This window comes from Vigna unguiculata, chromosome 2 (assembly GCF_004118075.2).
Source record: "Vigna unguiculata cultivar IT97K-499-35 chromosome 2, ASM411807v1, whole genome shotgun sequence".
Taxonomy (NCBI): domain Eukaryota; kingdom Viridiplantae; phylum Streptophyta; class Magnoliopsida; order Fabales; family Fabaceae; genus Vigna; species Vigna unguiculata.
The window spans coordinates 18,268,964-18,341,052 of NC_040280.1; the positions used below are offsets into that span (position 1 = coordinate 18,268,964).

Sequence of the window (72,089 nt, forward strand, 5' to 3'; positions counted from 1 at the left end):
ACATAAAAGTGTCAACATCTTTCAGTAATATCACAGAGCCAACACTAATATGTGAACCAAATTCAGGATCTAAAACTACTTTGTTGTGGATGCTGGCCTGGGATGTATCTGAGGGGTCCTGAAATGAATATTACTAAATTGAAGGATATATAATAAGGTATTTTTAACACAATCTTTTACACCCGCAAAGGTTATAAATTTTACCTCCATAGTGATACACAAAGCACCCAACCCAGTTGGGTTATACTCCTTTACAACACGAGCCATAAAAGGCAGTCTTTTAAGATATTCGTTGATATATAATGGAGTCACATTTTTTATGTCACCATCCTCAACTAAACCTACATACCGTGTAATTTTTGCGAATGATATTGTGAATTTCATAAAGAACTTAAATGATGTGACTAATGTCTAATTGGAATCTAACCATGGTGTAATTAACATGGGTAACCAATATGCAAATGATAGACCATGAGTTCCTAGTTATTAACTCTTAAGTAAACACATATGAGGATTTACAATTTACTACATAAGCCAACCAATCAAAATCATCCCTGATCAACTATAACTAACATGAATATCTAATGTGCAAATCATACACCATGAGTTCGCTGTTAATAACTCTTAAGTAAACACATAATAATAACAAAGGATTCATTTTCTTCATCAATGTGTTTTAATTTAACAAGTTAATGAATTAATCACATATCAGCAATGTTACAATATATTTAACTAAACTCATACTATTGTAAAAAAACATTACACACCTTGTTGTGTTTGAAGAACTTTCTATTATTGTCTCCCTTCATCTTATCACTGGCCAAGACAAAAATTTGGGGAAAACTATGCCACCATTAATGCTTCCTAACAAAAGACGCCTTGTAGCCCAAAGCTGTGGACATAAAACCATACTTAATAAATGTCAAAATCAAAACATAATCAAATAAATTAAAATTAAAAAACATTAACCTGAACCACTGCCACTGAACCAACTTCAACTAAAACCTACCCCACCACACCAAAAAAATGAAGTTGAAGACACTACTCATCAACCCAACTTCTCAAAATGATATTTTGTCAACTTTTCTTTCCTTGAGAAGTTGATGTGCAAATCCTTTAACCTGGGTTTGCACTTATTTACTCAGGAGTATGTACATAGTTATAAGAATGGAATGCTTTAGTCTCTTGTGTTAAGTTAATTGAAGATGTTTATAAATGAAGGTAACATCATGAATAGTTTAAAACATTATAGTTAACACTTAATGAGGTTTGGTAAAAGGTTTCATGAAAATGCAAAATGAATAACATGGGCTACCACTTATTTATATATCAGTTAGCAACACTACTGTTAATAATAGATATCTATCGTAATTCATGTCATTTTAATTGAAGGACTAAAACAATGACCAATGAATATGGAAAACCATTGCAGCCAAAACATAAAGACAAAGTGCTTACCAATCAACGAATACCACTCTTATGCTACCAATGACAAAAACTGCTAATAATTTCAAATAACTGCACAAATAACGCGAGGATGACAAACCCCATTGCAAATAGAGTAAAAATTATAAATTAGGGATTTCCAACCTTACAGTGAATTGAAACACAATCACATTTTAACAAGATTTCAACATCAGAGGTTGGAAGATGAAGACGACTTTCTACAATAGGGGCTTCAACACAAACATGGGTTTCAAGAATAGGGGTTCCAAGATAATATGTTTCAAGATGAACAAGAACGATTTCAACAACAACATTGTATTCAACAAAAAAAGAAGTTCAAGATGAACAAAAAGGGTTGAAGACGATAAGGTTGAAGAAGTAGAGAAGTTGGAGACGACGAAGACTCTTCAAGACATGTTTGGTTTCTGCCTCCCGCTTTGTTCGAACAAATATTTCATTCCAACCCTTTCTACCTCCTTCTAGCGTGGAAATTAAAAAATAAATTAAAATAAATTACACTTGGCAACAACCACGTAAGACGTGAGAGAAGTTATCAAAAAATGGATGTCACAGTATCATTTTTCATATTAAATTATTAATAGACATATATATTAACCTCTTGTGTACAAATTTCCAAGATCCTTCTGCTTTGGTCTTTTCTTTCTCCGTGGAAGTATATCCCTTTCTACTTCTATGTTCTTTCTCAATCTGCAATGTCCCCATTTTCTTTTACAGATTCCCAAATCCTCTTGCCACCTTCTCTTCTCCACAAAAACATCTCTTTCTATTTCTCTGTTCTTTCCCAATTTTTTATCACATTGTGATAATTTATAAAGAATGTTTAATGAATCTGTTTTTGTTATGAAAAACTAGAGTAACTGATATTGACTTTGGAGATTAACTGAATTTTGGTTTATAGACATAAAAGATTATATCAAGTATGATTTCACTTGTTTGATTTTCTAATTTCTTATGACTTGATATAAAAGAGTGTATCAAGTAAGATATTCACATATAGTATATAGATACAAAATGGTTATTTGTGATTTTTTATTTTCTGATTCAATTAAACATCTCTCATAATTTATCAATTTTTTATAAAAAAAATCAAATATACAAATTTACTTGAATATAAAAAATAAATAAAAAATCATAATTTCAATTTTAAATTTAAATTAAAAATAAATGTAATGTAAACAAATTACAAGAAAAAATAAATTTAAATAAATATTTATAAACAAACATTTATTTTCAACTACTAAAACTTTTAATTAAACAATTTAAATTAAATGTAAATTAAACAAAAATTAACAAAGATAATTTTTTTTTTCAATCCAATTCAATAATATAATTTTATGCTGTGGGAGTAAAGTTTAAATATTTTCTTTCATTAGGTCAAGGGGTGTCATAAATGCTGCCCCCACTCACGTTTGTTCTAAATTCATAGACTTCTTACTCCCGAAATTCACAACAGAACGAGCATTGTTGGCGAGAGTGTGAGCAACTCTACTAGCCTTCGTCTTGATAAGAACTTCCCTCACTTCCCCGTCAAAACGGCGTAGCATCGCCCTTATCTCTTCCACCATCTCATAATCATCGTCGTTGAACTTCACCCCGTTATTCACCTTGTTCACCACCGACTCGGGGTCTGAATTGCTATGGAGAATCATCAAAAGGGAAGAGAACAACCTAAGAAAGTGAAGATTTTGAGCACGAGTTCATTGCAAATAAACGAAAAAGATGCCTTTCAATTGGTTGGTTCCATCGTGGAAAAGGGTATCTCTGATTCACATAACAACCCAACAACACCCTTCATCTCTTTTCCCAAACCCAGTGTTCTACCTTTCCCCGTTGCGCGCCACCGTTCACATGGCCCTGTAAGTGCCCTTTTGTGCTCCTTAAATTCCCCTTTTCATTGTAAAGCTTTTATGTTCTTATATTGTATTGTATCATGCTTGAATTTAATGGAAACGAAGATGTGTTGTGATGTGTAAAGTATGAAAAAAAAAAAGAAAAAAAAACAGTCTTTTCATGTTTTCTATCCTTATAGGGAGTTTAACCGAGGAGGATATGCTTGAATTAAGATTTCGCGAGTGTTAATGGGAGATATATACGAAGTTCTATTTTGTTTTGGCATGTGGTGGAGTTCACTGCATTCTTCTTATTTAAGTTGTCTCTGCGTGTTTTTGAGTGCACACAGCAAATGAAATAGAGCGGTTTCCTATTTCTTTGTCTCCGTCATATATGAGGATAAATTAGTTATTATTACTTGGTTTTGCGTGAAAAAAATCTACGTAGGAGTAACCAATGAACCGTTCATCATGTCTGTTGAGCCTCAAAGGTATAAGAAGGCTATGAAAAATGAAAATATTTGCTGTTACGTTGACTCGTTTTGGTTTACTATGAATGTAACTTGTGTAAAGTGTAGTAAGATTTTTGGACTGATAGTTAGGTTCTGGTGGTTTTACAGCATTGGCGTCCACTGAGTAATGGAAAGGATGAGGATGGTGAGGCTGATGATGGTGACAATAATGTTGAGGATGAAGAAGATAAAAATTTCCAGGAGTTTGAAAGAGTTTCGGCATTTGCTAAGCCGGTACAAAGGAGGAGAAAAAAGGGTTTGGATTTTAGGAAATGGAAAGAGATCAGTTCGGATGATGGTTCTTCCTTGGGGAAGGAATCAGAAGAGGGTGTGTCAAGATTTAGCCAAAGTACAGGGAAAAAGAAGTATGAAAACGGCAGTAAGAGTCTAAAAAAGAAAACTTCATCTTCTGATAGTAATATTATTTCTCAGATGAAAGTGGATATGAAACCATTGTTAGATGACTCAGATGGTAGGTTTGTCAGTTCAACCAAGTCTATGGATATAGATACATCAAATAAGGGGGATCATCACAACCAAAGTGAATTTGCTTCTGGTTTAGACCAAATTTGCTCTGATAGGATGCCTGATTACAATTTTGGATCTCTAGATGTGCAAAGACCAATGCAAACTCACTTAAATTCAAACATGCCGTCTTTTTCTAGTTCCAATTGTATCATTAGTGACCAAAAGTCTGTGTCACTAGAAAGTGAAATTGATTATGAGAATCAAGTTCGGATTCAGCAAATGTCAGCTGAGGAGATTGCAGAAGCCCAGGCTGAGATAATGAACAAGATGAACCCTGCATTACTGAAAGTACTACAGAAGAGGGGGCAGGAGAAATTGAAGAAACATGATGGTTTAAAATCAGAAGTGGACACTGGCTCAGAATCTTTGAAGGGACATAGTCAGAGTCTTCAGGATTCCAAGCATCTGCGCACAGAGAATGGTGTTTCTCATACAATGATGACACCACCATCCGAAGAAAAGCCAGATGATAACAAAATTAGCGCACAGACTTCAACCACTGCTAGTAGTAGCAGATGGAATGCTTGGAGTAATAGAGTTGAGGCTATTAGGGAGCTACGATTTTCTTTGGATGGGGATGTTGTTGATTCTGAACAGTCATCAGTCTACGGTACGCCTTTCTATTCTTATGTTTTTTTAACTATCTTGACCTCTAATGTCAAGATGATGCTTTGTATGATCCTTGCATGTTATAGTATCTCCTTATACTGTTATGGAGTCTGTAGTTAACTGATATATATGGGCTAAGAATTTTGTTATTGGTCAGTTATTTCTGATAGATTATTATAGAAACTGGATCAGAAACCAAATGAATTTCCAGAAGAAGAAAGTAACAGTATTTATTTCCAAAATGTAAGATATTACAGAAAAGAATAGCAATGGTTCATTGAGGAACCGGAATCCTCCCAACAATATATCCTGTGCCCTCAGCTTCTCTCCTTATTTTTTATACTGATCTCTCTTACCCTCAGCTAACTCTGCTGACATGGTAACTAACTCCTAGAATTATATAACTTTTTCCCATTTTCCTTATTCATTCTCTCATAAACCTTTGTAATAGGGGGCCATACCCTATCTATACCCGGCCCATGAAGATGCACATCGTCCTCAAGGTGGAACTGTGGAAAATTTTAAGCAACAACTAAAAGTATCTCCCAACTGAATCTCCTGTGATGGACATCATTTATTTTGCAATCCTGCACAGCTTTTTGAAATAATTTCAACTTGTGATCTAGTGGTAGTACTTTAGGAAGGGACTGAGGTCTTCTGTATGGGGTGTATAACATTCTTAAAAAGTGCCACCTGGAATACCAGGTGCTCTTTCGAGTGGAGCAGAAGTTCCAGTCGATAAGCTTCCTCTTTTTATTTACTCTCATATCATGTTTTAACAATACCTCCAAAATTACTTCCAATTGTTGCACATGTTCCTATTGATTCGTGCTAAAAGTTAGAATATCATTTAAAAAAACACTAAAGCAAAGTTCTTCAGAAAAGGTTTTAGCACCTCATTCATTAAGGTGTGGAAAGTTGAAAGAACATTAGTCAAACCAAACTAGATTCCAATTCTTAACGTCCATCGTGATTCTAAAAGGCCATTTTCTTAATATCATCCTCCTCATCCTTGTTTGTTTGATGGTAACCTGATTTTGAATCTAAGAACACAAAATCACCATCCCCAATCTTTTTTCAGGACATACACTTGGGTGAATGATGCCTACTCTTAACTTGGTCTGCAATTTTTCAGTCCGTCTTTTGATAGTGGGGATACTTATTTGGCCTAATATTTGGAATTTGGGACTCTGATTTTAATACAATTACATGATCTTGCCTCCTTTTCTTAGTAAGTGGATATATGCATAACTTAACCTTTCAAAATTGACTTATAAGGTGAGCATTGCTCCCATTTATATACACCCCAACACATTGAGACATGGACATCTTGCTTGTGAGACTAGATATTTGTAAGTAGTGACAACAGTATAATCGTGGGTGACACAATAGACTCAACAAACTTCGCTAGGTTAGGCTTTAATACCATCTTAGTAAGTGAATATATGCGTAACTTAAGCTCACAAAACAAACTTGTAAGGTGACAGTTGTCTTCACTTATATATTGTAAATTTGTTTTATTGATGTGAGATCTAACACCTTTGAGGAGGAAAATTATGTTGGACTTGAAAAACATCTGAGTATTCACCAAGCCAATATTTGCTTTCATTAATCTTTATCAACATGTTAGCATTTCCATGTGCATCATCTAGGCAAAACATTCCTAGTAAATGCAAAATACAGGAAACATAAGATAAACGGTGTTGCTAAATTATGGTCTGTCTAAGAGCATTGAGCAGTATATTAATGTCCCCTGTCCAACCCCCTCTGAATTGTACTAGAAATTAACGGTGCTGTTCTGATTGAAGCTTCCTTTGCTTCTAAATGTTTCCATGTTCATAGATTCTATTAGTTGCTTCCTGTTCTATATTAAGCATTCTAGTTGTTAACATTTTGCATAAAACAGAATGGAGGTGTGAATAAAGATTTGAATATTCATGGATATCATGTTTATTTTGGAAATAGGTTGGAGGTTAACATATAAATTTTGAATTTTCTACGTGACAATTCTTTGTCATTATACAGATAATGTCACTGAACGCGACTATCTGCGGACCGAGGGAGACCCTGGTGCTGCTGGTTATACAATTAAAGAAGCAGTTGCACTCACTAGAAGTGTGGTATGTTATTTGTCGTAAATGGTGCATATTTCAGTTGGATGCAGTACATTGGATGTCTGAATTTGGAACAGTTTGGATGGCTTCACAATTATGGATATTAGATAATGAAAATTTATAATATGTCCCCTTTAGTAATGTAGCATTTGCCAATTTTTTTGTTTAGATTCCTGGACAAAGGGCCCTTGCATTGCATCTCCTGTCATGTTTGCTTGATAAGGCATTGCACTATATTTGTAAAGAGAGAACAGGGCATATGACAAAACATGAGAGCAAAGTTGACAAATCAGTTGACTGGGAGGCTGTTTGGGCTTTTGCACTGGGTCCAGAACCTGAGCTCGTGTTGTCACTTAGGTAAATTTTACTTTTTTGTCCAAGCTGTTGATATTGTCAACTACCTGCTATGATTGAGTGAACATGCATGGTTATCTTTTTCCTCTTTTAAGAAAATTAATATTTGTTTTTATTGCAGTTAATAATTTAGCACACAAGTTGATTGGTTTGTATCTAAGTAAATCTCAAGCTTGATTATGTATATAATTGTAAGATCATGCCCATTTGGCACATGACATAGACTCGATGAAGCTAGAGAGCAAATATATGTTGATATTATTGAGTATTTACTGTCTTGCTACTCTAGAAGCCAGCCTTATTTGTGTTAAAATGTTTGATAACATGATTATGATGACTTGGAATATTTTAGAGTATCTTAGTTAATATCTTGGGAGTGATTTCCATATTTAATTATTTTTTCATAATTTCTTTTTATTTAGGATTGGCACCCTTTCTTGGGGATGACAATTAGTGCTGTCTTTTTGTAACATGTCATTAGTCACCAATGAAGATAACTCTCTCCAACTCTCCTTTTTATTTAAATCTGTATAATATTAACATCAAATCAAAGTGATTCCATCCTCTGCGATCCAACCACCCTATTTCATTTAGGAAACTAGTACAACATGAATGCATCCAAGGGACAATACTCCCTTCACACATGATGTTAATAATCCCCTTACCCATACATAGACTTTCTTTAGAAAGTCTCACCCCTCTTAACCACCCAACCAACTAACTACTTTTTAACATATTTTCTTCTGACGTACACATTCCACTTCCTATCACCATCACTGTTCTACTGCTTAGTTTCGTCTTCTTTGTGGTTGCTTTCTTCATTCCAGCTAGCTGTCTTTCCTTCTAGTACCCTCTTTCTGAAGTTTTTATTTATTAAATTTGAAAATGCATATCTGCCTTCTCTTGAGCCCTTATTACTGTATGATGCGCAGATTTAGCTGTTACATTGGTTCTTATTTGTTTTTATGTTACTCAACAATTCTCTTTCTCTAGAATAATTTGTTTGGTGTTTTCAGTGAATATTGGATTTTGTTGGAGAATCTTCAGTTCCTGTATGTTAATTTTAGAGGATTTGGTTGTTCTTGCTTTTTCTTTGGGTATACATTTTTGGATAGAAATGCTTGCTTCTCTTGATGAATCTTCTATTGGGTTCAATAGGGATCAAGTAGTTTTTCTAGCTTCTTCGTGGTGTTCTGGTTATAGTCTCTTTAGTTTTTTTTTTTGTTAGATCAATGGAGATATTGGTATGTTTTGCATGTCTACTGATATTTGTTGTTTATCTTAATTTTTGGTTATCGAGTCTTTAGTTGTTGAGGCTTAACCTCTTATATTTGTCTATTTTTTTTTATATATTAATAAATTCTTTGCTTATATAAGCTTTAGCTTTGTTAATTATTATGTTTTGCGGTTAGAAGAGTGGGAATCTAGATTGTGTACTTGACTCGTCATCTTTTTCTCCTCATGGAACATGGAGTGTTGGTGAGGCTAGATGGTAGTTTATTATGTGTTTGATGCACTCTTTTGATTAGCTTATGGTAAATACTCTGACTAATACTTTAATTCTTTTAAATTGTTTCGTCATATAATTATGTTGACCCCATTATATGAGCCTAACATGATGGCAGTTGTGCGCTGATTTTCTGAAGGATATGTCTTGATGATAATCACAATTCTGTAGTTCTGGCCTGTGCAAAAGTTGTTCAATGTGTATTGAGCTGTGATGCAAATGAGAACTACTGTGATATCTCGGAGGTAATTGAATTTCTCATCTTAGAGTTACTATCTTTAATTTGATACTATTATTGTGTTTAAAATTATATTCATCTGATTAATTTATTTCTTTAATTCCAGAAGGTAGCAACATGTGACATGGATATTTTCACAGCTCCAGTTTTTAGGAGCAGAGCAGATATTAACGTTGGATTCCTTCAAGGGGGTTTCTGGAAGTACAGTGCCAAACCTTCCAATATTTTTCCTTTCAGTGATGATTCAATGGACAATGAGACCGAAGGAAAACATACTATTCAAGATGATGTAGTTGTCGCTGGGCAAGATTTTACTGTAGGTCTAGTTCGCATGGGAATCCTTCCTAGACTTCGTTATCTTTTGGAGGTAAAACTTAATTAATAATTAATCATGTTGAAACATTTGAAGTCATGATATTTTGTGTACAAAGGTTAAGAATATTTCAGTTTTACAAATTACAGTTTTTGAACTTCCACGTCAAATTCATTAGTCTTTAATGGTTGCAGACGGATCCTACGACAGCTTTAGAAGAATGTATTATTTCTATACTTACTGCATTAGCGAGGCATTCACCTACATGTGCTAATGCTGTGCTGAAATGCGAAAGACTTGTTCAGACAATTGTGAATAGATTTACTTCTGACAATTTTGAAATTCGATCTTCTATGATAAGATCTGTAAGACTCTTGAAGGTGAGTGGTAATTTTCCGTTTCATTTTCTAGGTTGATACATTTTCCCTTGTTACTTATGTGAAGTTATTTCTGCATCAGCAGCTAGATAATCATTCCTAATGTTTTATTTTATTTTGGAAAAGGTGTTAGCTCGGTTAAACCGGACAATTTGTCTCGAGTTTATAAAGAAAGGGTATTTTCGGGCTATGATTTGGAATTTATATCAAAGTCCTTCCTCTGTTGACCACTGGCTAAGGTTAGGGAAGGAAAAATGTAAACTCATGTCTGCTCTGATTGTTGAACAACTGCAGTTCTGGAGGGTTTGCATTCAATATGGATATTGTGTGTCGTACTTCTCAGAAATGTTCCCTGCCTTGTCTTTTTGGTTGAAACCGCTTTCATTTGAAAAACTTATTGAAAACAATGTTTTGGATGAATATACTTCCATCTCCAGGGAAGCATACCTTGTTCTGGAGTCTTTGTCTGGAAGACTTCCAAATTTATATTCTTCAAAGCAGTGTTTAAACAATCAACTTCCAGAATCCACTGGTGACTCAGAGGTATGGTCTTGGAGTTATGTTGGTCCAATGGTTGACTTAGCCATAAGGTGGATGGCGACTAGAAGTGATCCAAAAGTATCTAAATTCTTTGAGGGACAGCAAGATGTGAGATGTGACTATAGTTTCCAAGGTTTTTCTTCAACTCCTTTGTTGTGGGTGTATACTGCTGTGACTAACATGCTTTTCAGAGTGCTTGAAAGGATGACATGTGGGAGTACTACCAGCTCTCATGAATCTGAAGGGCATGTGCCATGGCTTCCAGAATTTGTACCTAAGATTGGACTTGAGTTGATCAAACATTGGCTTTTGGGATTTTCTACGTCTGTTGGGACAAAATGTAGGGATTCTGAAGGTGAATCTTTTATGAAGGAACTAATTTGTTTGAGGCAGAAGAATGATCTTGAAATGTCTTTAGCTTCCACCTGTTGTCTAAATGGAATTGTGAAGATTATTACTACCATTGATAATCTGATACAGTCTGCCAAGATTGGCATCCCAAGCCAAGAAGAACAAAGTCTCTCGAAAGAAGGAAAAGTACTCAAGGATGGCATTGTGAATGGGTTTATGGTTGATTTGAGGTATATGCTTGATGTTTTCATGTATTCTGTTTCTTCAGGTTGGCGCCATGTACAATCCATTGAGTCATTTGGCAGAGGAGGACCTGTTCCAGGAGTAGGAATTGGATGGGGTGCCCCAGGTGGAGGGTTTTGGTCAGTGGCAGTTTTATTGGCACAAACAGATGCACAATTTCTTGTCTGTTTGCTGGAAAGTTTTGAAAAAGCATCTAAAGATGTCGTGACAGAAGAAACAGCCTTTACTGTGCAAAGGGTTAATGCTAGTTTGGGATTGTGTTTAACTGCAGGGCCTAGAGATAAGGTTGTTGTAGAGAAAACATTGGATCTTCTACTGCATGTTTCTTTACTGAAGCACCTTGATATCTGTATACAGAATTATCTCTCTAATAGGGGTAAAACCTTTAGCTGGCAACATGAAGAAGAGGATTACATACACTTCAGCAATATGTTATCATCTCATTTTAGGAGCAGATGGCTGTCTGAAAAGGTTAAGTCGAAAGCTGTTGATGGCAGTAATTCTTCTGGCATTAAGACCTCTCCAAAGGTTGGTGCTTGTTTGGAAACCATTTATGAGGATTCGGACATGTCTTCCATGGCAAGTCCATGCTGTAATTCTTTAACGTTAGAATGGGCTCACCAGAAGCTACCACTTCCAGCTCACTTTTACCTCAGTCCAATCTCAACAATTTTCCATAGCAAGCGAGCTGGTACTCAAAAAGTTGATGATGTACTACAAGATTCCTCTAGTTTGCTTGAAGTTGCCAGATGTGGACTTTTCTTTGTTTTAGGTGTTGAAGCAATGTCCAGTTTTCAAGGCCACATTCCTTCTCCTGTTCATCATGTATCATTAACATGGAAGTTACATTCCTTGTCTGTCAATTTTGTTGTTGGAATGGAAATACTTGAACATGATCGGAGCAGGGATAATTTTGAAGCTTTGCAGGATCTATATGGTGAGCTTCTTGATGAGGCAAGGCTTAACCAAAGTAAGGACGTTATTTCAGAAGATAAAAAGAATCTAGAGTTTCTACAGTTTCAATCTGAGATTCATGAAAGTTACTCAACTTTTATAGAAGAGGTTATAGAGCAGTTTTCTGCTGTGTCTTATGGTGATGTGATTTTTGGCCGGCAAGTTTCACTTTATCTACATCGTTGTGTTGAATCTTCCATTCGCCTTGCTGCCTGGAATACATTGTCCAATGCACGTGTTCTTGAGCTTTTGCCACCTTTGGAAAAATGTTTGTCAAGTGCTGAAGGATACCTTGAACCTTCGGAGGTAAGAAAACATATTCAATAAATATCAAACTATTTTGCTATGGATCATTACCATGTTTTGATACCGTTTGAGTATTTGTTATTTTGATATCTTTTGTTGGAGATCTAGTATCCATTAGAAATTATAGTATACTACAAGTCGATTTTATGTAGTCAATTAGATTTTAAGTTTATTTGTTATGACTTTTGCTTAAAAGTTTGTTTTAAATCATAAAAGCATATGCCACAAAGTACAAGAAAAGCTTCTTTTGCATCAAATAAAATTTTTTAATTTTTTTTCAATGTTAAAATGAATGCTTATTCATCTATGATGGCCTTTACTTTGGAAGTTAGCGGGTTAAGAGACGTGGATTTACCTCTTAAGACTTCTAATCCCAAAAACGATATGTCATACAATCCAAGATGTCACAGAAAATGTAAAAGGTTACATAGCAGTGTTATCTGAGTTTTGTTTTTTCTCTAGATATTTGCATAACCCTAGTATTAGTATTTGCAATGGACTAACCAATATAGGTAAAAATAAAAATCTAACAGAAGGCAGAGAAGATAGAGATAATTATATTGCTTTGCGATGGTTCTGTGAAAGGAGAGGTGTAGTGTTTGACTAGAGAAAACATATAGAAGACTTTGAAGGGGAGAAAAATAAAGATGGTGATTACGGACAAATTCTTATTGATCTTATCAAACACTAACTTTGTGGATAGTGTTTGGTCATGTTAATCTATTGTTGTACTTGACCATGTTGCAGAATTTGTGATAAATAATTTACTATGTTTGTTGTACTGTAGCTTTATGAACTTCGATGAAGCTTTTGTGAGCTGAGGAAGTACTAATCTAGTGGTTGCACCTGCAATGCATACTAGTCATTGACTCAGAATGCAATGTATTTAAATTAACATCAATCGTGTACCTTATCTCTCTGCAGGATAATGAAGCAATTTTGGAAGCTTATGCAAAGTCGTGGTGTTCAGACGCCCTTGACAGAGCTGCAATTCGAGGATCAGTTGCATATACTCTTGTTGTTCATCATCTTTCCTCTTTTATATTTCATGTCTGTTCCACGGATAAGTTAGTGCTGCGAAACAGACTTGCCAGATCTCTCTTGCGAGATTATGCTGGGAAATCACAACATGAGGTAACCAAACTTTTAACCCTGATGGACAAATTGTACTTGAGGCTAATCTCCATTCAGAACTTGTGCTTCCATTAATTATTCAATTAGTTTTAGCCAATCTGAATCTGATTAAGGAAATCAAATGGTGTGTGAATATGTGTGCTTCTTCTGTCATCATATTGTTTGGATGAATCAACTAGCAGCCTACCAAATAAAAATTTAAGATTGTGCAGTGAGACATCCTGTTTAGATAATCCTAGTTGCAGTATTTTTATGGCCATAAATGAAGTAGGGTTAAGATTTTGTCCCATCTCTATCCATATACTTTACATTGTTGCATTTGTATTTACATATATTATGGTGGTGTAGCCAAAACATTAACTAATGGAACTTGTGTTTCAGGGAATGTTATTGAACCTCATTCACCATAACAAGCCATCAACATCTCTCATGGAGGAGCAGCTGAATAGTGTGCTTTCTGAAAAGAGTTGGTTAGAGTCCAGATTAAAAATATTGGTTGAGGCTTGTGAGGGAAATTCCTCTCTTTTGACTGTAGTAGATAAATTGAAGGCCATTCTTGTAAAAAAGAGTTAACAGTGAGGTTAGAAAAAACAACAAAGACTGTATATAGAATTCTACAATGGGGTCTCAAATGTACTGATGGGAGCATACATGGCCACTGATATTGGTATATTTTGTTAGATTGGAGTCTGTTTTTTCTCACTACGGTTACCATTTAAGGCATGCAATGTACATATTGAAAGGATTAAAGTATTTTAGTTGATATAGACATTTATTCAACTTTCTCTTTTTATCACATTTTTACTCCATTTATTTTGTAAGTTTTTTTCCATCTCCTCAATTCTTACATCTACCATTTTCTCCCTGTTTGTTTCTTTCTTTATCTTTTCTTACTACACTTAGTACAAGATGAATTTGGTGTTGATTATTGTCCATTGTTTGACAAAATCAAAATGGTAAACGCCCTAGCTACAACTGTTGTTTGGTAGGAAGAAAATAGAAGCAAACAATACTATACATACATATATATATATATATATATATATATATATATATATATATATATATATATATATATATGAAAAGTGATGTAAAGTTAAGAGCTATTTGGTGTTCCGATTTTGAAAGTTGTTTATGTCCTAATATGTTTGGTGTTGTAGAAATAAAGGAAGAGAAGAAAGTAAAAGGGTGAAAGTGAAAATATGTTGACTGCTTGGAATATATGAAATGAATAATGTTTGGTGTTGTAGAAATAAAGGAAGAGAAGAAAGTAAAAGGGTGAAAGTGAAAATATGACTGCTTGGAAAATATGAAATGAAGAGTACTTTGACAAATAGGTAGGAATCACAAAAAATTAAAAGAAAATAATTTAACACAATTTAAGAAATGTGTTCAAATTGTTATGAAATACAATCTATTTGTAGACTATAGCACTTTATTTTTATTTATTTTTTTAAGTATGCACCTCTAATCGATTATATTTTCCTTTTAATTCTTTTGTTAAATTTGATTTTTATAAAAATAATAATTATATAAATATAATTTCTCTTTTAAGTATATATATTTTATTTCCTAATATACCCATTATTTTATGTAATTTTGTTTTAAAATAATTGTCTTTTATCTGGGTTACAAAATGACTGTTAAAACTAATCTATTACTCCATTTTTCTTTTTACTATTCAAGTTTCTTATTTCTCGCACTTCATTCTTTATTTTCTCAAATGATGAATTTAAATCCCTTTATTGTTACCTTTAAATTTATTAAATAGTATCTTAAATTTAAACAAAGATAATATATATATATATATATATATATATATATATATATATATATATAAATATAAATATATATATTAAATAAAAATAAATATTAATATCAATACGTAAAGTAATAAAAATTATGCCAATAGTAAAATTTTAACTCAACAAAATAAAATAGTATATGAAAATGTCCATATACGTGAAGATGATAATAATTTGTGAAGATGATATACTTGCAATAAAATAAAGTTAATAATAGAAAAAAAAAAAGTAAAGGAAGAATAGAGGATGAGAGAATGAGAACAATTTTTGTGTGTCTTATTATTGATATGAAGAGTCCTATTTATAGATACAATATATAACCAATGAAAGATACAAATCAAAAGTTAATACAAAATATTTACATAAATCAAATCATATGGGTATCAATCATATGAGTAACTGTATCAAATCAATGGACAAACATTAATTCATAACACTTCCCATTGGGTGTCTATTAATAAGAGAATGTGTCTTGTTAAAACCTTAATAGAAAATTCTTTGAGATAAAAACTTAGTGAAGGAAAAAAAGTACAACATTTTGTCTTCTTTAATACAATATTGTTCATCACATATTCTATTTCTCCTCCTCATGTAAACTTACATCATTAAGATGACAAAGTCCGAACTTGTGAATCATTTGCTTTAAAGTTCTTCTTGGCAAATACTTTATAAATAGGCCTGCCATATTTTCACATGAATGAATCTTTTGGATATCTCTATCATCCTTTCAATTCAACAATACACTATTGTCTTCATATATGGTTGTTGATTCCATCTTTATCGGGGATAGCCACAAGTTTCTTGCACATGTTTAATTATAGACCTTAGCTAAACATATTCACAACTTTCCTCATAATTCTGTATGATTAGATGATGTTGCTGCTATGGTTTGTTTCATATACCATCATGAAACTATTGTGCTACCACATGTGAATAAATATCTTGTTTGTGATAAACCATTGTGACATTGTGAGGATATAAAATAACATGCATGTGCATAACCCATTAGGTATGATTTTGAATCATTTAGATAAAATAAGCACATATTCGTAATACCCTTAAGGTAACAAAGTAAATGTTATACTCCAATCCATTTTCTTGTGGAAGAACTATATCTTGCTTAACGAATTTACAATAAATGCAATATCAGGTCAAGTATAATTAGCAAGATACATTAGTATTCCTATGACACTAAGATATGGTACTTATGGACCAAGAAGATCATCATTTTCTTGAGGTATAAGAAGAGCCTTTATCAACATCTAACGACCTTGCAACTATTGAAGTGCATAATGGATGTGACTTGTTCATTTAGAACATTTTAAGCACCTTAATTATATAAGTCTCTTGATGTATAAAAACATCTTTATTTAAATACTCAATTTCTAATCTCAAACAAAACTTTGCCCTTCAAAGATCCTTCGTCTCAAATTATTTCTTTGAACAATCAATTACCTTTGTGAGCTCATTGGGAGTTCCAACGATGTTTATGTCATCTACATAAATTATGGCAAATTCATTTTCTAATATTTTCATATAAATACAAGGACAAATAGGATCATTTCTATATCCTTCTTTTAATAAGTACTTAATAAGACGATTATACCACACACGTCCTGATTGCTTTAATCAATAAAATGGCTTGTTCAATTTTATTGAATAACCATTTTTAGAATTTTCTTTGTTGGGAAAATAAAATATTTTAGGGATTTGCATATAAATATCATTCTCAAGAGAATCATACAAATAGGTTGTAACATCATCCATTAGATGTAAATGCAAACCTTGTCGTGCAACTAGGATAATCAAATATTGCAATGTTGTTGCATCCAATACCAGTGAATATGTCTTTTCACAAATCAATATAAGGTTTTATGAAAAAACCTTGAGCAACCAATTGTGCCTTGTATCTAACAATTTCATCATTCTTAATTTATTTTTGTGCAAAAATTCATATGTACCTAACGGGTTTCACAACCTTTGGTGTGAAAATTATAAGTCCAAAAACCTTTTGTTTAGCATGCAAATCTAATTATGCTTCTTTGCATATTTTCATTTTGGCCAATCATTTCTTTGTTGACAATATTCAATGATCATTGGTTATTGATCCTCATTGTTGTTCATAGCATTCATCGTTATATTATATGTAAAAGTTCCCTCAATGTTGACTTCATTTTGATTCCATATTATATGATAATGACATAATTTATTGAGATCTCATCATTTTCAACAATTTCAAGTACTTGAGGTTCTTTTGAAACCGAATCATTGATTATGTCAAAGGAATCTTTTGGGATTTCCACCTTTTCGATTAGATCATCTTGCAATTTAGCTCCCTTCCTCATTCAAGAGTTTTTATCTTTGGAACCAATAGGCCTACCACGCTTCAAGCGTGTCTTTGGAACTAGCAGGACTACCACACTTCAGGCGTATTATGAATTAGTATCAATTATCTTTGGAGCATTAGCAGCTGGTATTAGTTACCCTTTTTCTGTCAGTAAAACATAACGTAATTGATTGAATAATTTTGTAAATAAATTATCCTTTGAACTTCTAGTTCACATTCTTTTGTATGAGGATCAAGACGAGATAATGATAATTCATTCTAGCCAATATCTTTCTCCAATTATTTTCTTTCTCCTCCTAATGTTGGAAAAACTTATTCATCAAAATGACAATCGAAAAAATCGAATTGTAAATAAGTCTCCTATTGGTAGTTCAAGACATTTTATTATTAAGAGAGAATCATAGCCAACATATATTCTCAATCATCTATGAGGACCCATCATAGTCTCTTTTAGTGGGGAAATTGAAACATAGACACCACACCCAAAAATATTACATGAGAATATTAGGTCACTGACCAAAAACCAACTTCATAATAAAGTATTTGTGATAACTTGTTGGCTTGATGCGAATAAATAATGCAACATGCAAAATTGCATATCCCCAAGTAGCCATTGGAAGATTAGCTCCCATAAGTACTGATCTTGCAACCAATTTTAGACGTTTTAGTAATGATTTTGCAAGTCTATTTTGAGTATGAACATGTGCTACTGGATTCTCAACTTCAATTCCAATTGATATACAATACTCATGAAAAGCATGAGATGTAATTTCACCAGTATTATCAAAATAGATTTTCTTAATCGGATAATTTGGGAAGTGAACTCTTAATTGTACTAATAACTTTGCAAATATTTGATTGCGAGTTGATAATAAAAAAATATGTGACCAATTATTTGATGCATCAATTAAAACCATGAAATATCTAAATGATCAACATGGTGGGTGTATTGAACCACAAATATCACCTTGTATTCGTTCTGAAAAAGAGATTGACTCATTTCTAATTTTTCTGGTGATGACCTTAATATCAACTTTCCTTTGTGAACATATAGTACACGAGAACTCATTGGTCTGAAGAAGTTTTATTTTACTCTTAAGTGGATGTCCATATGAGTTTTCAACTATTTTTCGTATCATGATATATCCAGGATGACCCAACCGATCATCCTAGACAAGAAATTCATTTCTATTTGTAAGCTTCTAGCTTACAATGACATGCGTCTCAATTGCATTAGTATATGTGTAGTACAAGCCATAAGGGAATATTGATAATTTCTCAAATACACATTTTTTATTCGACTCAATTCGAGTGATATAAAGATATTCAATATCTCCTTCATTGTTTGTCTTAATATGATATCCATTTAGAAGAATATCATTGAAACTTGTTAAGTTTCTATTATACTTAGGAGAATAAAATGCATTTTTAATATGCAATCTTGTACCTTTTGGTAGAAGTACAATATCTCTTCCGAAGCCTTCAATTATATTTGTAGTACCAGAAATAGTACTAACATTAACTTCTCGCATTACCAAACAAGAGAAAAATTTACTACTCTTGAGAATTGTCTGAGTTGTTGCACTATCAATAAGACACATATAATCATCATTGGTGATAGTGTCAACATTCACTCTTCATATAAACATAAATATCAATATTAGATATTAATATCTAAGAGGAGAGGAAGAATATATATATATATATATATATATATATATATATATATATATATATATACAGAGAGAGAGAGAGAGAATTTTATTGATCAAGAAAAACTTATAGAAGCAATAATATGAGAAAATCTATTTTTTTAACACTTTCATCACCAATGAGGTGATCAATGCTTCCATTTGATTTAGCAAAGAAAATAACATACCAAGATGAGTATCATCCATATGGCCATAATCAGATTCACCATCTTCATAAGTAAAGTGTGTTTCTATGTTCTTCTCATTATATTTTAAGATGCTTTGATATATGACAAGTACAACTCAAATGGCCTTCATCACTGTAATAATAACTTCTATTCGCATCTTGTACCCACTTATATACTATGAAATTGTCTTATCTCTAGTCAATCTGGGACTTCCAACACATCTCCCTCACTCCAAGGTATATACATCTTGTGTGTGGAACTAAACATTAATGGATGGTTCGATAGCGACCTAGTAGCGGGTGGAATTATATGTCCAACAAACACAAATCTTGGTAGGATAGACTTTAAACAATGACTCTGATACCATATTAAAAAGTGGACTTTAAGCTTAACTCAACCTCATAAATTGGCTTGTAAGGTGAGGTTTGCACCACATTTTTCTTTTCCTTTTCTTTCACATTATTGTTCCACCTCTGGTGATAAAATGTGTCTTTGAAATTTTCTTTATAACCATGCCCATAATCAATATCACAACCATGAAAATATAAATCAAATGTTGCTGCATTCACATATGGGAATGGAACAGAACTAATTTGGACAAGTTTCATGATTTTCTATCAAAAGTTTGCGCTTTGTTTAGCCATATAAAGGCATGAAATAAATTCAAAATATTTTTGAAATCTCTTTTCACAATATTGTTGTCGTAGGAGAAAATTAGTTGCTCAGATGCTTTGTTTCTTTCTTTAATGGTATCACCAAGACCCATTGCATCTAAATGTATTTCAACATTTTATATCGAATATAACTAATTCTTCCTCGCAATATTAAGGGTCACAAATTCAAAATTTGTAATGTTTGGCGTGTTTAGAAGTAGCACATAAAATAATAATGGTAATATTAATCACCATCATAATAATAAAAAAAAGATAGAGATGAAAATTGATAAAGTCAAACAATTCTTATCACAAGAATAAGAATATAAGATAAAATTGTAAATGAAGAAAGGATTAGAAAGAGCCTGGATTGAGATAGGTAGATCACTATCCTTAAAGAGCTTCCACTAGCCCTCAATTGGTTGGATCATCGTGCTGATAACATGTCATGAAATAAAGCTAATAATAGAGAGAAGAAGTAAAGGAAGAATATATAATGAGAGAATGGGAACAACTTTTCTGTGTGTCTTATTACGGATAGGAAAAGTCCTATTTATAGATACAACATGTAACCCATAAAGGATACAAATCAAATAGTTAATACAAAATGTTTACATAAATAGTAATGAATCATATGGGTATAATCATATCAATCATATGAGTAACTGTATCAAATCAATGGACAACCATTCATTCATAATAATACTTGTATAATTAAACATACTTTTTAAAATATGATAAATGTCATGATACCTTATTTTAAGAACGTATTAAATAATTTTTTTACCCTAAAACAATGTGGAAATATTATAACGTGGAAAGAATGAGTATAAATATATGAATACATATTATTAATAAAAATAAAGAGAAAAAATAATTATAATAAATTTTAGAAACTCATTTTAAAATCTTAAACTCTGCTTTCCCCTTGGTCTCTTTATATAGGACTTGGACTAGGCTTTTTTGTTGCTAAAATCTCTCAAATATATTTTAAAATAAAGATAAAGATAAATATTATTTATCTTTATATTGATTATGAATATGTAAAAATATTTGGAGAGATATACTCATTTTATCTGTTTGTGCAATATCTTCCAAATAATTAACAGAATTATCAATTTCAAAAATATCTAAAAAATATTCTCAGTTGATATTATCTGATTAATTATCTAAAAATATCTAAATAATTAGCAAGAACTAAATATTGTCAAAAATTCCAATTCATCCCTTGTGCTCTTGTAGTCCAAATTTGTAGGGAAATCCCAATATATCAATAATTGCATCTTAACCCCTTTTTATTTGACCAACATTGACTAGCTTTGACCATCTTTGACTATCTATTGAGAGGTTGACACGTGGCAACATATCTAAATAATTAGCAATAACTAAATATTGCCAAATATTCCAATTCATCCCTTGTGCTCTTGCAGTCCAAATTTGTATGGAAATCCCAATATATCAATAATTGCATCTTAACCCCTTTTTATTTGACCAACATTGACTAGCTTTGACCAAACTTTGACTATCCATTGAGAGGTTGACACGTGACAACCTATGTTGGCCAGATTTGAAAGCAGTGGATTGATGACATGACATGATTTTGGCTTGATTTTGTGACTCTAAACAATTGAATTTCACACCTTTAATGAACCAAACTTAACTTTAGCTGCATCAACAAACGTTAGAATATCCAAGAATATTTTATGCAACTAAAATCACTTTTTAAGATATTTTTATCGCACAAGTTCAATAAACTCAATTATCAGAATTGTGAATTAAGACATTCTTTTAAACAAAAAAATTCAATTAAATACCCATAATTAAACATTTAAATAAGGTAAAAAATATGAATTCATCACACCCCACACTTATCTTTTTGCACTCCTAGCAAAATTTAGTAATTTCAAAACTTGAGGTCTTTTATTTCACATCAACATTGGATCAAAGGAATGAACACAATTAGAAAGAAATCAATCTTCTAGAAATCAAGTTATCATGCATATACAAATAGAAAAGTTTTAGTTTTCACACATGAGTTAATATTTTGAATTCACAAGACAATCAATTATGAAAGAGAGCACTCAAGTTAAATGTATATTTTCTCACCAAAATTTGTTCAAGTGTTTTGACTTGTGTTTTCACTCAAAAAACTCATGGAGTAAACATTTTTAATACTTAACAAGACTCTAATATTCACAACTTTAAGAAAGCATGCATCCAAAGATCATGAGGACTTTTTATAGGTTATAATGGGGCTAAGGCAAAGGTAGGAAAAATTTTAGGATTTTAGGATTTTTGAAATAGTAATGTAGAAAGAATAATGGAGCATAGTTTCAAAAATAACTCTTTCGTTTGTTGACGCAATCAAATTAACACTACTTATCTATAACAACTTCAGTATTGTTAAGAAAGTAGTCAATAAAATAGAAAGGGTAAAGTAACCCAAAGTCGTCTCCCAACGAACACGAAATTGATTTCTAACAAATTAGTTCTTATAAAATCTATACAAAATGATTAGTCAAATAAAATAGTATTTGAAAGAAAAAACAAAAATAGAAAAAAGATAAAATAATATAAAAACAATAATAAAGAAAATAGATTGATTCTACTGTTTTTTCAAAATAGATCCATCATTGGTTATCTAAAGATTATTGCTCAATTAATTGTTGTTGTAGATTTGCAAATTAATCAATGTAAATTCTTAATTAATTTGTTTGCGATCTCACTACTAACCAAAGTAAATTCTCAATCAAAAAGCAAGAACTTTGTAGATTAATCATAGTGAATTTAACCAAAGTACATTCTCAATTAAATATTACTATCCTTAATCATGTCCATTCTTTTACCTTTAAAATCAAGCAAAAAGCTAATTAACCAAAGTACATTCTTGATTAATTCTAGTTAAAGTTTTCACCTCTAATCAAAGTACATTCTCAATCATTGGCAAAACCTCATTCAATCACATGAAAGTTTCTAAATTTAATCAAAGTACATTCTCAATTAAAATTGAAAACCCTTGAACTCATATGATTGATATATTATGTAGATTTACCACCGTGCTAACTTGCTACAATGTAAAAATCATTACTTTTACTTGATTAAAAGGCAAAGACATAGATGAAAATAAATCACAACAAGAATCAAAAGAACAAACTGATTTATTCATTCTAACCTCATAAACCATAATGAAGAGGAAGAATTTTTAGGCTCCCCTAAGGGTTCCTAAACTCCGAAGTGCTAAGCTTGTCTTTTCTGCTTCCCTTTGGTATCTTTAAAGTGATTATAAAATATTTGGAAAATTTGAAAAATATAGTTGGTTGATAATATCAATATATAATATAATTAAATTAATTAAAGATATATGATAAATTTCACCAACTAATATTTGTATTAATTTTCCAAATCAACCCTTTGCATTCTCCTCAAATTATCTTCTAAATAATTTAATATCTTCAAGATATCTTTGTTTGTTGTGGATCTAAAAAGATTTAAGATCTTGTCATATTTAAAAAGATTTGGTAGTTATTATATTTTGATATTTTATGATATAATTAAATAAGATAATTATTTTAAAATATCAAATAAAATATCTAAAAATATATTTTTCCTAAATTATCTTTTATCATAAAGATAGAGAAAATCGTAAGGTCCAATTTTTTTTTTGTCTGTTTCCTCGTCTTGGCTTAACCAAACTACTTCATGTTTTCAAGTTTTCAAGCTTTTTTTGTCATCTTCATGTAATGCTTGGCCTAGATTTTTGTGATTTTGATAATTTTCTATTCTTGGATTTATCTTTAAGGCATCATGAAGCTTTAATCAATTTAATTCCATACCTCCATGAGCTCAAGTTAGTTGTAGCTATACTAACACACCTCAAAATATCCAAAGAAAATTTATACAACTAAAAAGCTATGTTTAAAATCTTTTTGTATCTCATGCTCAATAAACTCAATTATAAGAAATCCCAATTAAATCAATCTTTTAAAAATAAAATTGAATTAAAAATCAAGAATTAAACATTAAATGGGGGCAAAAATAAGCACTCATCACTTACCCTAGGGAAGATCTAAGGTGTGTGGAGTTGAAAAGCTCTCCTTTCTTGGTTATGCAATTTCCCATGGCCAAAAGGAGAAGAGGTGAGAAACTTATGAAGAAATAAGGGTGAGAGTTTTAGAGACAAAGCAAAACGTAAAGGTAGAGTGTTGATACTATTTTTGGGTGTTAACTTTGAGTTTCAAAAGCAGGAAAGGGATTTCACATTATTTATTCTTCTTCTTGTCCCACTTATTATTATTTTTCGCTATTTCTTGTTAGAAAAGTGATTAATCAAATATTAGTAATACTAATAAAAATAAGAATAATATAATAATAATAATAATAATACTAAAACATATATATGAATCAAATAATATTAATCAGACCCAACAATTCTTATAACAATAATGGATAAAAAATAAATAAGAAAAAGGAGTAGAAATATCCATAGAGAAAATGCTCCCACTACACAAGGCATTACACAATATTATGTGCTCCTCTCCCAAGATACAACAACCTGTCAGATCGATCGATTGCAGCGAAGGATCTCTAAACCTTATGACACAAATGCCTTAAAAGATAATATAAAGAAGAATACAAAACACTTTTATATGATCTCTGGTGTTTTTCTTTTCTTTTCTTACAAATGGGGGGAGGGGGTATTTCTAGGTAGTAGAGAGAGACTTAAGAGTTAATTGTAATAAGTTTGATTAAATAAAATATTAATTTGTAATAAAGATATAACTGTTAACCATAAATAAAATTTACCCATAAAACTAAAAGTTCATAAAAATATTAGTAACTATAGGATAATATTTTAATTATATATTTTTTAAATAATATTAAAATATTTCCAAGAATCCCCCATGTAATTTAAAAAATAAAATTAAACAAAATATTATAGTTCAGCGTAAGGAACCTTCCGGGTTTAAGCCTTACACTTAGTGCTTATAAACTTCCACCCAAGAAAATGTATAAACTTAATTATCTTGAGTTATATCTCCTGTGACTGAATTTTAGTAAATAACACATACAATATCGATGTTCATTTTAGGTTTTAATCAGTTGTAGCACGTTATGACCTTGTGGATGTATCTTATTTGTTGAGTGTCACTTAGAGACTTGCCCATGTCTCACAATGGCGGTCCCACCATCACACTCACTAGGTAAACCCTCAAATGGTGGTTTGTGACTCACACTCCTATAATAATTGTCATTAGGTTTAGTAAGAGTTATTTTAAAAAATATAAGCAAAATAATGCACATACCTCAATCTAATTATTGCCATAATTTATAGTACATCTCGTCATAGGAATGAGATATAAAATTTCTTAAAATTAGTTGGTGTACTTTAGTCAACAACAATTTCGTTGTTACCCATTGAACTCTAATCCATGGGATCACAATTCACGTGGAGATGGGTGTCCATTGTTGCAACTAATTTATGAGTTTTACTCTCATTCCCCTCGACGACTCAAATACGTGTTAATGTATCAACCTTTGGTAAGCAGATCTACAATATTTCTTTTTGATCTAACAAAGTCAAGAGAGATAATACTATGAGTATTTAAGTTTCTAATAATTTGCCTTTCATTCTCATATGCCCTTTTTTCATTGACATTTTACTAGAAACTTGAAATATAATAATTTGATTGTTAGAAGGCATTGAAAAAAGGAATAATTTATGCTTGCATAGTATATCATGATAGAACAACAACTCTTTAACATGTTTCCATGATAGTGCACCTCCATCCAAGGTTAAAACATAACCATAACCAATAGTTGATTTTTGTGTCACCAGAATCAATATCCAATTTACATTAACATATCCTTCAATAATCTCAAGAAATTTGACATATTGAATGCCATAACTAGAAGAATCACAAATAATATTTTCATTAGATAACAAAATAGTCCAAGAGGTATCTTTTCACTCATTTTAAGTTTTTGACCTCTGATTAATCATGTGAATTGACATATTGATATAAGAGTTTAAAACATATATTCAATAATATAAATTACTATGAATACTATCATTTTGGAAGAAGAAATTTTTTGAATCAAACATACGAATGAAATTAATACTGAAAAATATTTGATGAATGAACTGTTTGATTGAATGTAATATATTATTGCTCTAATGATTCAAATGTAGAATCAAGTTGCACAAAGTTCATTGAAGAAAGTAGAATTCAAAATGAAGTCTTAGTTCAATCACAGAAGGAAAGAAGATATTCTGCAGAGCATAAGCTAATTCAAAATTGAAGTATTGCAGAATGACGTTGAATATTCAAACTAAAGGATCAAGTCAAAGAATTGATCAAGTCATTCCATATCAAGAAGATTACACTAAAGAGTTGTAATTAAAAGTCTTGACTGCTAGTTGAAGCAACATCAATATAGTGAAGGATGAGCCATATAAGAAGAATACGAAAAAAAGAAAAGAGAAAGAACAAAGTGTTGTAAATTTTTTAAATCTATAGTTTCTTAAAGAAACTGGGTTGAGATCTTGAATGTTGTAATTTTCTTCACTAAGCGAAGTTGTAACCTATGAGCTTTGTTTTACACTACTACTGACTGAGTGTCATTTGCTTACTTTGTAAATGAGATTTCTTCATCTCAGGAGGAGATTAAGAAGGATACTTGGAGATGTTGATACTTGGTGTAGCCTAGAGAGGTTTGTACTAGTGTACCTAGAAAGGTTCAAACTCGTGTAACTTGGAGAGGGTGATACTCATTATTTAATCTTGTGTAACCTGGAAGTCTAGTCTTATATTTAATCTTGGAGGTGGGACTTGCAATTAAAACTTGTTGTGCTAATATAATTTTTCTCTTCATGATATTATGGTTGTTAATTTCCAAATTTGATAGTATTTTGTCTTATCTATGAAGATTTGATATTTAATTGATATCTACAATGGTTAACATTATCCATTCTTTAGTTTACATATAATTTTACTCATTCTAATGGCATCTGAATTCCTTCATTTTTGTTGTTTCTTGAGCATTTTAAAGTATTTTGCATATTTCATTTGAGGCAATAATTGTTCATAATAAATATTGCAGAAAGAAACTTTCTAACCTAGGTAAATACCTATTTGATTTGTAGTTCACTATTGATGTTCTACAAGAAGGTAATCAGGCTTTAGTTGTTTTTTTATTTTACATTTTGATTCAGAAAAATTCGATTCTTCATTTTAAGTTCTAGTTTTTATTTATTATTGGCCTTTTGTATTGTGTTTAAGTTTGGCATCTATAATTATTTGAATCTAATAGTAATGGGAATAGAAAATAAAAAATAAATGGTTTTGGATTATAGATATGACACGTCTTTCTCTTGCTTATACACATACAGACACATGTCCAATAATCTAAGTACTCTGCTTGTAGTCATTAGTCTTTATATTATTGAAAATAATGTTGATCTTTTTTTTAGAGACAAATGTTATAGGTTTTATACATTTTTTGGCATAGTAATTAACATTCACTCCAACAAATGGTATAAGAGTCAAGATTATGAGTTCAATACCTAACGAGACAATTATTGAAGGAGAAATGATTGCATGCGGTATCAATTGTCTTGTGAGAAAGGTGTGGTATATTAGGTAAAAATCAAATCATGATATTTATATACACTTATTCTAATTTATTATAATTAGTAGATCACTTGAATCTCACAATACTTCGGAGTTGATATAAAAAAAAACACTTATATAAGTCCAAGATTCAAATTAAATTAAAAATAAGACTGCTAACAATATTTAATATAATTATATTATTCGAAATATTCTAACATATATAACACCACTTAAGATGGCGAAAGAGGATGAAGAACAAATTTTTTGTCCTTATGAGTGAAGGTAATCTCATTAGTGAGACCAATATTGTGCATGATTTTCTGGTCAAATTGCTAAAGTCTCCCAATAAGACATGACAGGCTTCCATAGGTACTACATCACATAGCATACTATCTTCATACTTCTCTATGGATAACTTGACCTTCACATGATCATTGACTACCAAACCCTCATCTTCATTAAGCCAATGAAGTTTGTAAGGTTTGGGATGAGGTAAGATAGTCAAAGATAACTTATCAACCAACCTAGTGTTGTAGTAGTTACAACATGATCCACTATCCACAATGAGAGAACAATTATTTTCCAAAAGTTTGCACCTTATGTGAAAAATATTCTCTCTTTATGTTAGTGCTTGTGGACTAGGTTGATTGTTGAGGATCCTTCTCACCATAAGAAGATCCCATCACAAGAGTGAGCATCTTCAATCATAGACTCATTAGGTCCCTCACTTCCACTCCCACTCTCACTTTCATCTTGTCTGCTATATTTATCAGCACCCCTAAGAATCATTATCTTTTTGGTGGGGCATTGAGATGTTATATGACCTCTACCAAGACGTTTGATTTCACTAGTGCGAGTGTGATGATGCATTACACTCTTTTTCCTTTCCTTTGGCTAGATTCTTAGGTTGCTCATCTTTCATTTCTTCTTTCTTAAAACTTGTTTCACATAAGAGTTAGATTGAGCTTAATTTCTTTTTGAAAAAGAATTTCTCAAATTTTGTTATTCTACCTTAATGCACATTGGACCAAATCATTTAAATCTTTGTAGGATAGAAGCTCAACTTTATCTCTTATATCAAGATTTAAGCCACTTAAGAATCTAGAAATGGTAATGGCCTCCTCCTCTATGATTCTCACCCTCATCATAAGCAAATCCATTTTCTGCCTATATTCTTCTACAAACATGTTAGTTTGTTGGAGTCTTTGGAGCTTGTCCATAAGCTCCTTATTGTAATTAGAGGGAATGTGTCTCCTAATAAGAGTTAACTTGAAATCATTCCAATATTCAATTGGAGGCCCATTACTTCTAAGCCTATCTTGGACTATAGAATTCCATCAATACATTGCTTACCTTTGAAAGCTAAAGATTCCTAGAGTCACTTTCCTCTATTCACTAACTTGGTGGCAAGCAAAGAGTTGCTCCACCTTCATTTCTCAATCCAAATAAGCTTGTACATCATTTTTGCCTTGAAAATAAGACAATTTAACTCTAATTTCTCTAGGGGTAGGATTTCTTCTTTGCCTCTTAATGTGGGAAGGTTGTTGATAATAATCTCCTATTCTTAGCCTTTCCTCTTCCTAAAAAATTGTTGCATCACTCTTAGACCCCTTGCTATATTTACTTATACTTTTAAGCTTATTTTAGATTTTTTTTCATCTATTTTCTTTAAAGCTTTAATTTCCTCCTCTAAGAGAGCAATTTGGCTATATCTTTCAAGTTGTTCTTTTACTTTGTAAATTACCTCTTGTTGTCTCCATAGTTCAAGTGATTTGAGTTGTTGAGCAACATGTTTTAAACAATGAGTTGAACCCTCAAAATCACTTGTAATGTGGAGAAGGTTGCCTAGACATGATTAAACTCTTTTTGGATTTTTTGTTTGAAAACTAAGTTCTATATTAGAAATTCTAATGAAGAAGTAGATAGAAAACTTCTTGAATTCTCTTCCAGGGAAGAGAAATAAATCACTTGGATTGCTTATATACCAAGTCTTTCCTAGCCAAAGGAATTCAAAGAGTTTTGCACAAGACTTCTAAAATAGAATTGAGACACACATTAAGTAAATTAAACAAAAGCAAGAATTGAATCTAAAGTATGCGGCCTAATTGTGAGGCTTGATGTTGCAAGACACATTCATTGTTTACAAACACTTCACTAATTGTTTAAGGTTCCAATTAAGACATGAGAGAACACCTAAGGCTCCTCCAAGACACTTAAGTAGTCCAAGTTCCACAAGAAAAGAACTTAACAAATACAATTCAAAGAAATACAATCTAAGAAAATGCAAATGAAATGGTTTTCAAGTGTTTCACTCCACTCTTTTTCTTTTAGCTCACTCAAGTGTTGACTTTGCTTTCTGTTTGTGAACTTCACTTGTAGCTTGGAGTTACACTTTGGCTTCCATCTCCCTAATGTAACATCCCAAATTTTAGGATGTCACGGATAGTTAGAAAATGAACACGTTTGGCAGAAAAAGTATTATCATTAAAAATGTATTAATAAAAAAACTTATATTTTAATTTAAATTACATAGTTCAAAACATCACTTTGTCTAAAAATTCAAATAACACTTGCGTACAAAAGAAAATTACATAATTTCTAGTATCTGATTTATAATAACTAAATAACTTATAAAAAACTCCCGAGTCCATCCCAGCCTCTCGTCGATCTACTCCATGCCAAAAGCATCTGCATTATGATCTGCTCCCGTATAACACACGTTATACGATCATCGCACATACAACAAACACACAAACAAACAAATAGGGGTAAGCTAATCATAAACAATGATATTCATAAAATAAATTCATAAATAAAACATGTCCAATAATACTTAACGTCGCATTCAATTAACACATAAACTTTATGATCACAATCCATCCTTGGTTTGAACACACAAACCCCAAATCCAAACAATCATACTAAACCAAACATAGCATCACATTCATCTAAAATCTTCATTAAATTCCACCAAGAGCTCTCAAGCAAGGCAAAACACTCTCAACATGCAACACATGAGAATTTCATATTGCCAACAAAGTACTTACCATCACATCATGCATGGTAAATAAAATTCCATAGCATAAACCCATCAAATTTCCAAATAATACATTCATACAACGAACCCAAACACAAGTAATTATCATCAAACCACTTAAACTACATAACCATGCAACCCATATAAACCAAGAAAAACCACCAATCACATAACCCATTTATTCACGGCACTCTCCCACCATGAATCACAACCTTGCACACCTTCATGCCTCAACATCCTCACTTACATCTCTCTCTCTCTATCTTTCTCTCTCTCTCTCTCTCTCGGAAAATAACTAATTCTTATAATTTTTATCCAATCCAACTTAACAACACATTATGCAAACGATTTGAGATTTTAGAAATCAAACTGCAGCTTGTATAAAACTCCAAAAATTATGTATTTATATTCAAATTAAATATGATTGAATCAAGAATCAAATGCAACAATAACCAACTTAATGGAATAACTGTAGAGAAAGTTATGCACCAAACAAGCAACAAAGGTCAATGTTGTCAACAACCAAACTACATGGACCTTGCGATATAAACCGCTCTCACTAAAGAGCTCCGATTTAAGATCCGACCGGTCAAAGTCAAGAACTATGTGTTAAGGATCAGCTTTTAAAATTTCAGGTCAATCCAACGGTTAACGAAGTAGTAACCTTCATTTTACGAAAAGTGTGCAGTGTAGAAAAATGGGTAGTGCCACACCATATGCTTTTAAGATGAAAAATTTGCCATTGGCTTGAAAATAAAAGAAAACCTGCACCATGGATAAAAGGAAAAAGAGAAGTCCTATAGAATGCAAAGAAAAGAAAGAAAACAAATTAATCCAATCAAGAACCCAAAAAGAAAAATACTGCACCACAATGCAATAACCGTAATACACTTTTTTTTTCAAATATCTCATCATATTAAATGAAATCCAATGCACAAAGCCAAAAGAAAGAATGGAAAGACTATGCACACATAAAACCATGCAACATAAAACATATGACAAGGTTTTCAAAAGGTTTCATTACTAAGCAAAGATAGAAAAAGGAAACATGGTCAGCTTCATTCATCAAACAACAAGAAAAACAAGAGAAGAAAGCAAGGTTGGCTTCCCCTACCTTGTTAGCAACCTCCAATCTTTTCTCCCGTAGTCTGTTCCTCTCTTTCTACGGTTAAACTTTCATTTTCTCCTCTCATCCACCTCCTCTCCCATCTTTTAGAAACCCTAAAGTGTTTTATCTCCTTTTTTTTTTCAAAATTCTATCTTTTTCGTCTATAATTAACATCTCTAATCTTTTCTATTAATATTTTAAAATTAAATATTTTCAATTAAGATTTTAAAACATACCAAAATCTTAATTGACGTATGCACACCTAAGATTCGAAACCAATCCCCAGAAAACGTTAATATTTAAACCAACCACTAGGCTCCACACATTCTTGTATTATAACACGCACTGCAGGTTTATAAACGCATATATCCACATTAAGTATAATATTAAAATTTTAAAATAAATAAAACAATAACTTATATCACTTAAATAATTATTATAAATACAACAATAACTTAAATCACTCAAATAATAATAATTTCATAATTTAATAACCTAATTAAATTAAATAAATCAACAATATTAATCAAGTCATTAATTTTGTCCATGTGTTTTCTTTTTATTCTAATTTTTCTCGAGTCTTACACCTAAGATGCTACCATGAATATTTGGTCCACCTCCAAAGAAAGCCTTCCACCAAACCAAAGCCAAAAGAAGCCAAGAAAGAAAAGCAAGAAAAGCTTAAATGAAGAAATACTAAACTCAAGAGCGAAATATGTGAAACATACTCAAGGAATTAACAGTTAAAGTAAAAATAGAAATAAAGGAAAGAAACAAGGTACACACACAGAAGAAATTACCAAAATAAAAGTGCTAGAATGGATTACAAAAACCAAAACAAGAATAGAATTGAAGGAATGCTTCTTGTCTCTTTTTGCCGAATCTTAATGGTGCAAGATGACATTCATTTAGCTCGTAGTCGAGACAATCATGTCAATATTATTTCCGAATTTTAAATGCTAAAGCTTAAAGCACATAAAATAATTCAATTGCAAATGTTAGTAGTGATTGTAGTGCACTCTTTTACCACTTTCTTTTACTCTTTTTGTATACTTCCTTTTGACACTTTTTCTTTGTTCTTTTTGTGCTATTTTCTTTCTTTTATCTCTTTTTACAGCAACACTTTTGATATTGATAAATTAAATATTAATATTTTGAAATCTTTGAACAAGACATGGCAGCCAAAGGTTACGACGAAATCTGAATCCCAAAATCTTGCAACAATGTCCATGGCGACTCTTTTTGGTCAGTTGAGAGAGCATGAACTTGAACTTGAGTGTTTAAATGAAGAAGAGGACAAAGGAAGGAAAATGAACATAGCTTTCAAATATGAGATTGTAAAAAGTAAATGCCCCATAGAAGATGAAAATTCAGACAATGAAAACTTGAGTCTCATGATTAAAAGTTTCAACAAGTTCATGAAATCCAAAGGTAAAGGAAAGTTTAGAAGTGACAAAAAGAAGAATCAAGGTTTTTCTTCAAAATTCATGTGCTACGATTGTGGAGAAATTGGGCATGTTAAATTTAACTGTCCAAATCAAAGTGAAGAAAAGAAAGGCAAGAAATTTATGAAGAAGAAAAAGAATAAAGTCTTCAATGACGAAGCAAATCTTTAGTGACTCGATGAGAAAGTCAATCTTTGTTTATTAGCAGACAATGAATCAAGCTGCAATAAGGTAATTCTAATTCTTTTAGTGAAACAAATGATTATGATGAATTACTTTATGCCTTTCAAGAGTTGTATGTTGAATCTAAACATTAAATTCATTGCATAGAAAATTGAAATCAGAATATAAAACTTTACAAAAGAAATTTGAGAAATCTTTAGAAGAAGACGAAATTTTAAAAAATAAAATTTCAATTTTAGAAAATAAAGAGACTAAAAATGTTGAGTGTGCATCTTGCAAAAGTTATATGTTTGATATTAACACTCTTGAAAAAACAACTTAAAGATGCAACAAATAATAAAACTTTTGAAAAACCAATGTTTAAGTGAAAGGATTTTCATAAAAATAAGCAAGCTCCGAAGAATAAAAATAAAAGAATTCGTAGGGTATGGATAGAGAAAGGAAAAACTCATTCTAGAAATATAAATTGTGTAACTTGCTTCTATTCTATGCAAAAGGGACATATACTTCTAACAAATGTAGAATCAAACATTTTTATCTTCCAAATGAAATATTTGTTTGGATTCTTATTATAAAGTAACATGTCTCTAACCTCAAAGGACCCAGATAAGTTTTTGGAAACCAAACCTTTTCAATTATGCAGGTTAATTTCAAAACCAAGAACGTTTCTATGGTATCTTGGTAAGTACTATGATCTTAGAAAAGATTTAGGCATACTAAATGTTAGTAATGTGTTTTGAATTGTGAAAAATGATCATTTTATTATTTTTCAAAAATCACCGTGCAAATAATCTATTATTTCAAGTCATAATCGATTATCATTATGAAATAATCGGTTTTGTGAAAAATAATCAATTAGTTGAAGTTCTAGAAATTTTTGAGAAAAACGGATGAAGTAATAATCGATTATCACTAGTAATAATCGATTATCCTGTGAAGCTGAATATGAAAATTAAAATTTTTGACCGTTTGTACGAGTTTTTCAAAAATTTAAATTATTGGCATTCATAAATGGAAATTAGAAAAATCATTTTTTTGTAATCTTCCTTTATTTAAATAAACTTTTGTTTTCTATAACCTTTAAAGTCTCTCTTTAATTTAAGGGGAGTCATTGATTTAGGGAGAGTATTTGTTCCTAAAATGTTTGTTTTTATCAAAAAGGAGAAATATTACATGTAGGGAGAGTTTTATCTCTTAAACTATTTTTTTTCCATAAAAAAAGGGGAAGAGATAAGCAAGTCTTAATTAAAAGGGAGTTATATTTTATGAAGTTATCTGATTTAGGGAGAGTTATCTAAAGAATTCATTTTTTATTATGATCACAAAGGGGGGAGATATGTTTATGTTGATGTCTTGTAATACCTTATGTTTTAAAAAGGGGAGAAAATTTATTTATCCTTTTTTTTTGGATTAACTACTCTTTTCTCTTAAGTTGTTGATTAAGAACAAGACATATCACAAATATTCAACAACTTTTTATTATCATTAAAAAGGGGGAGATGATTGACAAAAAGAAGAAGATGGACATCTTCCTTCAATAAGGAGTTTTGATGATGATGATGATGATGACTTATGGAAAAATGTTGAAGACTTAAAGAATGCATGTGTAACGTCCCTAAAGGAAATTACTTAATTAAATAAAATAAATAAAAGTTGAAATTCAAACGTCATGATTTTATTATTCCCAACCGCGGAAAAATTTAAAATAATATCCAGTGCGCCAAAAATTCAAATGAAATTAAAACATAAAATTATTACAAATTCCAAGTTCCAATAAAACAAATGAAAACATAGTAAAAATCCTTAGCTCATCGTCTCCCAAGCTAGCCCTCTCTCCACATCTATGCATCAACATCATCACATGTACCATCATTTGCTCCCGTGTAACGAATCACACGATCATCGCCAATCACAAACATAAAAGGTGAGCTTATAAAAATAAAATTAACATATAATATAACAGAGTCAAGACAATACACCCGTCTTATTCATCATAGTTAGTTCTTGGCCAAGACCTTATCCCCAAGGCTTTTCAACCTTCACAACACACAAAATGTTAGTCTCAGATTCAGGGTTTATGATGCTCACACGAACCTGTCCGCTCGTGGTCCTGCCTCTACGAACCTCCCCACTCATAGTCCTGCTCTACAAACATCCTCGCTCATAGTTCTGCTCTATGGACCTGCCCGCCCATAGTCCAACACATGTGATCCACCAGCTACGTACCTCCTCGCGTCTCAAGTGTGAGCACAGAACATACGAATCTACCTCGCTTGTATCCCCACACGAGAGTAACTGGATATGAACCTCCCCGCTCATATCATCACATGTTCACCAGCATCCATGAACCTACCCGCTCATGGCACAACATCCCCTAATCCAAGTATCGTATCACTGCGTAAAAGCAACACACACAAGCCACTGTCCGCAGTATTATCACTTGGCGCGACCTAAGTGCCGCCAAGCGAAATCATTGCAGATCGCCTGGCGGAACCCCCCTCGCCGCCAGGCGCCAAGCTCCATATAGACCTACTATTTTAGGGTTTGTCGCCTGGCAAAACCCACCTTGTCGCTAAGCGCCACGCTGTTGCAGGGACTCCTCACGTTGTTCTTATCGCATGGCGCACACACCCGTGCTCTCGGGCGCTATACCAGAAGCTTACCCCTAACTGTTTTGCACCCCAAATCTGGTTCTAATTTACCCTCAATCCTCATTCAATTCAAAACATACTGTTTCTTTCATTATTGCCTAACCACATTGTTCTATGTACTCTTCATGCGATTCCCTCTCGTATAGATATAAGTATCAACATTTTCATCCACTTGATTTAAGTACATTTTTGCATTCTAGGCCTTACTAACTCATTATTGCATACAATACCCAACAAACTGTCCATCCTAATTTGGAATCTACTGTTTTCCCTATTATTTTGTATCATGTTGTAATTAGTCACCTTCCAATCCCTATATCACTACCTATCCAAGAGCCTAGAATTCACAACAATTAAATAATTTCTCAATACACTTTTAACACCTCTTCCTTTAATCACATCCTCCTTATCATAAATTAGCTAAAATCTCAACACTTCTTAAATGATAATCTACATCTTTTACACCTCATCTCTTACCAGTTAAAACACCAATGCATAATCAATACTTCAAACCAGTTTACTTCTAATAAAACACATTATCTTAATTCTCCTATTATCTCAATTACAATGGATTCCAATACCCTATTCCCTTCCAGTTTCCTTGTCCTGATTTCGGTTCCAATCCATTCACCACATCTTCTCTCATGACTAGCCAATTCCAGACACAAAACTTGTCTCTGTACTCGTCATCGCCTGACGACAAGCTGGGTGCCGCTAGGCGGTACATCAGAACCTAGGTAAACCCCCAGGTTTTTGTACCTACGATGAATTCAAAATGTCCAGAATTCGATCCAGACGCCAATTACAACAGAACGCAATGATTCACACAGGTTCATCAACCCAACGTCCACTGATATTATCCTTTCTAACTCGCACATCCAGTGAGCCCTAATAATTCAAGATTTCAGTTCTTCCCTCTCAAAACTCCCCCTCTAATCATGATTAATCATAAAAAGTGTTCTCACAGCACCATCAAACCCCCAATTCTAAAAGTTTTATAATATTAACACATAGCATCATTCACAAGATCACATTCGGAAGTCACAATGACCTTTGCGCCAACCACAAGCCAAGAAAACACGAACAATGTCGCGGCACCTGGCGGACATTCATCCCTACTAGGCGGTTCATGTCAAAATGCAGAAAAATATAGGACAGTATGATGCGTTGCATAGCTGTTCGGGCTTTACCGCCAGGCGGTTTCTGGGCAGAAACCTTCCATGCAATTATCTCAAGCAAGGTTCAATACGACTTATGCGAATTTAAAACATATATAAACAACTCCCCTTACCTAGAATTCTTGCTCCAATTGGAATTTGGTGTGTGTCCCTAACCCAAAAGCTTTCTTAACCTTTGCTCCCTCTCCAAAAATGGCTTCCACTCCCAAAATCCAGCTAGGGTTTTCCTCTGCCTTTTCATCTCCATGCCAAAGAAAATATTGGCAAAAAGAAAGTTAATTTTGTTCTTAGCAAGGTTTCAACTCATAACTACTCAATCATAAAGCAAATGCACAACCAATTCAACCAATTCATGTTTCATGATAATTTCTATAATTTTAGGAATACATTATCACGACTCACATTCAAATATATCATTAAAAGTTAAAATAATATACAAATGGACATACATAGGACTCAAACACAAGTCCTTTCACACAACTAAGTACACACAACTAAGTACTTTCAACCACTTAAGTTAGTACTTTTCCACGTCATAGCACTCCGCATTAAATGTCTTAAAGGCTTGTACTACCCGCATTTATTAAATAATTATTTAATTAAATATCTAAATTTCTCAGGTCTTACAGCATGGAGCTTGGGTTCAAGAGATTAATTGAAGACTTAAGAATTTAGTTGTTTGGGTCTTGTAATATGTGTATGTTATTTAAAATAGTTAAACTAGTAAGTCAAGAGTCAAAAGGCAAAATCCAAGCAGTAGAGCACCAAGAGAATTTTATTTATATGCAAAACTAAGAATAATTGATTATTCCTAGTGATAATCGATTATCTCAATTAAAAGTGTTTTTTGAGAAAAGCCTATGTGATAATTGATTATCACTACTGATAATCGATTATCACCTACTGATAATAGATTATCAAAGCTAGAAAAATGTTTTCTACAAAGTTTATGTGATAATGAATTTCACTTATGATAATCGATTATCTATAGTAGTTGTGACTTAACTTTTCATATTCTTAACCTAATTTTTGTATAGGCTTCTACAAATAAAGTAGTAGGTTTTCATTTGATATAGAGAAGTTAGAGAAGTTAGAGAAGTTAGAGAAGTCTGAGTACTTTAGAACTCTCTTTGGAAAAGGTTTTGAAAAACCTAGTGTAGGTAGAGCTATAACTTTCATCAAGTGGGATCTTAAGCGATTGAGCATTGTTGTTGTTGCTAGGAGAACTCAATCATCCTTTGTGTGATTCAAAGGAGGGGTTCAATCCTTGTGTAATTCAAGGAAGGTGTTTCTTCATCTCTTGTGTGATTCAAGAGAGATGTTCATCTCTTATAACTTCAAAAGAGGTGTTTTCTAAACCCTAAAATTTCTTATTTGTGATTGTATTTGTGATTTATTTTAGTAATAAGTTAATCTCATTTTTTAGAGATTAACAACTGGACGTAAGGTCTTTTGATCCAAACCAGTATACACACCTTGTGCAATTTTTAATTGATTTTTGATATTAAAAGGGAAAAACTTTAAAAGCACAATTTTTTTAAGAACTCAATTCACCTTCTCTCTTAGTTTTTGTCCATACATGAATCATTTCGCTGTGCGATTTCTAACAAAATCAAATGGCTAAACAATAGAATTTATGACATAAATGGACTACACATGACTCTATACAATACTTATGGATCTTAGAATCAAAATGACTCAAAAACATATGAAATAGAAGATGAATAAAGACTCAAAAAGAAATGTAAAAGGCATACAAATTCACCACATTTGAGTTCTAAAGCACAATAGTTGAATGGTTCCAAGAGGAATAATGATAAGAACCACGTAACCAATTAGGTGAATGGAAGAAGAAAATTCAAGACAAGTAAGAAATCAAAGGAAACAACACAAAATTTAGAAGAAAACATGCTAAGAAAATGAACTTATCTCTTGAAGCTTCAACCAAAGCTCATGATATCACATGATGAGTCCCTTTTCAAGAATGAAACTGTGAGGATGAGAGGAGTTGAATCCATGAAATATTGGATGCGCAAAAGCAAGGTTGAAAAGGGAGGAAGTGGTTTGACAATTGTGTACGGAAGGTGCTCTAAAGTGAGGTTAGACCAACACTCAAGGAAGGAGGCTAGAGGAAGCCACTAAGGGAAGCTCTAGCCTCAGTTGATTCACAATGGGAGAAATGTCTCGAGTCATCTCAATAGAGTTTCTCGACTATATTCATGAATAAATTTGCAAGACCTAGAGCTCTCTTGTTTATAGGAACAAAGGAGAGCTAGATTGTCTTAAAAAAAGGGAGGGGAAAAAGGGTCTATAATATGATATTTGGAGCCAAAAAGAGAACATGAGGGTGGTGTGACTTGCCAACTAAGCAAGTCACATGGTTCATGCACCTAGGCGCTAAAAGAGAAGCTTGGTGGGCAAGCTTGGCACAATTTCTAGGGTTTTTAACCTATATGCTTATGCACACACTCCAGGGCCCATTTATGAAGCTCAACACTCATTTGTTCCAAAACACTTATGAGGCCCTCAAGTCATCCAAGGCTCAATACATGGTCTAAAGAAAACCCTGTTCTACTAGATCCACAATACAAAGTCCAAAATTAAATCCTAACCCACTATTTACAATAAAAGAATTGTAGAGTAGATCTTCACATCCTTCTTAACCCATGTGAACTTCAACTTGGGCCTTACATGTTCATAAGAGTCCATCTTCTTGTATCCGTCCTAACCATGGTTTGGTAGTTGGTCCCTTAGCTAAAGGTTTTTACTCGGTATATCATTTGAATGTCATGTTACTTCACAGTCGATATAAAAAATAACTTTATATAAGTCAAGCTTCAAATTAAATTAAATATAAGACTCCTAAGAATACTTAATATACTTATATTACTGGTCGAAATATTCTAACATATATAAAAGATTATTTTTTACATCGATGTAAGATCATGTCAAAATATGCATTTCTTCTTTTAAGTTCAACGGATGAATATTTAAGCACAGTATATACCGGAAGGAAAATTATTTCAGTCATGTTCACTACCTTTCGTAAAAGATAAAATCATAATATATATATATATATATATCATATAGTTAATTTGGCCGTCTAAAGTGTTGAGTACTATCAGTTTAGGCAAGGAAAACAAGACAAATTTTAAAAGTGTAATCCATCATTCACTGTAGTGTGAATTTCAAAAAATTGTATAACGTAAGTTATTATATAATAATTAAATTCATTTTAATTTTCTTATTTTTAAAAATTAATCCGACAAGGTCTTGCATTTTTGCGGACAAAAAGGCAATACATATTTAATAAATTCATGAAAAACTTGAGAACCATGAGTTTAACAGAAGCACGATTTTGGTTATTTTACAGCGGAAAAACTGGTTGCCAATACAGACCAAACCATTTTGATGATTTAATGTTATAAAATAAATTTCAAAAACATTGACATATTTTCAGAGACAGGTACACGTTTGAAAGTTATTTTTATGAATCGATCCAAACAAAAGCACTTTTACTAAAACCACTGATTCAAACTGAGGTTTAATGAAGATGAATTTGATCTGAGAAAAATCCCTCCACAGCAGATGATGATGCACGTTTAGACAGAACATGCAGTAACATGATGTGATGATGGGTAGGTAGCCCTTAGTTTGGGGCATGTGTTTGTGGATGAGTGTCGTTGTCTGATTGACCCTTTGTTGAAGAGATTATTATTTGTGAGTAGTAATGAAAGAAAGAAAGTAAGAGACAGTGATCACAGAGAGGGAGAGAAGAGTAAGAGGAGAAGGTTGTGTTGTCCGAATTTCCCGATATGGATAACAAGTTTGGGTAACAATAGATCAAATGATTGTGTCCAAATAAGTTAATGAACAGAACTAAACGTAGGAACATGATGTGAAAGGGGGGGCGGTGTGGTATAGGGTTATGATTTCGAAAAAGACAAAGGAATCTGATTTGAAAAAACCAGATTTATGTGTTTAACCTAATGAGAATGAGACAGGAGAAGGGTATTAGTTTGTTGAAAAGGTGGTTTGATTGTTGAAAAGGTGGTTTGATTAAAGAAGAAGAATGTGATGAATAGTTGAAAATGAATTTATGTGGCAGCAAGAGAGAGAGAGAGAGAGATAGAGAGTGAAGGGTGATTCATCGGACTAGAGAAAAGAGAGAGGGGCTAGGTGGGTGAATGAGAAAAGGTGTGAGACCTAGGTAGGGAAAGTGGTGTGCATTTATTTATACAAGCATAGAAAGGTAGGGGCCTGAAGTGAGGAGATAGATTTGTTTCCATGTTTGGGAATTGTGGAATCGTCCCATCACAAAAGGACACCACAAAACCCATCCCATCTCCTGCCATCACCAATTCACATGTCACTCTCCCACATGTCACTCTCACATTTCCTCTTCAAGCGCTGCACCCACAAAAAGAGCTCTTCCATTACAGGGCCCCTTCTCTTCACTATCTTTTCCTCGATCATCTTTCCCACCTTTTCCATCTATCCAATCCAATCTTCCTCTTAATTGCTTCCACCCAACCAATGCCCTCAAACATACGAAAACACTTATGTCTATATCCTTCACATTACACTTTCTTCCTCACACCCTTCTCTTCTTACTTTATTAATCACATTACTTTTCTATATCCATGTTTTCATCCAGTAACCACTTTGGATTTTCATGCATCACATATACCACAAGCTTCAACCGTCTATTTAGCATGTGGAGTATGTCACACGAGATACGATGAGAAGTCGATTAGAAATAAGACAATTTTAAGGTATATAAATAGAGTGCAAATTTCACTTGGTCGACTTTGTGAGATAAAATTATAAGATGAGTAAAAGGAGTTAGAGAAATTCTGTAACTCTGGCTCTGATTCTCAGTGTTTATTTTGTTGACTTGTTCGGATACTGGTATGTTGTTGTGGAGTTAATTTGGAAGTTGTCTGAAACACTTTTCATATCTTCTGTTAGGAAGTGTGCGTGGATTATTTAATTGAGGTTACCATATTTACAGGGTGGGCTTCTAATTCCGATGAGGTTCATTACCATCGCTGAGCTGGTACAATCACTGCATTTATAATAATGGGACAGTTCCTATGCTTTATTTTCCTTATTTGAGAAGTGGGAGCATTATGGGGTGCAATTTGAGGGAAAAATATAGTGAAAAACATGGAGAGAAAGTTATTTTGGAAGGGTTGAATACTAGGGTTACTTAAGAAGTGTGTGTGTGTAGTGGCGAAAAAGAGGGGCCAGCATGTTTATTTATGCAATGGAAGTTTAGGGGAGGGGAGGTTAGCTTCTAAAGTCATGAAATGTTGAACTACACTTTATGAGGTGAGAAGATTTAAAGGTAACCAAACAAGAAACTTCTCTTACTATATGCTCATTCTGTACTGCTATTCAGTTGTGTGAGTTATTTGCCTCCTCTATACTTTAATTACACTTTTTCTGCTATATCAAATCTAATACACTCTATCAATCAATGCTATTAATCACACCTACACATCATTAGGGTTAGGGTTAGGTTTAGGTTTAGGGGAAAAGGGTGATTTCCTATAATGTGATAAACTCATGTTAGAATTTTTGTTGAAACAACTCCTCACATTTAATACCACTGCCAAAAGAGGAATGATTTTGAAAGGTGAGAAAGAACAATGCATAAAAAAAAAAAATCTTAGTAGAATGATTTGTTTTAGGGTTATTTGGATTATCTGTTAACATTTTAATAGAATAACCGGTTTAACGGTAAAATTGAGTTAAATTAAACACTCTTCATTCAATTTTCTTTTTACATATTTTAAAATTCTCATTATAAGTATTAGTTACACAATTAATTTTAATTTTTTATTCACTAATACGACTATATAAAATAACTACCCAAATAAACAGCAAATATTATATGAAGGTATACCGCTAAAAAATAGATTAAGATTCACTTAAAATCATAATTTATTATCACTTATAACTACGGTTCCTTAAAAATCATAGTCTATAAGTGTTACTAGACTATAGTTACATAAAAAATCTTCGTAAGTGATTTTGAAATAATGAAACCATAGTCTAAAATACTTGTTTTTTACTATATCCGTTGACTAAGCTAAAAAATAATGGTAGCCTATAAATTCTATTACACCAATGATTACGTAAATTAAAAAGCTAATTAATTAACACAGATATTGACCATGTAACATCATGTGACATCTCATAACGTGCTAATTAATGCGGAAACACAAGTGAGCGTCATGTCAATATGTATATTCACATGTAAAGAAAACAGACTGTTCTAAATTTAACAGTTATAAAATAGTTAAATCCAAACTCACGAGAAAAAAGAAAATAAAAGATCAAAAGAATTTTAACAGCAATGAAGAAAAACAAAAAGTAAAACGTATAAAAAGTTTATACAGTATTTTTTTTATAACCCATTTCTCTCTCTCTACATGTCTTTGCATTACGTTGATTATAAGAACTGTTGTAAAAAACACGTAAGAGTGAAAATATTCAAAATAAAATTCTATCACGGAGACATCTCAAAATATTTCTTATTATAAGAATTATCTCCCTATATCAATTAAATAGCACCAAAATTCAAACTTAAGTCTTGGAAGGGTTTAAACGTTAATTATCCAACATTAACTTAACATGTCCATAAAATAAAATAAAATAAAAAATTATACATTGTTTTAGTACAAAGAGTGGGGATGAAATCTTTTGTGATGATATTTTAAGCATAAACACTTCACTTCTAAATCAACTTCAATTTAATTTAATCTTACGAAATCAAATAATCTTTCAATTGTTTTTAATTTTTAGTTTTTATATTTGTTTAAGATTATAGATTCGATTATTTAAAGGATAATCATGTTTAAGAACTCCAACTTTAAACCACAACAAAGAATGAAAATATGTTTGAGTGTTACATATACACTTAACAATCAATCTATTGTTCACTAAACTAACAATGGCTATAAATTACATAATATGACAAAAATGACCAATGTCTATAATGAAAAATGGTTATTACTCTAAGATATATAGTTAGTGGGTCTTTTGGAGTGGCACACAATTGATCCACGTGTTGAAGAACCAGAAACATGCATTTTTTTTTTTTTTGTATTAAGATGAAATAATATTAAAAAGTCAAGTTTGTTCTTTAAATACATTTAACTCAATGTAAAAAATAATAGTTTTTCCATTAATGAAAAATAAATTAATATTCATTCATTCATTCATAATAGTCGGTTTTACAAAACAATTAAACGAATTACTAATTTTTCAATTTGTAATGTAATTTTAAAGGAGTTACTCCTTTTATATACTTCTTCTAGTTTTTTATTTCAGCATGGCAACTAATTTTTTTCTTCCTTCCTATTAATTAAATGAAGGATATATAATTATAAATATCATATTATTTTGAAACTAAAAGAAATGACAGATAAAAAGAAACATTTTGTACCAAAAAAAATGAGAATTAAAAAGAAACGGATGAAGTAACTTTTAGCGAAATGTTACCTGCCTAGTGCCAAAACTAGAGCAGGTTAATTTTTTTTCCCTTTGTTTATTGATTTCTTATATCCAATGATTTAATGATTAACGTAATCCTAGATTTTATCACTGATTCTAAAAAGTTTAATTATGTTTTTAGGTTCTAAAATTAGAGTAAATAAATACTTAAGTGTCTCACATTTAAAAATATAATTGTATTTCTTAAACTTTATTGAAAGTACTAAAATTTATTTTTACGAATTTTAGAATATCAAAATAAAATTCATCTCAATTTTCTGTAACAAATATAATTAAAAAGTTTGAGCATAAATAACTTCATTATAAATAAAGCAAACCTTAATTTAATTTACGAAACCAAAGGTATTGAAAATGATATTTGCAAAAAATCACTTAAATGCACACAGTTTATCAATATTTTATTGAAAATTAGGGTTAAAATATGCCTCTGTTTCTTCAAAAGATCTCAAAATTCAATTTTAATTACATTTTTCATTGATGATGATAAACTAAAGCCATGCATACACAATGACTCATGCCAATGAAATAGTGAACTTTAAATTTCTGCAGTTTCTTTTAACCATTCAATCAACCTCGTAAAACCTAAGCACTGAATGCCCCTATAAACTTTAAATTAACAATAAAGTGATTGATGATTATAACAGAATCAAAAGAGTTGTTAAAACTTGGCTAAAAGTTAAATTTGTTGTTTGATTAAAGGAAAAGCTACATTTTTAACGTTGACTGAATGTATTTAAAAAACAAAAAACTTGATTATCCACATGAAGCTACATTGATGAGTAACAGAATGAAATAAAGTTGTATTTGAAATAGAATGAGTATAGATAGATAGATAGATATACATGTATATATGTGCGATATTTTGGCGATTGTAGATGGTTAATTAGTGTCAGTGCTTGGTGCAGGTCATGTCTGCAAACAAAGCGTGCAATATAATGCTGCAGCAAATTGTACTACTACAAGACCAAGTGGTAAAACTACTCTTCTTTTTGACGCTACCCCACAACACAACACAACACAACACAACAACACATCACAACACAAACACAACACAACACAACACAATTCCTATTCCTATATATCACCCACTGACCCTTTCAAATTGCTATCTTAAACCCTACAACTGCAACATTTTCCTCCCTCTGCTAAACCTACTCACTCCTCTTTCACTCTTCTCCTCCTTTCGAAATATGAACCACGACGACAAACTCACCATGGACCTGGTTCCACCATCTGAACACCTCTGCTACGTTCGTTGCAACTTCTGCAACACTGTCCTCGCGGTAACTTCATCTTTAAACACTGCAAGATAACACACCAACCATCACTCATGCTCTTATTTATTTATGTTACTGTTTATCATAAGGTTACGTTTATACTCAAATATCCAAGCTTTCCAAAAGGGTCTGCAAATATGATTTCAGTTGCAGCATCACAAAGTTTTGCAATATCACAAAAACATCAGAACATGACTACGAAACCTTGTATATAGCTATTTGAAAATGAGTGTCAAACATTTTATAAGGAAAACTGATTTGTTAAGATAAGGAGTACAGGTAGTACTCAGAAGTACATTAACAAAAATAATGTTTCCTAAAATTGAAAGAGGGGACTAGAAATAATATTTACACATGTAGGGTCATGTTGATGTTTGTGCAGGTTGGTATCCCATGCAAGAGGCTGTTAGACACTGTGACAGTGAAGTGTGGCCACTGCAGCAACCTCTCCTTTCTGAGCACCAGACCCCCAAGTTCTCAAAACCAAAGCATTGATCACACCCTCAGTCTCCAGGTTCTGTACCTTCATAATTAAATATTCATATCAATTCATGAACAACATCTATATTCTGCACTGTGTAACACTTGTGTTTCAGTTTTCTTCTTCTTGTTATGCTATATTTGTGCGTTAACGTTTCTTTGAGATCAATAGTGTAGTGATGGTTGGTTAGAGAAAAAAGTGAGAGTATGTAAGCACCATCTGTTTTGTTTCCAGCAGGGGTTTTACAGTAATGCCAAAAAGGGACAAGCATCGTCTTCATCTTCCTCACCAACCACATCCAACGAGTCAGTGTCCCCAAAAGCAGCATCATTTGTTGTGAAACGTACGTAGCTACCACAGATCGAACAACCCTTTTCAGAACCCTCTCCAAACAAATATAACATGTCACTTACATAATCATATGATGTGTTTTTTTCTCAACTCCAACCATGTAAACTTATATCTGTTCTTGTTTCTTTTCTTCTCTTTTTCCTTTCGCAGCACCTGAGAAAAAGCACCGTCTCCCATCTGCATACAATCGTTTCATGAAGTAAGTGCAAAAGAAAGTGTACTTTTTTTTTGTCTTTTGCTATCGCAAACACAACCCACCCACACCATCACCACACGCTGCACTATCGCATTCTCCTTTATTCTTTGACTGAGTTTCTTTTCCTTCAATTGGTTATCGTGAAATCTAACTTTATTCATCAGTTTCATTGTGTATGAAGCAGACCAATCCTTTCTGAAAAGGCTTATTAATAAGGGTCATCATAAGTCACTTTCATATCATCTTAAACCAGTGTTTCCAAATGAAATATTCATACTCATTGTATATATAACATTCACAAGTTGGTTGATTTTTGCTGTGCATGTCAGAGAGGAGATACAGCGCATCAAAGCAGCGAACCCTGAGATCCCACATCGAGAAGCTTTCAGCGCTGCTGCGAAAAATGTAATTGTTTTTTATTCTAACCCTCAGTTTAGGCTTTAGGGTTAGTACTGCGCATGCTTATAACTAGCTTAAGTTTCTTGAAACTCACAAGATATTCATTAATATATATAATATTCCTAATTTGTTGTAGTGGGCAAGGTTCATTCCAAATTCACCAACTAGTTCAGTTTCTGCAAACAAAGTGAATGTAAGAATTTCTTATCCTTATATATTAATTATATATTACCGTTTAATCATTTCTTAATCTTATAATTATATTGATTTTATCTTTTGATTCTTATAGTTTAGTCTTTACACGTATCATTTCAATTGTTTTTAGTCTCTATAAATACCATTTTTAATTTTGCTTTTCGTCTCTCTTATGTGAATTCATGTGAATATTAAAAATAGCATAAAAAGAAACGAGAATGATTTTGAAGTATAAATTTTAAAACATAACATTTGTTTAACTAAATGAATAATTAAACCATTATTAATTTCTTGGTTCACCAAGATTATTATTAATTTTGTGTTAATTTTCATTAACTGGTTTGTGCAGGCAGATTGATGGAGCTGTGGCATGATGGTTGAGAGAGAGTTGGAGCAAGTTAACTTAATTAGGTGTCACTTAGTTATATTTAATTAGGTGTTGTTCATTTTCTACATCTATATCTTTTAATTTCCTTCGGAGATGAACTTTGTGTCTTCATGTTGATCTGAAATGTGTTTAATTTAAGAAGGCAGGACTTATGTGCCTATATGTATTTACTAATGAAATATTTGTTAATCTAAAATGGTTATGTTTAAGTGTGTTTTGATCCATTTTCTGATAATATATTGGAAAATGTTTATAGGATAAATTGAAAGAGTTTGAAAGTAATCTTGCACTTTCATTCAATAATAATTCTCACATAAGTACCTTATGTTTCAATCTAGTTTGTTACCAGTGTTTTGAAAACATATACTATAACCTAGTTGGGTTTTATAATGATTTATATATACAGTTTGCATGAGAAAGTGTACTTTTTTTTTATGTTGAAGTTGGATCGTCTCATTTTATTATATTAAATAATATTCTTAAAATATAATAACCACCTATTAATTAAATATATTTTTAAATATGGGTGGTATTTTATTGGGGCCTTGCCCCTCCTGCAACTAAAAAAATGAAAATTGGAATATCAATTAATTTATTCCACTTGAAAAAGGTACCTCCTACATCTTTAAAAAATATTCATCATTTTTACCATTTATTTTCTTAAAGTCTAATGATTATAAGGAATAAAAATTCATCTTAAGCACTGAATTTTAAAAACAATAAATAAAAAATAGCTCTCGTCGGATTACTTTTTAAATAAATTAAATATCTATATGTTTACTTAATAAAGTCGTAAACCCCAATAATGTATAACATGGTCTTTTTAATAAAAAAAAAAAAAAAAAACTTATATAGTAAAAAACAAAACACTTAGTGTTCTAACTTATATATATAATATTACAGTACAATTGCTTGTTAACCTGTCCCTTCCCAGAAAACGATATATTCCAAATATTCTGGTTACAAAATAAAAACAAGTAAACCTTTTTGAAATTATGTAATTTTTGCCCATAGTAAAACTGCATCTACAAATATGGGATTTTTTTTTCTATTGCCTACATTTCCAATCCTTCAATATTATTAACCTCAAACCTCACAGTTCCTAAGATCTTCATAACCAGGGTGATATTTACTGCACTTATATGTGGTCATGACTAGAGGTGGAAAAAAATATATCCAAATTTCTAGATTCGATCCACTTGTGTTCATATCTAATCTATAAAAAATTCAATCCATTTAAAATCTATTTTATTAGATTTGAATTTCAATTTGATTTTTATTTTATATATTTTATGAATTGAATATTAATTCTCTAAATCTAGATTTTCAAATATGGATAATCCAAAAATCTAATCCAAATTTTCAATCTAAATATTTAGTTAGGTTAGGCTAAAGGTCGAGATAGACTAACCCAAATTTGGTTGGATTTCGGTAGAGTCGACCCTGTACGAAATTTGGCCGTATTTGGTCAACCCCAGTCAAAATTTGGCCCAATCGGTCCTGGACCGAAATTTGACTGTATTTAGCCGAGTCGGTCTAGAACAAATTTGACAGTATTTAGCCGAGTCGGTCCAGACGAAATTTGGCCATATTAGGTCAAGTTAGCCACAACCGAAATTTGGTTGTATGTAGTCGTGTTGACCTCGACCAAAATTAGGTTGAATTCAGTCGAGTCAGCCCCGGCCAAAATTTGGCCGAGTTGGTCTTTTCCTAACTTTGGCTGTATTCGGCCGAGTCATTTCCATGGTGAAATTCGATTGAATTGGCCTCGACCAAAATTCTACCAAATTCAACTGTATTGGTCCTAAGTACACAAGTTTTAGAAAAATCAATTTAAATTTCTTTCATAAAAAATGGATTCTTGATTTTGAATTTTATCCAAATATTTAGATCTGAATTTTAAAAAAATTCAAACTAGTTTTGTTAAAAAATGGGATTTGGATCGAAAATTGAATCCAAATTTTTAGATAAAAAATGATGTAAAAAATGAAGTTTGGATCGAAAATTTAATCCAATTATTTGGATAAAAAATGGACGTGGGTTCGAATATTAAAAATCCCATCATGATCTTAGAATATTCTGACCGTAATATTATCTATTTGTCCCTATTTTAAATACTTCTCTCCATTTACTGCATTGTGCACTTGTAATCCCTTCATCCCTTTAATACTATCTCATAAATATTTTTATACTCTCTATTGGGCATAAGTTCTGAATATGATAATATTACTTTTGGATTTGTGTACTTCAACCAAATCGGAAATTTTAATTCTTTCTTTCTTGTTAAACATTCCTTTAAAATCGAGCTTTTCATTTTTAAATATCATTGTGCTAGAATCCTACAGCAAAATATTTATTTTTAGAAAAAAAAACAAATTTTGGCGCATTCGACCGATTTGGCACCAACCAAAATTTGGCCAAATTCAATCTTGGAAGAAATTTGGCACATTCATCCGAGTTGGTACTGACCTAAATTTGCCGAATACGGTCGAGTCTATCTTGGTCAAAATTTGACCGAGTTGGCATTGGCCAAAATTAGGCTAAGTCGGCCCTGACCAAAATTTGGTCATATACGGCTCAGTCAACCTCTACCAAACTTTGGTCGTATTCAATTGAGTCGGTCTTGACACAAATTTGGTCGTATTAGACCAAAATAAACTGAGTCAGCCTCAGTCAGAATTTAGCTGTATTTGGCCAAATTTGGCAGAGTCGATCCCAGACAAAATTTGGCCGCATTCAACCGAGTTAGCCACTACCGAAATTTGGCCGTATTTGGCCAAGTCGATCCCGGTTGATACTTAGGTGAATTCAGTCGAGTCGACCCCGACCGAAATTTGGCCAAGTTAGTTCTGATCCAAAGTTTGTCGTATTTAGTTGAGTTAGTCCCGACCAAAATTTGGTCATATAAGGGTGAGTTGACCCTGTCTAAAATTCAACCGAATTGGCTCCAACCGGAACTTGACAAATTTTGACCACGTTGGACGATGCCAAAATTCGGCCGAGTCGAACCCAACCGGAATTTGGCCAAGTCGGCCCAACAATTGATCGAGTCGACCTTGGTCGAAATCTTAACAAATTCGATCTTGTCAACCCCGAAAGCACAAGTTTTAGAAAAATCAATTTAAATTTCTTTTATATAAAAATTGATTATGAATTTTGAACTTGATCCAAATATTTAGATCTGGATTTAAATCTTGATCCAAATATTTGGATATAAATTAAAAAAAAATTCAAACTAGTTCTGAAAAAAAATAGATTTAAATTCAAAATTTTATCTAATTATTTGAATCTAAAATGGATCTTTAAAAATTCAATCATTGATTTATCCTTTCCGAGATTTTTAAAGACATTTTTTTACATAGATTCTCTTATTAAATTGTTTAAAAAAATATTAATATTCTTTGAAACAATAATTTTTAATTTTTTTATATGTATTTAGTGTGATTGTAAAATGATTAAATAAATGTTTTATACTTTTGAAAAAAGTAAATATATATATATATATATATATATATATATATATATATATATATATATATAAAGTAAAAATAATAGAAGTATTTTTACTTTAAAAAAATATTTAAGATATGGTACAAGATTAATAATAGAATAATATAAAAATTAAAATTAAAAATATAATTAAAATAGTTCAACTATAAAAAGAATTGCAAGAGTTTTAAATTAGTTACAAAGCTAAGTTATAGATATCTTAATGTATGGTTCTTTTAAAGAATGATTGTGCTAATTAAGTTTTGTACTTTTTATTATAGTCATGTTTTTATTCAACACGAGTTTCTGTTAGTCTATTTACAAGAGACGAGTCTTCTTTTCGACAATGCGAATTTTGACGAGTTTTTTCACAACAAGTAGAAGACAGATTATTCATTGCATGAATTACACTACTGATAACATTGTGTAGGGATAATGTTTATTTTTTCACAGTTGGTTTTCACAACATTTTTTTAAAGTTAAGAAGATTGAAAATCATATTTTTTGCGGAGGTGTTTCACTTTTAAGTATACAAATTAATATAAAAGAAAACTTAATACATTTTTAATTAATCACATTGCAGAAGATATTTTACAGTACAGTTTACAAAAGTAACACGTGAAGTTAATTCAAAGTTACTAGTGAGGGCTTTTCTTCTTACACCGCATTATTACTAAGTGTATCTTATACGAAGAGAGAAAAACTGAAATATTCTCTCATTGCACCATATTATTGTTCTATGATTACTGCTGCATCTTCATTCTTCAAGATAATGATGTGTGTTTATTTGAGATGATGAATTTGAGCAAAAGTGAATGTATGTATTTGAGTGAATGAATTTTTGTTGTTTCTTTTAAGGAATTTGAAAGTAAAGTGAATGAATTTGAGAATGAAGTTTATGAGAATTTGTGAATGATATAAATAAAAAAAATATTTTAATAAATTAAAATATAAGATTACTATTTTACCCTCATAGTTAAAATTAACATATTGTTACTATTTAATATTATTATTATTACTTATTAAATATTATTATTTTTTATTATTTAACATTATTATTATTACTATTATATATTATATTATTATTATTATTATTATATATATATGGAAGAGGAACATATAGTTATATATTTAAGAGGCAACATAAGTTAGGATGTTATGGTACCTGAATTTAGGATTAGGGATATTATGATAAAAGTTCAATTTAATCTTAGAAATCCTTTCATTTTGGTAAGATATGCATCCCACAAATTTTCTTATTCACTCGCTCAAAAATATTTGAAAATGAACCGTTAGTAACTTTGTGAATCCGTTCATCACAATCTATTATGTACAATGAATTTATCCAAACAAACAAACCCTAAAGAAAGAAAAGAAGAGAGAGTCGTTTTAAAAAAAATACTTATTCCAGAAAATTAGTTCAGGAATACATTATATATGTTATGGAAAGCTTATTCCATAAAGTATGTTCCCAAAAGCTTATTCTGGAAAATGTTATATATGTTTTGAAAATTTTATGAAGAAAATTTTGTTCGGAAAAGCGTATTGCATAATACAATTCATGCATTTTGGAAAGCATGTTTAGAAAATCTTGTTCAACATGTTAGCAGAGAGAGATGCAGAGAAGAGTATAATGCATACACTGATAGAGAGTAAGAGAAATTAGAATGTATTTCTCATATCACAGAAGGTGGAAGATACAGAGTATTTATACAGAAACAGAAACGGAAACGGAAACGCAACAGAAGCTATTAACTGCCACACTTAATGCAGTTATTACAGTTATGATATTTTGAGTTACAATAACAACACACCCCTCTTAATCCAAAATATTAATCAATTTCAAACCCAGCAGCTCTCTCAACTTTTCAAATCTGTTTTGTCTTAGAGCTTTTGTAAACACATCAGCTACTTGATCCTCTGTAGGGCAGTACACCAGCTCCAATCTGCCTTGGCTTACTTGATCTCTTAAAAAGTGGAACTTTGTTTCTATGTGTTTACTTCTTCCATGACATACGGGATTTTTTTGACAAACTGATGGCAGATTTGTTGTCCACCAGAAGCTGAATTGGTTCTCTGCACTCAAGTTTCAGCTCCTTAATAAGTGCTGTAAGCCATAGACATTGGCAGGCTGTTTCAGCAGAGGCAATATATTCTGCTTCACAAGAGGACAAGGCTACAACATTCTGTTTCTTGGAGCACCACGAGATAGGTGCATGCATGTACTTGAAGAAATACCCAAATGTACTCCTTCGATCCATTCTATCCCCACACCAGTCTGAATCAGTCCAGACCTCCATATTTCCTTCAACTTGACTTGTTCTTCTTGGAAAGAAAAGTCCAAGTTCTGTTGTTCCCTTTAAGTATCTGAGTATATGTTTTGCTGCAGCTAAGTGTGATGTCCTTGGGCTGTTCATGAAGCGACTAACCAAACCAACCCCATAGCTGATATCTGGTCTGCTATTACAAACATATCTTAGAGACCCTACAACTTGTTTATAGAGGGTAGCATCAACCAGCCTTTCATCTGTTGCTTCACACAGTTTCAGATTGGCAATCACAGGTATAGGAACTGGATTGCAATCTGCCATGTGGAATTTACTTAAAACTCCACTGATATACCTCCTCTGATGCAGCAAAATTCCTTTGGAAGTGTGTTTGAACTCCAGACCAAGAAAGTAATTCAATCTCCCAAGATCAGTCATTTCAAATTCTGAATTCATCTTCTGTTTGAATAGCTCAATTTCAGCTTGTGAATCTCCTGTCACCAGTAAATCATCAACATATAGGCAAATCAGCAGCAAATTATTGGGTGAGAAGACTTTCACATATACTCCATATTCAACTGTACATTTATTGAATCCAATCTGCAGCAGAAATGCATCAATGCATTTGTTCCAGGCACGTGGGGCCTGCTTTAAGCCATATAAAGCTTTGTGCAGTCTGAACACTTTATGTTCTTCTCCCTTTCTTTCGAATCCTGGTGGCTGCCTCACATAAACCTCCTCCTCTAGAGGTCCATTTAAGAAAGCTGATTTGACATCAAGCTGACTTATTTCCCAACCTTTCCAGCTTGCAACAGCTATAACAAGCCTTACTGTTTCAAGCCTTGCAACTGGTGCAAAGACATCCGTGAAATCAATTCCTGGTTTCTGCAGAAAACCTTTTGCCACCAGTCGGGCCTTATGTTTTGCTATGTTTCCATCTGGTTTAAACTTGGTTTTGAACACCCATTTAACATCAATGGGATGTTTATGGAGAGGCAAGTCTACTAATTCCCAAGTCTTGTTCTTCTCTATGGACTTTAATTCTTCAAGCATGGCCTCCTTCCATTCTCTTATGTCAACAGCTTGCTCCCACATTAATGGTTCTGAATCAGCCAGAAATGCCAGATGCACAAGTTCTCCATCATCTCTAATTTCACAATCAGCCATAACTTCATGATCTGTTAGTCTAGTGGAAGGAAATTTCACCCTCTGTGACCTTCTGTTGGTGTTATCTCCACTGTTTGTGCTGGTTGTGGCAGCAGCTTTGTCTTCAAGCAGACACGGGATGTAGCTTTTCTCAGCAGTTACTGCCACGGGCTCCCAATTCCACTTTGCAGCTTCATCAACAATGACATCTCTACTTATCACAATTTGCTTCTTTTCTGGATTATACAATTTGTAGGCACCAGTTGAGTGGTATCCAACCAGTATAAGGTCCTCACTTCTATCTTCAAGCTTCTTACGTTTTTCTGCTGGTATGTGCATATGGCAAACTGATCCAAAAATTCTGAGGTGGTGAACAACAGGTTTTTCTCCTGTCCAAGCTTCTTCAGGGGTACAATCTGTCAAGGCTCTTGTAGGACACCTGTTTAGTACATAGGCAGCTGTAGAGATTGCCTCTCCCCAGAAATAGTGTGGTAGCCCCTTTCCTTTTATCATACATCTACACATGTCAAGTAGCATCCTGTTTCTCCTCTCAGCAACCCCATTATGTTGGGGGGTGTAAGGTGCTATCACTTCATGATGTATCCCCTTTGATTCACAAAATTCCAATACTTCTTTTGAATTAAACTCACCTCCTCCATCAGTTCGGAACACTTTTAATTTCAAACCAGATTGTCTTTCTACTGATGCACAGAACTTCACAAAATTTCCAAACACCTCTTTCTTTTCTTTCAACAAATAGAGCCATATTTTCCTGGTCCATTCATCCACAAAGATAAGAAAATACCTATTGCCCCCAAGTGAGAGTGTATCAAAAGGACCACACACATCCGAGTACACAATGTCAAGTGGCTGTTTTGATCTCTTTGGTGCACACTTCTTAAACTCCTTTCGAGTTTGTTTGCCAACGATGCAACCTTCACAAGTTTTATCAGGAACATGAATCAGTGGCAGTCCACTTACTAACTTCTTGCTGCTTAATTGACCCAAACTCTTGAAGTTTAGGTGCCCGAATCTGTAGTGCCAAAGCCATCCTTCCTCTTCAACATTCATTGATGCTAGACACTGGATAGCTGTTGCATTGAGGTTGATCTTAAAAGTTCTGTTTCGTGACAGTGGAGTTCTAAGAATCAACCTTTGTTGTCCATCATACACCTCTATGTGATTTTTCTGCATTGACATAGTATAACCCTTCTCCAGTAATTGTCCCAAACTTAACAGATTATTCTTCATGTTGGGAACATACAACACATCACTCATGTAAGCAATTTTACCATCCTTTCGAGTGATCATAACTTTGCCAACTCCTTCTGCTGTTATTGTGCTGTTGTCCGCGAATCTGACACTGCTTCTTACGCTTGGGTCAAGATCTATCAGCCACTCTCTCCTCCCTGTCATGTGGTTGGAACATCCTGTGTCCAAATACCAACAGGACTCGTCTTCTCCACTGTTTGTTGTGACCATTAACAACACATGATCAGATTCACTATCACTCTCGTCTTGGGCAAGATGTGCTTCATCACCTTTCTTGTTCTTCTTGCTTGAACTGTTGTGCCAACATTCATAGGAATAATGGCCAAACTTATCACACGTATAGCACTGTACCTTCCTTTTGTCATATGGTTTCTTGCCTCTACCTCTGCCATGTCTTCCTCCTCCTCTGGTACCATCATTTTGGCTAGTTCCAGATTCATCCACTGACTGCTCAGAATATTCTCCAAATCTGCCTCCACTCCTGCCACCCCGTGATCTCGCTCTTCCTCTTCTACCACCACGTCCTCGAAAACGTTGATTATCAACCCTAGTACTGAAGGCTTGATCAGTACTTTTCTCACTGTTCTTTCTTTCAATCAGCCGCTGCTCATGAGCTTCCAAAGAATTTTGCAATTCTTCAAGACTCATTGTCGTAAGATCCTTGCACTCTTCAATGGCGACAACGATGTGATCATACTGGGGTGTAAGTGTTCGAAGGATTTTAGCCACAACCTTACTGTTCTTCACAGGTTCATCACAGGCTCTCATGGAATTGACCAAAACTTGCAACCTTCCAAGATAGTCTGCAACTGATTCTTGATCTTTCATGCACAGTAATTCATACTGTCGCTGCAGGGACTGTAGTTTAACTGCCTTAATTTTTCCAGCATTACCATATGTGTCTTGTAAGATGTTCCATATCTCCTTGGATGTTGTGGCTTTTGAGATTTTCTGGAAAACAGTGGCAGATACACACTGGTGCAGTAACATCCGAGCTTTGCAATCCAGCCTTCGACTCTCCTTGTATGCATTTTTTGTTTCATCTGTAGCATTCTTGGCTGGTTCTTGCAGTCCTTTCTTTACGATATCATCCACCTCCTGGAAACCAAGAATGGCTTCCATCTTGACACACCAATCACCATAACTTGTGCCATCGAACACAGGTAAGTTGCCAGAAATCACGCCTCCAGCAGCCATGAAGCTAATACACGCAGCAAGCTTCTATCACACTAAGCCACACCCTCAGATCCTCCGGGGTCGGAAGGGCTCTTGATACCACTGTTAGCAGAGAGAGATGCAGAGAAGAGTATAATGCATACACTGATAGAGAGTAAGAGAAATTAGAATGTATTTCTCATATCACAGAAGGTGGAAGATACAGAGTATTTATACAGAAACAGAAACGGAAACGGAAACGCAACAGAAGCTATTAACTGCCACACTTAATGCAGTTATTACAGTTATGATATTTTGAGTTACAATAACACAACAAATCCTATTCTAGAAATTATGTTCTAGAATATAAAAAGTTTGTTCTGAAAGACCTATAGGACACGTATTTTAAAAATTCTGGAGTTGCAGTTAGAAAGTTTGGGGATGCAGGAAGAAAAAGTCATAATTGGACATCCTTGGAAGGCCCATTTAGTCATCGGACTTTATGTTTATCCAAAGCTGCTAACACAATCTCCTTCAGGCTGCTATCTGCACCTCAATAATTTCTTCATGCACCCCCATAATTTATACAATATTTTCTTCATCCATTCTCCCTAGCAAAGTCATTAGGGATGCCACCACGCAAAAACACTTTCACTTGCTCAAACAAGTGTTTTTCTCTGGACTCACTCTTCACTCCTCTTTCATTTTCATTAGTGGTGGGTTGCACTAAGATATTGAGGTCAAATAAAACGAATTCCAAATCATGTATTGAAAAATATGCTATCGGGTACACCATTCCGGAGAAGACGTTCTTTTTTAATATTTTGGAACAAGTGTTTCAGAAAGTTTTTTTGCATTTGGAAATGTCTCCCAGAACATTCATTCCAAAAAAGTATTTTTCTAATTGGATATTTCGGAAGCTATATCTGAATTTGAAATGTGAAAACTATTTTCGAAACAAGTATTCTAAGGTATTTTTGGATCCATAAAATGACTGTCGAAAATCCTGTTGAGAAAACTCTCTTATTACTTTCATTGATGACAATGAAATATACCTTGCTGTTTTTGGAAGTGGAAATAAGGATAATGTATATGGACTTGGTGCATTGAACAAAAAGTTTACTCCCACATGTGCTATCTCTAGTATTAGCTAAACTCCAATGGTTTATCAAATAAAAGAAATGATTGAAACTATTCAAAAATTAAAAGGTAAATCAAAAGCTAAGGACAAGACATTTGAAGAAAAAGTGGTACAATTGATGCAAGATAATGAGCAACAGAAGTAACGCATACGCCAAGAAGAACATATGAAACTTGTTTTACAACACATCCAGTTGAAGAATCCAGAGGCTTCTGACCCTCCTAGCAATGGGATGGTGGTCCACATGAATATTCGTTAGGCTGAATTGTATGATGACTTTTAAAACTTACAGATGTATTTAGAACTAATTTCATTTTGATTTTATGTTGGATCATGTATTAAACTACTTTTTACTATATTATATGTTGGAGTTTATTGTTATTTAGTATAATTAAATATGTAGCATTTATAAGCAGGTATAAAATTGAATAAGCAGGTTGATTTAGCCATTAGTTTAACCACCGATTTTATCTATCGATTTAGCTACCGATTTAACTATTGTTTTAGCCACCAATTTTGGCACCAAAATATTTTAATTAAATTAAAAAACATACCTATTTACAATTGAATTAACGACTGAAAATCATTTTGTTAAATTAAAATTTGTTCCTATTAGCGACCAAAAATTCAGTTGCGAAATTGGTCTCTAATGCTTCAAGGTGACCAAATTTTTAGTGACAGATTAGCGACCATAAGTTTGTGGCTATCTAGCCATCGATTATAAAATCGATGACTAACTGTTTTGAGACTAGGGTTTTTACCAAAATTTATGTTTTGTGGCTAATTTGATGGCTAAGGGTGTTAGCCACCGATTTAACCCATTTAGCCATCGGTTTCGTCGGTGGCTAAAATGTTTTTTTCTAGTAGTGTTATTTTCTTAACAACCATAACTAAGCTTTATTGTTTTAACCAATTTGATGAAAATGTTGATGATGAAATTGTAAAATCTCTTCAAAAATTGTTTAAAATTAATTACTTTTTGTACATTGTAGATAAAACAATTATCACGCTTTAAAGTAGATTTAAACAATTAAAAATATATATGGATATATATATATATATATATATATATATATATATATATTATTTAATATTAAAAAATTAAAGTCACTAGATTGTATACTTTTGAAATAAAAGTGTTAAAATCTTGAAAAATCTTTGAAACATAATGATTTATTGGATCTTGATGAATTGCATTTATTTTCATAATTAAATATAGAATTATAGTAAATTATAGGATTGAAAAAATATAGACTAATTGACATTTTTAATTATAAAAAGAATTATACTTATAAAATAAAATTAACAATTTCAGTTGCTGTAGTCAAAAAAAAGTTTTTCAAAGTCTTAACAAACAGACTGATTTTATTATCTATTAAAAAAGATTAAACAAAATTAATTCCGACAATATTAAACTCAAGAAGTTTAAGAATACACTTTACATTTTTATTGACGTAAATATTAAAGAATTTTCTGTGGTCGATCTTCTTTCTATCTATCTTAAGAACTCAAAACTCTTTCATACTAAGAATAGTTTATCGTAGAAGACACTTCATCCAAATCAGATAAGAACGCCAATGATTTTTTAACTATGCGTTAAACACTTTATTTTTTTACATAAATGTTAAAACAAAAGTTTAAACACAAATTAAAGTACTTTTTAAAACTCAGATAAAACTACTTCTATTGTTGGAAGTCCCACATCGACTAGAAATAAGAAAATTTTATAGTATATAAATGAGGTGCAAACTTTATTTTATAAGTTAGTTTTGTAGAGTTGAGTTAGGCCTAAAACCCAGGTTCAAATCAAATGAGTTATTTATTTATTATTTTTTTAAAATCTAAACTTGTGTAACCCTATTGGCTTGTGCTTAGAAATTAAGTTCCATTAGCAATAGAGCCCCTACCACCAATTTATGCTCCAACAACACCATAGGGGCCATCACTCAACCTTACCCACTTCTGATTTGTGCTCCAACCAATGCACTACACGACAAAATATCTAATGCATCTACCACTATTCATCTTTTTCCACCTTTTTATCCTTTCTTTCTTCCTCCACTATGCTCTTTTATGGACAGTACTTTGCATAGCTTAAAAAGATATATACTCACTCTTTTCATTTACTAATTTCTTCCTTTTTTCTAGGCTTAAATTTACTTTATCAACTCTTGGATTAACTTCTTTTCCAACCTTTCTTATAGGATCAAACCACCCAAAAAATATGTGGTTTTAGTTTTTGTGAATTAGTATATGTCTATCTTAGATATACAAAGTGGAAGGATTGCATGAACAAGGAAAAGTAAAATTCAAATCAGTGGCTTTTGTTTTCCATTGAAATTTGGTTATTAAAGGATCACAAACCACTATTTTTCTTTTGTTTCTTATGTAGTTTATATGCAAATGTAATACACACTATCATATCTCTCATAAAAAATTGTTTAATATTTTTTTTTATCCTTCTCTATCATTATGTAATAAGTTATAAATAATAAGAAAGAGATAAACATAATAGTATGAAATATTATTGGAATAATTATTATTAGAATATTTTATATTTTGAGTTTTTTCTTACTAGTGTGAAACTTTAAAAATCAACATGAAAATTGGTTAGACGTTCATTTATTGTGAATTTTTAAATAAATTTACAGATTTTTTTTAGTAGTGTGTTATACACATAATATTTCTCTTCTTATTTATGTAATTAATTTTCTTCCATTAGTCTCTATTAATTTTTCACTTTGTTATTACCTTTAGAAAATTCTTGAACCTGATACTAGTGAATTACATGGTTGTTGGCTATGTTGTTTTCATTGCCCACTTTAAGTAACATCTTTTTTTCTTCTTCTTTCTGTTCATTGTTCACACCAGTTTTCTCAGCATGTTTGCAATTAATAATGCTGTGTACATGCTTAAGACATCAATTTCCAACATTATATCTGTCTTTCATAAGATATGAATTTAGTATATTTTTAAGATTTTATTACATTTTCTTTTGTTTTGCAATTTAGCTAATGGGCATGCATGGTGGGTCTATTCTGTGCACTATAAAGAGAGTGTCTGCCATTGAATAATAGTTGGAATGGATGTTTTATTTGTACTAACAAATCAAGCACATTAATTAATTCCTAACCCATTTCATTATTTTCAAATGATGATCTAATCATCAAAATTCAATTCCTCCATCTTTAATATTAAAACCTAAAAACACAACTTCATTATTTTAAATATTATAATACAACTGTATTTTAAAAAGAAACATAAAAAAAAATTCAAACTAGCTTAATTATATTGATAATAATAGCTTCAATTTACACACTCTTAAAAATTTGGAGGTTTTCAATATTTAGAAACCCTACATATATAGAAGGTTATAGTTTTCTTAAAGTTGTTCCAAAACTTACCAAAGTTGTGTAGTGGACAAGGACATAAATGAAGTCTTACTATTACACTTACAATGAATTCAACATAAGAAGATTAGTTGGACGAAAAGTTTAGTCATAGGTATTAATCGATGAGAATAATGTCGTGTCACATTAAAATTTAAAAAGGTGTTTTGTACACCACATGGGAGATTCCTTCATTCACAAACATATTCAATTGACGATCACCCTTAAAACAAGACCAGTCAATTTCTTCCCTAAAGAAACACTCACTTTCATGAATAATGACATATTATGAGAGAATGATGACCAATGCTATAATAATTGATGACATGCAACTTGCATTTTATCACAAAGTCTTCAAGAAAATCTATTTCACATGGAATCTTTTCATTTTACATGTGAAAAGAGAAGTGTAAGTGCACGCATGTACATATTATTATATACATTTTTCTCTATGAATGTTCTAAATTGTTGTCACTTTTTCTCTTAACAATCATTTCAAAGGTTTTTGCCAAATTTGTTGAAAATTCTACATCGACTAGAAATAAGACAATTTTATAGTATATAAGTGAGGTGCAAACCTCACCTTACAAGTCGATTCTGTTCTATCCGATATTGGACTATTAACGGACCACCAAACACAAGAGTATGGTTGGTACCTATGGTAGTTAGAGCATGCATCAACGAGGCTACAAAATTTGGTTACAATTCATTCTTCAATTTTTTTCCATTTTGGCCAAACTCAATTAAATTAATTATAGATTTTAAAAAAATAAATTAAACTAATCACCACACTAAACAACAATTAATTAGAATATTACTTAACGATTTATTATATGTCTTTACAAATTACTATTATTAAGTTCTTCCCTCATGACCCCCACTAAAAAGAAACCAAAAAGGAAATATCTCATAACATTGTATATTCAAAAGTTTAGGTTTAGACTTTCATCACTCTCATTATTGAGAATAAACATTTTAATGTAAAGTTTGTACAAACAGAATTATATTGCATGTATTTTTACTTGTCATTATATTTCTTTACACTATATCCTAGTCTTAACCTAATTTACTTAAAAGAGTGAAATTATACGTGTGACATTTCTCATTTTGTATTTACTACTTTAGATATATCTTTTACGTGTTGTTCAGCCTATAAAGATTTGTACACCTCAATTAATTAAAACTTAACATAGTTTTTTAATTGAATTATAGTATTTAGCAAACATTACATTTTTAGAGATTTGATGGTCTCATAAAGGGAAAAATGCTTATTCTAACCATTTAACGTTATTTCATGTATAGAATTTGAACTGATAATAAATAAAAATGATATTGTATAAGTTGATTGAATGTGGCATAGATTAGCATCATAATCGAAAGAGAATATTAGAAAGAAATTATAAGTTTTGTTTGGCAGAGGATATTATCCCCTTGTGTGCTTTACACATTGTACGGTGCTTCAGATAAAACGCACAAACGCGCTTTCTTATCTTCTTCAGAATGACAGAATTCAGCCCTCAAAAGGTATTGGATGCTGTACTGCTTCATCAAACTTCTTTATATCAATTTATCTTTTACATTACAAATCTTTTTATTTTATAGATGTCACTCAATAAAAAAAATTAGCACGCCATTATAAGCTATTTTTCTAAATAATATTCAGTTTAGAGTCTTTAAACAAGGTTTTAAGTTCCTTTATATTTTCAAGTTCATTTTGGATATAAACTTTGACATTTTAATTATATTATTCATCAATTATTTATCATTACATGAAATATTATTGAAAAAAAATACATATAAAAAATTACATGTTACATAAATAAATTATACTCACTATACAAAAATTTAAATAATACATGAACGTATTATATCAGTTACTTATATTATTTTTTATGAATAAAAATAAAATTAACTAACTTACCAGGTCCTTTAAAAAAATATAAATTTTTTTAAATTATATATTTACAAAAATTCAAACACTAGCGTTGTTTACATATAAGTTTTTAATTATATTTTCTCACGTATTTTCTTCCTCTGATTTTTCCTTCTCTATTTAATAAAAATAAATAAAATACATAATGATCTACAGAAATATGTAGTAAAAAAATATTATTTTTATTTCGAAGTGTTGATAAATTTTTCAATTTTAAGCATTTTGAAATCAAAGGATATAACTCTCTTCTCCTTCTGTTATTAGTTTATATTCTTTTTGGGTTAAATATAAAATTTTGTTTTGTTTGGTTCTATTTTTTTCAAAATGTTCAAAATGATTCTTGTTTTTAAAATTAAAAAGAAAGTTCTTCATTAATTTTTAAATGACAAGGAAATTTCTTAATTATTTTTTAAATTATAAGGAAAGTTCTTTATTAATTTTAAAATTAGAAGGAAAATTCTTTATTGTTTTTTAAATGATAAGGAAAATTCTTAGTGTAAATTTAAATTTTAATAAAAATAAATTTCAGTATAACATTTATATAGAGATTAAATTCGGTCAATTTAAAGAGGGACAAAATTGGGACTGATTTGAACAAAAATAACAAAAATTGGGATTAAATTGAATATAATTAACAAAAATTAAAACCGAATTGAATATAAGTCACAAGACACTAACATGTGACAATAACACTAACTTGACACGTGGTAGTGACATTGACTTGACACGTGGCACTGAACATTGCCACGTGTCACAATGCTGACTTGACACGTGAATAACATTTTAAAAATAAATTTTTTTAAAAAATATTAAAAAAAGTCACGAAGTGACACGTGGTAGTTGTTGTTTATTTTTCGTTAACGATTTAAACGAAGTTTGTAAAAATGACCAAATTGATCACAATTTAAAAAATTAGGACTATTTTAAATATTTCAGAAAATGAAGACCAAAGGAAAGAAGGTTTACAAAAATTGAGGATAAATTATGTATTTCTAATAAATATTAACTCTTTATGGGGCTAGTTTGGTCTCACACTTTTGTTCTTCTTTTCTTTAATAATATATATGTTTCATATAATGACAAATAATAGAAAAATGTTACCGTATCAATCCAATTGTGTTCTATAATGATGTATATATTTATAAATATGATAAAAGTAATGAGATTTTATAAAAAATAAATAAAAAGCATGTTGATTATTGATAAGTTGCAAGAACATGAGAAAATATTAATAATATAACTATAAAAAAATTGACATGAGAAGAATTCTATTATTATTTAAAAAATTATAATGTTAAATTGTGTACCACATTTGTCTACCTCTTTTTACTTTATAATTATATAAAAAAAATTAAATATATTTTTAGTTTTTAAACTTTAACACAAAATTAAAATTTATCTTTGTTTGAATCTTTAATATATTTGGGTTCCTAAATTTAAGAAATAATAGATATAATATTTTTAACTCAATTAATTTAAATTTTGTTGATATGTCAAATATTGACACATGAACAAAATTTAACGTAATTAAAAAAAAAGAAATATATCCATTTAATTTTAAAGTTGAAGGACCAAAATTTCATATATTTTACGTTAAAATTGAAGAACTAAAAATATATTTAATTTTATAAAAAATTGTAAAACTTTATCACACAAAATACGTTTTTTTTTTTAATTTTATTTTGTCAATCACACTTTACTTTTTCTTATACATAAGAACTAGACAGACTTTAGTCCTATCAAACCCGAGCATAAGTTTCCAGCAGTCGAATGTGTATTCTCATTCCTATTCGCAATTTGTCCTTAAAATGAATTTTGTCTTCGCTTTGCGTATTAGGTTCTAGGTTGAATCACATCACTCATTATTGAAACATGAATGTGAACCAACCACAATAACCATTACACAAGCCACCCTTAAAAATGAACATAAATAAATAAATATTATTAATTTATTTTAAATATATTTTAATTTTACATTATCATTTTGGAGTAATTATACTCTTGATAATGTGTGTTTTAATGATGTCAATAAGTTAAATTTTGAAGGAATAAAGGATTTAATAAGATACCTTTTAGTAGTAAAATATATATTAAAAGGAACGTGTTAATTTAACTTAAGGTAATATGCTATTGTATATATATAATTATAAGAATATTTTCATCAACGATTTTATTCCATATTTAATGCTTTATGATCGGAAATAATTTAATTTCATATGAGAAAATGTTAAATAAGAATGGTTCATTTTACTTAATTTTCTTCAGAGTTGAATCCTATGTCTACTACTATCATCAAATATAATATCTTACATAAAAAAATATATTATTTATTCTTTATGAGATATTCTATATTTTCTCTGTTTTAATCCTTTATGTATTACAAGTGCAGTTAAATCAAGTTAATAAAAATATAATTTCAGAAAAAGATCACACGAAAATCATTAGGATATTTGTTTCAATATTAATAAAAAATTGACTCAACAAATATACTCTCAAATTCTACAAAAGACACAGGACAGCAATCACGAGATATACAATTTGATTAAGTAAAAAGAGAACCATTTGATAACCAATTGTTATCTGTTTTCAAAGCATTTCTAAAAATGAAAAAAAAAAATCAATTCCTTTCTAGAGTTAATATGTTATTTAGTTTGGTATCACAAATAACCATTTGGCCTTAGCTAACGAAAATGATATTTAGACATACTTTTTAAACTTAATTTTGACATTGATAACCTGACAAGGCAGTTTCATTTTTCAAATTGAATTTCATTAAACGAAAATAAGTGTGGCACGTGCGTCAGTTTTGGAGGCAAAGGGAAATGAGAGAAGTTTTTGGCAAAGAGTTTTGGCTTTTTGGAGACAACGGCTTGGAGAACTCCTCAACGAGAACACTTCATCCACAGCAGAAGCGACAACAACGGGATTCAAAGTCAGCGTTCATCCAAAGCAATTTCTTGTAAGTTTCCTCTAATTCCATCCCCTAGCTTTCCCACACCGTGTTCATCGTTCATTCTTTATCTGTGTGTAAAGTTTTGACCTTTTTGGGGAAAATGGTGTTGGTTTTCATTGTTAATGGCATTGTCATTTACTGTGTTCTTGATGTTGTTCCATACATTGTGTGCATTCTTAGTCATTTTGGGTGTATTTCAATTGGTCATTGTTGTTGTGGTTTTCTATAGCTGTGGGTTTGTACGCAACATAATATATTCGAAAAAATCTCAAACAAAGCACATTTGGGCAATATTGATTTTTGGTAGTGTTGTCTTGTTGTTGGTAGTCAAATTTTTAGGACATTTACTTCAATGGTGGCTAATAGTCCTTTTCCAGAAGTGCGTTGGTTTTTCATTTATTTGTTGGCCAATACTAGATGTTTAAACCATCCACATGCAAGAAGTGCTTCAATACTACGATTTATTTGTTAAAAGTTAGTTGGTGCTAAAGTTTGTTGACATTGTCAAGCATTTTAAAGTGAAAAATTATGGATGAATTCAAGATATGTCAATTGAAAAGTCACTGCAATGCAAAGTGAATGACATTACTGACATAAATTTTTGTTGTTGTAGTCATTTGTATAAGTATACAAAACTATATGGTAGATCCCCAATAATTTTGAAATGGGTCACCACTTTGACGTCAGACCTGATGTGGAAGTTGTCATGAAAAGAAAGTTGCAACTCTGTTGTTTGTGTATATTAAGTGCACTATTAAGTTATGCAGAATTATATGTTGACAATAGCAGGCCTTGTGGTTTGTGGAATGATTGAAATATCGATAGACAAGTTTGTTTGATGTCTTATTAGATGGAAATGTATGTCTAGATTTCTTGTGTTTATGCTTTTAATAAGAAGAGTTGTGGACATTTAATTGATATGAATATGGAAGTAAGGTTCTTTATATATTACTTGTGATGAAAATAGGGTTGTTAAAGGATGTGGTGATATTGAATAAAACTCTCTAAGTAATCCTACAGTTGTCCCCAAAAACTTTGAAATAGTGCTTGAATATTTTTTCTCATTTCAGCGACCACATATCGTGGTAGTCTATTAAACTTGATTTATTTATTTACGAATTGCAAATAATAAGCAAAATTTTCAACTATGAATCTACAAATTCAATATAACTCCCTACTTAATACAATAGTACTACCCACAAACTTCATAACAAAATGTTTGCACTTTAATATAAGAGCAGCAGTAATGAACAAAATATCCTTCAAAACTCCCACTTTAAGAATTTGTACTACCCACTAACGTTATAATTCAGTTTTGAGACATTTTAAAAAAAGGCCACCCAAGCACATAACCTAGTTCTACAACTTTTTTGACATGGAAGTGATTTTTAACTTAGGTGAGTTTGAGGATTTTGTGTTCACAATTAACTATGTCCTTCATTTAAAAACTGCAAAAACTGAACAAAATATCGATCATGACTACCCATTTATTTAATCCATACTCCCCACTTATGTAATGAGTCATTGAGGAACCATTTTCAAAAATCACAACCAACAACATAATCAAATATTTTATATTTTGTTCATTCAAATCATTTTTTAGTAAATTAGGGTGATTGTAAGGATCTTTTTCTGACACCTAAGTTTTCACTTCAATCAAATACTGCGGAAAAGTCCAAAATATTCATCACCACTCCCCATTTTTCAAGTCAGTAGTCCCCACTTATGTTATCAGTTATTTATGGTTACTATAAAAAAAACCCAAGTAATGAACATACCCGAAAAATGATTATTTAGGTAATGGAAATCAATTTGCAGTATATTAAGGTCATCATGTTTTGTGGACAATAAGCTTTGAACCCCATTTTTTAATTAGAAATTATTAGACCAGAATCTTCAATATCACTCCCTACCTTTTTAGTCAGTACTCCCAACTTATGGATTTAGTTATTGATGATTACTTTTATAAAAAACCAAAGTAAAGAAGATAACTAAATATTGAGTATTTAGGTAGTAGAAATGAATTTGCATTACATTAAGGTCATCATTGTACGGGAAGAAGACTAACCAAACATTCTTGGTTTTGATAAAAAGGAAGAGAGAAGTTTCCTCTTCGACTTGATGTTCTAATAGTTTTGGATTTCATTACTAGTCTTGCTTGCTATCTAAGAAACTTTAATTTACAGCAAAATCATCATAGAAAAATTAACCATCCTATATTAATAATTTTTTTTTGTAGTAGAAGGAGCTGGGCCATCCACCACATATTGAAGAAGTTTCTAAGCCAACACAGATACGAGCGGATGGTCAAATTGTGGATGAGCGATGTAGGAGAAAACATTTATGTGTAAATTTCTTTTGTTATTTATATTATTATAATATGTATTGTATAATATATATATATATATATATATATATATATATATATATAATTTATATTTTTGAATAATAGGAGCAATTTGAGAAGAGAATTTCTGAAGCAACATCAGATGCTATATATATCTTCTGTCGGACAATTTGAAGAGGAAGAGAAAATAAGGATTAACACTTGGGTTCTTGTTGATGGTGGAAAGAAAAAGGATTGAATCTACAGGATTGGACAACAAGTTCAAAATTATAGGGAGGGTAATGAAAGGTTAAGTCATAAATTTTCATCATTTTTCAATGTTGTTGTTCCTTACTTCCTCTTGATGTACAAACATTACTTAAACACCAATAGCAGTAAGAACACCAATAAGAGGAACCACAACAAAACCATCAAGACCAATGTTAAGATAAATGTGATCACAATAATTCTTAGGCATTTAGTTTTAATGTTTACCTTTTGGATCATCTTAGCACTTCATTTAGGTTACATTTGGACCAAACTAGATTTGGATTGTATCTTCTTAGACCATTACTTTGTTATGAGTTGTTGGTCCTTGATTTTGGATACATGTTCTTAGTTCTTTATTTGGATTGTATATTGCTATGAGTAGGTTTTGGATATGCTATATTATAACTTTATTAGATTGTCATGTGCACCATCTTCAATTGATTTAGTGATGATAAAATTTTATTTTATTTTTAATTTTATTACATTTGAGACACAAAAATATAAAAGTAATACATATATATATATATATACATATATATATATATGTATGTATGTATGTATGTATATATACATACATACATACATACATATATATATATATGTATATATGTATATATATACATATATACATATATATATATATATATATATATATATATATATATATATATATATATATATATATATATATAGATGTATCAGTATCAAAAATAGTTATATACGAAACAAATTTGTGGGTAAAGTCTACATCAGTTACATATGGATTTATTCTGTATGTAAAGGTAGTCAACATTTCATATGGATATATTTCATAGGTAATGTCTTCGACATTACAAATGGAAATATTCCGTAAGAAATGTCTTTAGACTTTACATGCCAATTATATTTTTGTATGTAAAGATTAGTAATTTTGTACATACTGTTACCTATGGATATTCTGTATGTAAAATTACATATGGAAATTCTCCTCATGTAAACTACGTATGCTATCTTTACATATGAGATTTTTTTTTTTTTTTCGTTATGTAGTCCATTGGTATCAATATTTCCTTATATGAATAAATTTAACATAGTTGTTAAACTTATTCATTTATTCAAAATAAATATGTGGAAACTTAATCAATTATGAAAATTAGATATAAACACCTTTTTCTGAATACAAATACACATGAGATGTATATCTAAATTTAATTTCAACACATTTCTATAAACCAAATATTTTTTTTAACAAATTATAACAATAGTTGAATATGATTTTCAAATATTCATATGTAATAAGTAAAATGTATATTTTTACTTTAAAACTACCATTGATCAAGGTGTTCGTGATAATGGTCTTTTCGTTAGTTCATCTATAATGGATTCGAAGAGACTTTAGACCAATCAACATCAAAGAAATTAGATTAAACTTATTTTTAAATGAGATCAACATAACCTTTAAATGGCTGAAATCAAATCTCGTATATGTTGGACTTACCTCTAAAACAACATTTATCAATATTACTATTTTAGTCCTTTTTTACAAAATTTCAAAGTTAATTTAAAATGATATTCTTATTCTCGATTTAGCATCACATGATTCTTATAAGAACTTGTGCATTCCTTTTTTATTATTGAAAAATTATATCTTTGCAGTAGGGATGGCAAAGAAACCCATCCCTGTGGGTATTATTCGAACTTGTCCCCATTTTGATGGAGAAATCTCTACAATAATTAGGTATGGATATGGGTATGGGGAATACTAAACTTTTTCAATTAGGTATGGGGATGGAGATGTAAATATTCGCTTTGTCCTCAACTCCATACCTGCCATAATATGGATCCTCGCCATATCTCCGTTCCCTTTTAAAATTATTAAAATATTCATAGTCTATATATATATATATATATATATATATATATATATATATATATATATATATATATATATATATATATATATATATATATCTGTGTGTGTGTATTTGTGTGTGTGTGTGTGTGTGTGGTCGTCTCTATCTCATCTTGCTAGATCGCTATTTGCAGCTACATACAATTGTTAGGTCTATTTCTACTTCTAAATCCATGTTCTCAATGAAAAGAAAATATTTTTTTTAGCTCATGTATATATTGTCAACTTTCTTTTCACAAAATAAATTTCAAGTGTAATCATTAAGAGATTCCACATTTCTTCGCGGAAAAATGTTACGAGTTTAAAATATTTTAAACATGACAAGAATCACGTTAACTTTTATACAAAATACTAAATGTTTATGAAACTAAATAGTTTAACGATTGAGATTCATTAGCGTTAAATAATTCAATATAATAATAGAAATACATTATCACTATAATAAATTTACTTTTTTTCGAGACTAGTAAATAGTAAACTAAAAATTATATAAAATAATTCAACATAAAATTAATGTTTTATTGTAAAACGATAATATTGATCTATAAGATAGGAGAAAAAAAGATAAATTTATTAAAGAACATGGTCTGGTTGTACACTTTAACAAGAAATATTTGAGGAAATGGGATTGAGTGGGAATTGAGTGTCCCAAGCATAATTGAATACGATAACCCCTTTAAAGAGAGGTTGACCTGAACTAACAAGACAAGCATCACCTGAAACTTTCAAAAGTGATGGGTTAACTGCTTCAACCGTTTGAAATCCTTTGCA

At 31.4% G+C, this 72,089-nt stretch overlaps 2 protein-coding genes across 4 annotated transcripts; both read left to right on the top strand.

Moving 5' to 3' along the window:
• The first annotated feature begins 2,874 nt into the window (after positions 1–2,874).
• Positions 2,875–14,174, top strand: LOC114169747 (transcriptional elongation regulator MINIYO). 2 transcript variants are annotated; one of them, XM_028055043.1, is made up of 10 exons: positions 2,875–3,323; positions 3,917–4,946; positions 6,971–7,065; positions 7,229–7,416; positions 9,060–9,165; positions 9,268–9,525; positions 9,666–9,851; positions 9,975–12,242; positions 13,167–13,376; positions 13,758–14,174. In XM_028055043.1, exons 1-10 carry the CDS (start codon positions 3,105–3,107, stop codon positions 13,947–13,949), a joined length of 4,752 nt encoding a protein of 1,583 aa, XP_027910844.1. In that variant the 5' UTR covers positions 2,875–3,104; the 3' UTR covers positions 13,950–14,174. The 2 variants fall into 2 exon arrangements, with proteins under 2 accessions (XP_027910844.1, XP_027910836.1); XM_028055035.1 differs by having other exon boundaries at positions 2,876–3,323; positions 9,265–9,525.
• Positions 14,175–45,696: 31,522 nt separating this feature from the next.
• Positions 45,697–48,276, top strand: LOC114166349 (protein CRABS CLAW). Of its 2 annotated transcripts, none has more exons than XM_028051076.1 (7): positions 45,697–45,770; positions 46,459–46,590; positions 46,795–46,900; positions 47,059–47,107; positions 47,434–47,509; positions 47,640–47,696; positions 48,048–48,276. In XM_028051076.1, the coding sequence occupies exons 1-7, from the start codon at positions 45,708–45,710 to the stop codon at positions 48,054–48,056; spliced, it is 492 nt and encodes a 163-aa protein (XP_027906877.1). In that variant the 5' UTR covers positions 45,697–45,707; the 3' UTR covers positions 48,057–48,276. The 2 variants fall into 2 exon arrangements, with proteins under 2 accessions (XP_027906877.1, XP_027906870.1); XM_028051069.1 differs by lacking the exon at positions 45,697–45,770 and adding an exon at positions 45,800–46,082 and having other exon boundaries at positions 48,048–48,273.
• Positions 48,277–72,089: the final 23,813 nt, after the last annotated feature.

Bases quoted from the DNA above. Each gene is read 5' to 3' on its own strand.
- LOC114169747 (XM_028055035.1), top strand. From the start codon at position 3,105: ATGGAGAATCATCAAAAGGGAAGAGAACAACCTAAGAAAGTGAAGATT. The intron at 4,947-6,970 runs GTACGCCTTTCT...GTCATTATACAG, and splicing joins TGAACAGTCATCAGTCTACG to ATAATGTCACTGAACGCGAC. The intron at 12,243-13,166 runs GTAAGAAAACAT...ATCTCTCTGCAG, and splicing joins GATACCTTGAACCTTCGGAG to GATAATGAAGCAATTTTGGA.
- LOC114166349 (XM_028051069.1), top strand. From the start codon at position 45,990: ATGAACCACGACGACAAACTCACCATGGACCTGGTTCCACCATCTGAA. The intron at 46,591-46,794 runs GTTCTGTACCTT...TGTTTCCAGCAG, and splicing joins ATCACACCCTCAGTCTCCAG to GGGTTTTACAGTAATGCCAA. The intron at 47,108-47,433 runs GTAAGTGCAAAA...TGTGCATGTCAG, and splicing joins GCATACAATCGTTTCATGAA to AGAGGAGATACAGCGCATCA.